Source organism: Zootoca vivipara, chromosome 13 (assembly GCF_963506605.1).
Source record: "Zootoca vivipara chromosome 13, rZooViv1.1, whole genome shotgun sequence".
Lineage (NCBI taxonomy): Eukaryota > Metazoa > Chordata > Lepidosauria > Squamata > Lacertidae > Zootoca > Zootoca vivipara.
Window position 1 is genome coordinate 12,838,558 of NC_083288.1, and position 64,575 is coordinate 12,903,132.

Genomic DNA, 64,575 nt, shown 5'->3' on the forward strand with positions numbered 1-64,575 from the left:
GGAACAATATCAAGCAATCACAGTGCTGCCTTTTGGAGGAAACCAATAAGACAGAGGATCCAAATACAGCAGCTTAAATGAACCAATAGTAGCTGTACCCTCTGGGACCAAAAGGCAGTTACTTTATCCTAATGCAAATACAGACAATAATAATACAGATATAAAATCCTTTGACTCAATACACAACAACTTTAGTGTTGTTGTTTTTTAAAAAAGGAACTTGTAGGTCTACAGCTTCCAGGTCATGTGGCCAGCATGACAAAGCCGCTTCTGGCGAACCAGAGCAGCACACGGAAGCGCCATTTACCTTCCCGCTTTAGTGGTACCTATTTATCTACTTGCACTTTGACGTGCTTTCGAACTGTTACCGTGTTTCTCCGAAAATAAGCCATGCCCCAAAAATAAGCCATACCCCAAAAATAAGCCATAGTGATAGGCAGTTTAACCTTCTAGGTTAAGAATTAACCTTGTAGGTTAAACTGTACCATACTTAATAATAATAAAAAGGCATCCCCTGAAAATAAGCCACCGTGTGTGTTTTTGAGGAAAAATAAATATAAGACGGTGTCTTATTCTTGAAGAAACACGGTAGGTTGGCAGGAGCTGGGACCGAGCAACAAGAGCTCACCCCATCGCAGGGATTCGAACCGCAACCTTCTGATTAGCAAGCCCTAGGCTTTGTGGTTTAACCCACAGCACCACCTGCGTCCCTCAAGGAGGGTAGTGAAGGACTAACTGAAGGGAGGCAGCAACCGCACAAATATATCCCATGAAGCACTTTTGTAAGGACACCAGAAATGTAATATGGATGATTGGCTTCCCAAATTGACCAGATGAAATCTCAGGCAGTTGTACATATTCTAAAACAATTTATTAAAACATTTATTGCAATAAATGGTGGCAGTGAGAATGAGTTTCTCATTCTGCCCGACCCATGGGCATACACAGAGTGCTTTTATACCTTTTTGACAGAGTGAAGGCCAGCCTTTCTGCAGTACTTCATCAACCAATCAAGAGAGAGCACCCCAAGATGCAAAGTCATTTACCTAACTCCACTAAGTGGCGTTATGTACCTGGTACTTTCATACACGTGTAACTGCGGTTTTGTGGCAGGGCTACATCCTCTGACAGTGGGTTGAAACAGGCCCTGTCTAGTTTGCTAGAGTTTCTCAGAAGTGCTGTGTGTGGTTAGATCTTTGCATTAGATGTGCAAACATGCTGTGCCTGTGTGCAAAGTGCTGTCTGGTTTACTTTCTATCAGAGGCAGAGAGATTTAGAAAATGGAGTTCCTCTTGCTTTTAGGGCCTGCATGGCCTGACCAGGATTATTCTGGCCCTGGTCATTGCCACCCTATACTTTCTTGGTGTGGTTGGGAAATGTCAAGGTAGATATTGGAGGCATTAAACATGCACAGAGATTCAGCAACCCGTTAGCAACATAATGTGGATATAAGCCTAGTCTCTCATCTTCAGTATGCAGCATTCTGCTTGCACGGACCAGGGCTTGCCCCCTGTGGTTAATTTCTAGTGAGACAGATCCAGGAACTCAAACCTGCCTGGAAGCCATACCTGAAAGCTCTCCCTCATATGAGAGTGAAGAAGAAGAAGTCTGGATAGGTCTTTTTAGCGGTGTGGGAAATAATTCTGTGCATGCTCAGAGACATTATTATTTTGTATGATGCACACCCAGCCCTGTCATTAATTCTGTACATGTCCAGAGGATAAAACAATTTCTCTCTGCCTTAGTTGTCGCAGTGGTCTGTGAGTTACGCATTTTCCAGGGCCCAACCGCCCCAGCATTGAAAATAGATTATGTGGATACCCTGCAGGACTATAGGAAGGGTTTTTGTTTAATTTAAGAGGACAGAGGGGAGAGGTTTTGACTCCCAAATGTTCTTTTTTATTCATGTAACTATATGCATTCACTTAATTAGAAAGCCTTGAGGTGTCAGTATTGTGCATTGTGAAGAGATAACCTTTTCGCTAGTCCGCCTGCAATAAAAGCACGGCAAGCGAGCATGGTGGAATTGTGTCCTTTTCCCACCATCAGCGCCACCCTGGTTTGGAGCACAGCATATGGTTAAAAGTGTGTGAAAGGGCAAGCCGAGCCGAGCATTTGTTTTGTGTGGGGGACACTGTTCTGGGCGGCACAAGCGCCATGGAAACCCATGGGCCTGCTGAAGGATGCGGGCCTAGGCCTTGCTCTGTGCAATGGTCCCCATGGCAACAAACTCCAGCGATGGGAAGGAGGTTATTCACATCACTTTGCTTTCTAGGCCTGAGTGGAGCTTGGAGGGAGGGGGTACTTTGTAGGACAAATGAGGCCGTTGCCACGGTGACAGGACCGCAATCCAAAAAGGGGGAGGTTGGTCTGACTATTGAGGGCACAGGCCTTTGGATGACAGGAAATAATCAGGGGTTTTTTTTTAGTTGGGGGGTGGAGCGGGGACCCCCCCCCCTGTGTCTGTACTATGGGTAAAAGAAAAACCCACAGCTTTTTCTCAGAGCTGCATGGCAGGCAACTTGCTACAGGCTGCTGTATGAACCATGGCTGGTCAGTTTTAAACAGAGTTCATGTTTGAAGTTTTCCAGGGGCTCCGTTTCCAGAAACATGGGCTATGCAGAGGGCCTTCTTGGTAGCGGCACCCCTCCTGTCTGATGTCAAGGAAATAAACAACTATTTGACATCTGAAGGCAGCCCCGCAGAGGGAAGTTTTTAATGTTCGATGTCTTACTGTGATTTGATTTGTTGGAAGCCGCCCAGAGTGGCTGGGGCAACCCAGTCAAATGGGCAGCATATAAATTGTTATTATTACCGTTTACATTTATTATTATTCCTGTCATTTGCACCCTCCCTTCCCACTGGCAGAGAGGGAGTTAAAGAGCAATGAGGCAGGCAAAGAGCTCTTTAACTCCTTCGCTCCCAGTGCGGACAGCAGCAGGCTTTTACAGCCTTTCCTTTAGGCACCTCAACCTTTGTGACTTCTACATAGCAGCGAGCAGCTGAGGTGACTAAAAGGGGGCCTTTTTACAGAACTTCTGTTGCTGCTCACGCTGGGGGATTTGGGCCTCCAGAACCCTTTGTCTCCTGTTGAAAGTTGGGTTGCTCACTGATCACAAAAGGAAACCAAACATTCCTCCTCCCAGCCAGCCTGTTTTCAGGTCAGATGCCAGAGCAGCAAGGGGAAAGGATAGCTGCTGTGTGTTTTCTTTGCAGGTGAAGGGGCTGTGGGTTCTCCCCCCCCCCAAATTTGTCTTTCTTAGATTTGTCTTAGGTGATTGTTCTGATTTTGCATCGAGCTCCTCCTGCCAAAAACTACTGGGAGCTCAGCTGCTTGAGTCTGTCCTCAAATCTGCTCTCTGCTGTGTCCTCCGGACCAGAGGTCTGTACATCTGTGCCCTGTCCAATAAGCTGGGTTTTTTCCCAAGGGCAATACAGTATCTTGTAGCTCAAAATGTTTTAGCACAAATTAAGTCAAGGATAGCCTTGTTTTGGTGGGGTATTTTTACACAATGGCCTTTGATTTTTCCAAGTCACACGGTAACAGGAAGTGCAAAGGAGTTGCACTCTGTATTTCAAATGTTATTCTAGCTGTGCAAATTGAGGGGTGATAGCTCTGCTTCCTCTTCCCCTGTAAGCAGCTAGTCTCTGAATGCACTTTGTGAGCAATGACTGACCCCAGCTCCACCTTGATTTTGCGTGGAATATACCCCCAGCACTTCTTCCAGGCAGCCCCTTGATGGAGAGAGGAAGCAGCAGTGGCCTCCCTCCAGCTGGAGCTTCCTGGTCACCAGGGAGCTTACATCCAAAGCCAAGTGGAGTTGAATCAGCCCCTCTGTCCGGAGGTCTTCTTCTGTTTGCACGCAGGGTGAGGAGAATATGTCAGGCAGGCAGCCAGCAGAGGAGATCTTTGCCATGTGTGACCAATCCTCAAGTTTGCACATTGTTGGAATGGACTGGGGTGATGGGAGCCAGCTCTGCTTGAGCTACAGGGAATTGCATAGCGGGAAATACAGTGAGACAAACCTTTTGCTAGGGTTTGGTATTCTAAACTACTCAGTGAAATATCCCATTTTTGCTTCCCCTTCTTGCTAGCACTGCTCCACTTTCACAGTTCTTCTGTGTCTAAAGTACGTTTCCCACCATTGTGGGGTGGTCTTTCATTTATTTGGGATAAAAAGATGGCTATAAGAATGCATGTTAATGTTTGCCTGTTATCCCCCCCCCCTTTTTGTCTTTAGAGTTGCATCATTCTGATATGGGAACATAACTTGCATAAGGACTTCTACATATTTCAACTAGATTTCGAACTAGAATTTCTGCATTGCAGGGGGCTGGACTAGATTGCCCTCAGGGTCCCTTCCAACTCTTATGATTCTATGATTTACTAGCCTGCTTTGAATTGGGTTAACACAGAGGACTTAGGGGAGAATTGAGGTCTTATTGGTTCCTGAGCAGTGTGAGAGAGTCAGGGGTGGCAGCTTGAATAAAATAAAATTTTGGGGCGCCCAGGTAAGCCCCACCACACATGATGTTATCACAAGATGTGGTGCACACACCATTTGAATAGCAGTGCCCATCAACTTCAGTGGGGCAGCCTCATAACATATTCTATTGGGGGCGGATGAAGGGATCTTGGCCCTTAGGAGTTGGTTCCACAGGATACCCTGCTGGTCTCTCCATTCTTCAGACCCAGGAAAAAATAAAGACCACAGTCCTCTCCTAAGCCTTCCTCAATTTGCAGATAACTAAAGGGAGAAGATTCTGTGCGGGGCATCGTGGAGGGGTGTTGGCAGAGGAGGAGGAGGAGAGACAGTTGCTGTCGGCAACTAGATGTGTGGAATCCTGATGCTCCCAACATTGTTTTTCACTTGTGTGACTCACATATACACAAACCATTACCCGAGTGGTTATGATGTTCCTGTGCATTCACAGGCTAGCAAAGAGCGCATGCCAGACAGAGAGTGTTGAAACTGGGGCAGCTGCAGTGAGGGAAGCGAGGAGTTGGATTGCCGGAGAGGAAATCCTCACACGCAAAGGAACAGTGGGAGGGGTTCTGTGTTGTGAGCAGAAATGAGCGAAAGATGATACGCTGGGTAGCCAAATAGGAAGAGGGCTGAGGAGACGTGACATTTTAAGGACAATGGACCAAATAGGGTGGCTACAAGGAAGGTCATGGAGGCCTTAGAGGTGGAAAGGAAACTGAATCTGTGGGTTAAACCACAGAGCCTAGGGCTTGCTGATCAGAAGGTCGGCGGTTCGAATCCCTGCAACGGGGTGAGCGTCCGTTGCTCGGTCCCAGCTCCTGCCCACCTAGCAGTTCGAAAGTGCAAGTAGATAAATAGGGACTGCTCTGGCGGGAAGGTAAACTGCGTTTCCGTGCGCTGCTCTGGTTCGCCAGAAGCAGCTTTGTCATGCTGGCCATATGACCCGGAAGCTGTCTGTGGACAAACGCCGGCTCCCTTGGCCTATAGAGCGAGATGAGCGCCGCAACCCCAGAGTCGGACACGACTGGTCCTGATGGTCAGGGGCCCCTTTACCTTTACAGGAAGGTCATGGAGGCCTTAGAGGTGGAAAGGAAACTGAATCCCCCTTATTGTTTTAACTAGCCACACCTTTTGTTCAAATGAAATGGCAACACGAATACCAACAAAGGAGGGGAAAGGCCGCTGAGAAACCATACAAGTTACTTTTGAGTTGGGGAAAACATTGGGGGCGAGCTTGCTGTCCTCACACACCCTTTCTGTATTCTCTCTCTTTCCTCCAGAGGTGGTCATCAAGGTCCAGGTCTATGAGAACGGCGACCTGTCCCCATTGCCTCAGGCAGCCGTGGAAGTGTATGGCAACCAGACATCTCTGGCTTCAGGCGCCACCGACCATGAGGGTGTCGGCCTGCTCCCCATCAGCTACCGCCTGGGCACCTGGGTCATCGTCACAGCCTCCAAGCGTGGTTTTGTTACAAACTCTGTTCCTTGGCGCGTCAACAAGCTGCCACGTGAGTTGAGGTGCCAAATGGCTAGGAGAGAGTCTGGGTGGCTAGAAGACCACGGGTTGGGGGGGGGGGTTCTCTGTCGGTGCATGATGGGCACTTCATGGGTGGGGGTGGGGTGGGGGTCATAAAGGATGCAAACCTTTATCAGCTTTCACCAACATAACTTCTGTTCTGTAGGAATAAAGGAATATGTGTTGCTTTGGTAGGTAGAATGAGGTCGCTCCTTCCTCCTCGCTAGAATGGTGGTACGTCTCAATATTTTACAGAAGAGTCATTTCACTTGGATGACGGCACGAGCCCAGCATCTCAGTGTCACATGGCTAGATCCCACTCAGTATGTACGAATCTCCTATCATAGTGTGCGTTCAGTACACAAATAAATAAGAACATTCACAAGAGCACTGCTAGATCTAACCAAAAGTTAATCTCAGTGCTGGAAATTCGCCAGGCATGTTGTATAATAATAATAATAATAATAATAATAATAATAATAATAATAATAATTAATTTATTTATACACTGCCCATCTGGCTGGGTTTCCTCAGCCACTCTGGGCGGCTTCCAACAGAAAAATTAGAATGCACTAATTTCTTAAAGATTAAAAGCTTCCCTAAACAGGGCTGCCTTCAAATGCCCTCTAAAAGTCTGGTAGTTATTTTTCTTTTTGACATCTGGTGGGAGGGCGTTCTACAGGGCGGGTGCCACTACCGAGAAGGCCCTCTGCCTGGTTTCCTGTAACCTGGCTTCTCGCAGTGAGGGAACTGCCAGAAGGCTCTCAGTGCTGGACCTCAGGCAGAATGATGGAGGTGGAGACGCTCCTTCAGGTATACTGGACCGAGGCCATTTAGGGCTTTCAAGGTCAGCACCAACACTTTGAATTGTGCTCGGAAACGTACTGGGGCTTTGTGTGACTGGGGCGGGTCCAGTTGCGACCATGTGGAGATCTCTGGATGCTAGGTTGGCGACTGACATATCCATCAGGCTGGCCCTTCCAGCTTTCTTAAGCAGGCCAGCAGAGGAGCTTAGTTATTGCAGTGTTTCTCAACCAGTGTGCCTCCAGATGTTTTGGGACTACAACTCCCATCATCCCTAGCTAGCAAGACCAGTGGTCAGGAATGATGGGAGTTGTAGTCCCAAAACATCTGGAGGCACACTGGTTGAGAAACACTGAGTTATTGCATGTATAGCCCACTTTTTTCTCCATGTACTTGGTCCACACCCACCCCTCCTCAGTTAACCCCTACAATGACTCTGTGTGGTAGGTTAAGAGGCTGTGACTGACTCCAAGGTCACCCAATGAGCTTCATGACTTAGTGGGGATTTGACCCCTGATCTCCCAGACTAGCAGTCTAACCACTGCACAACACTGCCTTCCTAGAGTACTTCTGCTATGGGGCAGATAATATTTTTTTTTTGGGGGGGAGATAATTTATAGTGAAAAAATTCAACCATTTGGGGTGTACAGAATAAGATGGGGAGCCCTTACCCCTTGCAAATGAAGCAAAGTGCACACATTATGTATGAACTCTTAATGTGCACTGGCAAAGACTCACTGGCGCTGGTAATAAGGTCACCTCATTGACCCACCCTGGGGGTTGGAAGCAAAAATCACAGCTGGCGTATAACACTATCAATAATTTCTGCCTGTTGGCAGGAAATAGGAGGCAACCAACACACACACATGCATAAAAATATAGATGTCTTGTGTTTACATACCTTTTTGGACACAGGAGAAGGCCAGAACAGGATTTTGAATTAAAGTGCATGCACACTGTGTTTCGGAAGCAAGTTGGCTTAGCTTCCAGTTCACATATCTCAGTCCCTACAAGCGTCCTTATTTTCCAGGGACAGTTCCGGATTTACAGAAGTTGTCCCGGTTTCTGATTTGATCCCGGAATGTCCCGCTTTTCCTTAGGACATCCCTATTTTCCTCGGAGAAATGTTGGAGGGTATGGAGTTATGTGATCCCCTAGCCAAGGAGATAAGTAACACTACAAACTTTAGAAGACATCTGAAGGCAGCCCTGTATAGGGAATTTTTTTTAAAAAAAAGTTTAATGGTTTATTATATTATATTTTTATATGGGACGCGGGTGGTACTGTGGTCTAAACCACTGAGCCTAGGACTTGCTGATCAGAAGGTCGGCGGTTCGAATCCCCACAACGGGGTGAGCTCCCGTTGCTCGGTCCCAGCTCCTGCCAACCTCGCAGTTTGAAAGCACGTCAAAGTGCAAGTAGATAAATAGGGACCGCTCCGGTGGGAAGGTAAACGGCGTTTCCGTGCACTGCTCTGGTTTCACCAGAAGTGGCTTAGTCATGCTGGCCACATGACCTGGAAAAACTGTCTGCGGACAAACGTCAGCTCCCTCAGCCAGTAAAGCAAGATGAGTGCCGCAACCCCAGAGTCATCCGCGACTGGACTTAACGGCCAGGGGTCCTTTACCTTTACGTTTTTATATACGGTATGTTGGAAGCCGCCCAGAGTGGCAGTGGCAACCCAGGTTTATAGAGAGCCTGATAGTACCTATCATAAGTCAAGATGTTAAATCTTAATCACTGGCGTTAGACTGTCACATACATGCTCACAGTTGTTGTCCTGTCTTTAGACACTGCAAGCTGGAGGGAGACAGCAGCTGGCTCCTTGTGGCTGGTCTGAGCTGCCTCACCTAGTTGCTTTCTCCTGATGCGTCACTTATGGTATGGTTGGGAATGGCTGTGACTGAGCGAGCAGGCAGAGGGGGAGCCAGCCGAGGCCATGTGCCCCAGCAGACATTGCACTCGCACACATGTTGTGCTGATGCTGCACTGCGCCATTTGTTTGCACGGGTAACAAGCAATGCCAGTTGGAGTGGTGAGTAAGGACAGAGCACATGGGACCTGCCCTGCGTCTCCTAAGCTAGCCTGCTGCCCTTAGGTGTTGTGGTGGAGGATCTCCCCAGTATTGGAGTAAGACTCTCAGTGCAGCTGGCTTCTGCATTTGGAATAGCAGCAATCCTTTCATACAGGCAGCAAAATGCCTTTGGCCGGCCCTGCTATGAGCATGATATTGCAATCTCCCTACAGCCAGTGTGTCATTGTTGCCCAAAGGTTTTGTGGCGCATATTTCAAGGTTTAAACCAGAGGGTCAACCTCCTAGAGATTTCTTTTCTTTAAACCTCAAGGTTTTGGGGCACTTGGGAGAAACTTATTCTCCAAGCAAAAAGTGAGGAGGAGGATTCGGGTGTTCACTTAAACGAGTGAACACCAGAGCCTTCCCTCCTCATTTTTTCTTTCTCCATTTGATGTTCTTTCCCAAGCACCGTTTTCCATTCTCCCCAGGGTTCTAGTTCCTGTTGCTCATCAACATACCATGCCAGAGATGCTGACCATGATTCAAGGAATATTTCAGGGAAGCAATTCAGATTGCTCAAGCCACATGTCAAAGGGGATTGCAGCTCCCAGCCCTCTCAGAAACCACTAGCCAGTCAGCCCTGTGAAAATTCCTTCTTGCCATCAAATTTGGAAACTTTAAGTAAACATCCGCTCATGAGTTTACAGGCCAAACCTCTGATTGGCCTCTAACATCTTTAAAACTTAGATATTTATGTATGTACCCTTCAAGAGAAAAGGCTGAGGAGTAAATCCTACAGAAATCCAGAGTAGAGTCCCTAAGATGGTTGGAGAGTATCTTGTATGCCTCCTTCCAGCAACTCCTGCAGCTAAGCTAATGCCAAATGTATGGCTCTGCTTTCCTTTGGACCACATCAGCGAGGCCGAGGCGCGGGGTGGTGGTGGTGGTGTAGTGGTTAAGAGCGATAGACTCGTAATCTGGGGAACTGGGTTCGCGTCTCCACTCCTCCACATACAGCTGCTGGGTGACCTTGGGCTAGTCACACTTCTTTGAAGTCTCTCAGCCCCACTCACCTCACAGAGTGTTTGTTGTGGGGGAGGAAGGGAAAGGAGAATGTTAGCCGCTTTGAGACTCCTTAGGGTAGTGATAAAGCGGGATATCAAATCCAAACTCTTCTTCTTCTTCTTGTCGTTTGGATGGCCCAGGACCTCCAAACACACTGTCCAGGCTTGTGTCCTGGGGAGGTCACTTTGGAACTACTAACGCAGCAAAAGCAACACGGGAGGCGGCAGTTATGAGTTACTCGTCTCTGCAGCCACAGCAGGTGCTGTGGTTCTCCAGCTGTTTGACTTTACCCCTGGAGACACACCCCTGAGACAAACAGATGCCTGAAGGAGCATCTCCACCCCCATCGTCCAGCCTGGACACTGAGGTCCAGCTCTGAGGGCCTTCTGGTGGTTCCCTCCCTGCGAGAAGTGAGGTTACAGGGAACCAGGCAGAGGGCCTTCTCGGTAGTGACGCTCGGCCTGTGGAATGCCCTCCCACCAAGGAAATTAACAACTACAGTACCTGACTTTTAGAAGACGTCTGAAGGCAGCCCTGTTTAGGGAAGTTTTTAATGTCTGATGTTTTATCGTGTTTTTAATATTCTGTTGGGAGCCGCCCAGAGTGGATGGGGAGACCCAGCCAGATGGGTAGGGTATAAGTAATAAATTATATTATTATTATTATTATTATTATTATTATTATTTATTACAACCCTACAGAGTTCTGTGGCTGTGGGGATGGGAGGGAATACGCATACTTATTTTACATGTAGGAAATATGAGGTTCATGGTATTCTAATTAGTAAGCTATAAGTGTTACTTTCCCCCTGGAGTCTGGTTTATCAACATTTTTATTTTATTTTTTAATTAATTTAGTTCAAAGTAGTTTTCTGCAGTCCAGAATGAACAGTGTAAAATTCTGATGCCAGAAAAATCTATTTTTTAATTGTTGCTATACGTTTTGCTTCTGAAGTGCTTCCCCACACCTTAAAATTTCAAAACGGTTTGCACCAGACCAGCTTTTTTGGATCCAGTTTTCATGCAAACTATTCCCTCCTCTCACTATCTTATATAGGCTAAACTTGCTCTCAGAATGCAGAGCCTTATGTATCCAAAATGGAACTATCCCCACAGGAAGGCATTAACAGGGCTCATAGGAAACCCTCGTAGGATTGGCAGAAGTACGGGAAACTCCAAATCAGTCTGTTGACAGTTGTGCATCCTCAGTGACCACAGAGTAATGACTGATGGTTGAAGCGGGATGGAACAAAAAACCCAGGCGGATGGAGTATGGGGCGGGATAGTTTATCCTGGAAAAGGACACAGCAAGCTGAATAGGAGTACTCTTCGCCAGTGGCGATCCTGCGCTGGGTGCCACACCCCCACCCGTGGCATGCCACGCCCCCAGGACAGGTGCCACGCCCCTGTGGGCAGTGCGCTACGCCCCAGGGATGCGCGCCAGGTCCGCCCCTACCTGCTCTCCACCCCCCACCCCGTGCCAGAGCATGAAGCTCTGCCCCTGCTCTTTGCTGCAAGATTTTGTTGAAAATCCCATGTCTTCAAACTCCTGTGTCTCAGATTGTGTGTGAGTTGTAAACTGGGATGCATTGGGGTTCCAAGAAGCCATGTTAGGGACCAGTTAGGTCTGTCTCCCCTGGAGAGTGATGAAATCGGAGTTCTTTCAGAGTCATTTCTACTTCTCATGTTTTAGGGTTGAACTCTCAAATTGAAACAGATTGTAAGGCTGAGCCTAGGCTCAAATTATGCTCTAGCTGCCATCCTTGGTGAGAAAGGAAGAGGATGGGCTGTGACAAGCCTTGCCAGATGTCCCTGACAGACCCATCTGTCTGGCACCCTCCACGTTTTCCTCGGTTTCGGCCATTTGTCTTTGCTCTGGGCCTTGGCTGCTCCAGGATGCGGTTGTTGGAACACTTGTTAGAGCTGGTTGACAGATTTATTGAAGATGAACAGGATGAAATTCTGCCTTCTAGGAATCTAAAAAACAAGGAAACTTGGTTTCCACAAAGTCCACCATCCAACTTATCATAGAATTGTAGAGTTGGAAGGGACCACGAGGGTCATTTAGTCCAACCCCCTGCAGTGCAGGAAACTTTTGCCCAACATGGGTCTTGAACCCACAACCCTGAGAGTTAAGTCTTGTGCTCTACTGACTGAGCTGATAAATGTATCTCTCCCTCCCTGATCACTGCTACTTGACCCACAATAAAAGCCATGAAAACTGTGAATAATATAATAATATTTACTTTAGTTCAGATCCTATTCCTGCAACTGTGATTATTATTATTTTTTTACAAAAATTAACCTTTCTAAAATTGCCATGCTATAAGGCTGAATGAACCAAGTAGACTTTAAAAGTTTTTACTCTGCTTTGTTATGTGGACTTGCAAATTTACTCTTCGCTTGCAAAGAGATTCAGTTCAATCTAACAGCTTCAGTGGTTGTTAGCAATAATTTCCAGGGGATAAGAGGACTTTCTCCTGCCCAAAGGGCTTACCAATCTTGTAATTCAACACAAGGGAAACCACAGAGGAATGGCTGGGAAATCCAGAAAGAATGAATGGGAAGAGCATGTGTTTATATATCAATTACATGCGGTTATTATTAGTTACAGCACAGTATTGCGTCTAGAAAAGGTGGGTTTTGAGAAAGGATTTGCAGGAAGGAAGAGCTGGCATTGCAGAGATGCTCTGGGAAGGCTCTTCCAGCCATAAGGGGCAGCAAGGAAGAAATGGGGAGAAACAGGAGCTGGATGAGCAAAGATCACAGGTAGGGTGGGATGTATTGAAATGTAAGAGCAAAGAGATAAGAGGTGGGGGCAAAGCCACGGGGGGTTGGGGCTTTGAATAAAGAGCCTGCACTGAGGCAGAAAGGCAGCCAAGTGTAGGGGTATAAGGTGGGATGTCATGTGGGAAGCAGGTGGTGCTGTGGTCTAAACCACTGAGCCTCTTGGGCTTGCCGATCAGAAGGTCAGCGGTTCGAATCCCCGCAGCGGGGTGAGCTCCTGTTGCTCTGTCCCAGCTCCTGCCAACCTAGCAGTTCAAAAGCATGCCAGTGCAAGTAGATAAATAGGTACTGCTGTGGTGGGAAGGTAAACGGCGTTTCCGTGCGCTTTTGGCTTCCGTCATGGTGTTCTGTTGCACCAAAAGCGGTTTAGTCCTGCTGGCCACATGACCTGAAAAGCTGTCTGTGGACAAACACTGGCTCCCTTGGCCTGAAAGCGAGATGATCGCCGCAACCCTAGAGTCGCCTTTGACTGGACTTAACTGTCCAGGGGTCCTTTACCATGTGGTCAGAGCAGCAAGAGGGGTGAATTGTTTTGGCCCCAGAACACTGTAAAGGTGAAGGGGACCAAGGTAAGATAACGTAAGGCTAGAGAAGAAATTGGAGTAGCCAGGTGAGAGACGACTAGGAGGTGATGTAGAGAGACAGATACATTTCCCCCAATGTTGTAAAGGAGGAAGAGGCATGGCATGGCAACAGATCGAATATGGAGGCGAGAGAGAGAGGCTAAGGAGAGTGTACAAGGAACGCTTTAGAGGAAAGATGAGAAGTCTTGTCTTGAGCATTCGAAATTATGACGAAGTATCCAAGTGGAAAGATTAGCTAGGATAGGGTAAGCAGCTGGAGATGCAGGTGTGGAGGTGAGGGAGACGGTTCTCGTCTAGAAAGAAAGTGCTCTGTACAAGTCAGAGGCAGGGAACCTGTGGTCCCCCAGCTCTTGTTGCACTCCGATTCTCATCATCCCCAACCAGCATGGCCTGTGGACAGACATGATGGGAGTTGTAGTCCAGCCACAGTTTCCCCACCCCAGGTCTTGATGGTATCAAAAAGCCGTGGGATTTAATGAGGTCATCCAGAGACTGTGTGTGAAAAAAAGAATAGCAGAGGTCCAAGAATAAGAGCCCCGAAAGACCCCAGTGGAGAAGGGGAAAGTGGAGGAAGAGCTTCCCCCTGTGGAAACATAAAAGGAACATTTAGGTGGGAGGAGAACCATGGTTAAGAGATGAGGAGTGACTTACACATGCCTCCCCCCCCTTATTTCTCTCTCTCCCACTCTTCCTCTCCACCTTCCAGTGGTTATTCACAGCATGTTTAGATTTAATCAGGGTTTGCAAATCCATCTTTAAATTATGGTCCAGAGACGAGCAGATTTTGCAGCTGCGCTGACTCATGATGGAATTGCTATCTTGGGATAGGACAATCAGAAATCATTGCGTATACAATCAGTATTCCCACTCCACCATTAGTATTTCCATTAAACTCCCCACCCCACTTTATGATGGACCAGTACTAATAATAAATTAGGGGCGGGGGGGAGAGCAAGCAAACTCCTCTAATGAGTGGTTCATAAGAGAGAACAAGCAAAATGGCTCAGTTCAGACATCACACTAAGCCTTGATTAATGAAGCTAAACAATGGTTTGATGTGATGTCTGAACAGTTTGTGCTCCAAATCACAATTGGAGACCACTTTTTAAAATGGGTTTGCAAACAATGGTTTGTGTTAACTGTAAATCACCATGAAAGGCAGGGTGCAGATTTAACTAAGGGCTTATCAAAACTTGCCCTTGCCCCACTGCTTTCCCCCAGGGAAACCCAATCTTTACTGCTGAATTGGAGCAAATATCAATTGGGTTTTCTCTGGATTTATCACTAAATATTGTTTTCTCTGATTTATCACTAAATACAGTAGAACCTCTACTCACAGATGTAATCAGTTCCTGAGGTCTGTCCATAAATTGATCCAGGTCACTGGTAGAAGTGCCGTTGTGTCCAGGCGCATTCGGCAGAAGCCGCTTCTGCGCATGCGCGAATTGCGGCAAACCCGGTATTTACTTCCAGGTTTGCTGCGTTCGCAACTTGGATCGGGCCCAAGTAGAGGCGGTTGTAAGTAGAGGTTCTACTGCAGTGGGTTTTTATCAGGAAACTTGCTGCTAGGCACAGAAGGACTTTGAGTAAGTCTGATTCTCTTTTTCTCTCTTCGCTCCTACAATTTCCCTTTGCAGTCTATGCCTCCGTCAGCCTCTATCTGCTCCCCGAGCGCCCTGCAACACTCATCCTCTATGATGACCTGGTACAGATCCTCCTCGGCTCTCCAGGTAAGTCCTCGGTTCCATTTGCCAGGAAGTGAAGGGCACCTGGCCGGCACTCGGGGAGCCGGTTTGGCTGTCCGGGGTTTGGGGATCCCACACAAACGCTAGTGCCATCTTCTGGGCTGCAGGGGATGCTGGTCCTGTTTAAGACTGCAGAGCACCTTGCTGCCCTCTGTGCACGCTACTAGGAAGAAAGTGGTGGTCAGGGGAGATGAAGGAAAAAGTTGGCTTGCTCTCTACAAGCTCTGCACCTCCTCTAAGGCCTCTGGCAGTCTGTGCCGGGGGGGGGGGGGAGGCAGTCATCAGCACCATGCCAGTTCGCAGGGGGCATTTGGGAGAGACGTCTGCAGCTCAAGGGACTTTTTGAGCTGGGCTGGATGATGGGAGGAGGGAAGTAGGAAGGTCAGTGCTCTGGGCCTTTGATAGAACTGTATAAGCCAGGGATGTCCAACAAGTCAATCGTGATCTACTGGTCGATCCTCCATCCGGCCCCGCCCCCTTGCCCCATCCTCTAGATCGCTAGAGCGGAAGTTGGAGTTTTCGCAGCGAGGCTGACTGTCTCATTTGCGATCTCTTGGTGTGCTTTTTTTAATAACTTGCATGACCTAATCCCCAAAATTAAAGCTTAAGAACTTTGACCTGTACCCCTTAAAAACGGAATGTACTTCCTTAATAAAAGCTCAACAGCTTTGATCTGAACCCCTTTAAAAAGGGGGTGTTCCTCCCCAAAAAGCTCAAAAACTATGACCTGAAACCCCCCCCCAAAAAAGGGGTAGATCACTGCCAGATTTTAATTGTGAGTAGATCGCAGTCTCTTGGAAGTTGGACGTCCCTGGTATAAGCTAGTGAGCTGAGGAGGTGACCCTGGGTCGGTGTGAGCTGGTCAGGAGTCTGCGGGATCAAGATGGGCTGCTCTGGTGTGAAGTGATGAATGAGAGAATTAGGGTGGTGGGTGCTCTAGGTCCCTGGAGGGAGATGGCCAGTGACCTCTGCTCTGATCTAATGGGCTCCATAAGAGAGATGCCTCCATAAACTTGCCAAATGAGGCAAGTCACTCTCATTTTGTTCACCTTTCATAATTTCTTGCGTTCCTGTTATCCATGGGAAGGAACCGAGCATGGTTTGCTCAGCATACTAAATTCTCTTATCAAGGGCTAAGTTCTACCCTTTAAAAATACATTTTAAAAATGTGAATTACAGTCAATATAAACTAACAAAAACTGGGATACATACAGAACAAAGCAATAGGATTCAAATTCCATATGTTGTCATGAATTTGAGCAGCCTTAGGCTATACAGACCATAGCTGAGTACAGTGGTACCTCGGTTCTCTAATGGAATCTGTTCCGGAAGACCATTCGATTTCTGAAACATTCAAAAACTGAGGCTTGGTTTCCCAGCCGACAGGATCTTGAACTCAGCAGTAGCCGCCTCAGAAGTTCGACTTCCAAGGTGCAATCGAAAACCAAAGCATTTACTTCTGGGTTTACGGCGTTCAAAAACCGAAACATTAATCAACGGAGACGTTCAAAAACTGAGGTTCCACTGTATATCTCTGGAAGCATCTCTTGTTTCCTGAATGGTGAGCAGAAAGCACTCTGCGCATGATCAGGGATGCTTCCTTGCATTTGCCAGGTTGCAAATGTAATCTCAGGTTACAAACTGCAGGCGGGATCGGGCCAAGCAGCATCCCACGGTTTAAGTTCCAGATTGAAAAATCCGGGATCAGCAGCGGTGCGGCACCGGAAGTCGCTTCTACGCATAGAAGCGACTTGTGATGCCACTGTGCCCATTTCTAAAATGTCCGCAGCGCCAGAAGTCGCTTCTATGCACTTCCGGACATGCGTAGAAGTGACTTCTGGCACTGCGGACATTTTGGAAATGGGCACAGCGGCATCGGAAGTCGCTTCTACGCATGTCTGGAAGTGCGTAGAAGCGACTTCCGGTGCCGGCGCAGCACCAGAAGAACATGGCCGCTGGCACGAGCTCCGTAATCCGTGGGGAATATGGGGTATTTTGCCATTCGGGATACCTGTGGGAAATGGTAAGAAAATACGGGGGTTTCCCGGGGAAAACAGGGTACTTGGCAGCTATGCTCGGTAGGCTGGCAGCTGAAATGGTTGATTCTTACAGGGGCCAAGAGCCAGCCGTGGGCTCAGTTCCAGCGCAAATCCGCCCGCCTGCCCCGCAGCTCCACCTACAGCCAACTCTCGGCCTCCCTGACCGCCGCCAGTAGTGGGCCGGATATGAGGGGCTTCCCATCTTTCATCGGGGCTGAAAGCAACGGCAGCGGTAAGGGGACTGGGCCCAGATCCTGGGTGAAAAATGGTGAGGATGCGACACGGATTGTTGAAGGCTGTGGAACCAGCCTTTTGATTGCTCAGGGGGATAGTTGTCTGCCTTAAAGCAGTGGATTGGGGGGCAGCAAACAGATTGCAGCCGCCAGATTTCTGGCTGGGGTTCCGTTTAGATCTCATAACGCCCCCTTTTTTTAAAAAAAAAAAGCAGCAGCTGCATCAGTGGCCAGTTCATTTCCAGGCGCAGTTCAAGGTGCTCACATGAGAGTGTAAAGCCCTAAATAACCTAGGCCCTCAATACCTGAAAGACCACCCCCTTCGCTGCAGACCCTCGTGGGTGCTGAGATGGGCAGAAGGGGCCCTCGTGGTAGTTCCTCTGCCCTCAGAGGCCTTGGAGAGAGCCTTATCTGTGGCGGCCCCTAAGCTGTGGAACTCAGAAGTTCTTCCGGCACTTTTATTATACAGCTTCAGGCAAGTGCTGAAGACACACACCTCTTTATCCTGGATTTTGTTACACAAGGTGCATGTTTTTCTGACCCACCTTATTTTTCTGATCGTTAAGTTGTTTCAAACTGTTATTAATACTGTTGTGTTTTGCAACCTGCCCTTAGGGTGAAGGGTGAGTAATTAACAACAAGAAGAAGTTTGTTAGTACAGTCATACCTTGGAAGTCAAACGGAATCCATTCCAGAAGTCAGTTTGACTTCCAAAACACTCAGAAACCAAAGTGCGGCTTCTGATTGGCTGCATCTGAAGCCCCGTTGGATGTTCGGCTTAAAAAAATAGTTCGCAAACCGGAACAGTCACTTCTGGGTTTGTGGTGTTCGGGAGCCAAAATGTTTGAGAACTAAGCTGTTCAAAAACCAAGGTACGACTGTATAGCTTTATCAGCTGGACAGCTCGGTTGCTTAGAGCAGGCACCCCCAAACTCGGTCCTCCAGATGTTTTGGGACTACAACTCCCATCACCCCTAGCTAACGGGACCAGTGGTCGGGGATGATGGGAATTGTAGTCCTGAAACATCTGGAGGGACGCGTTTGGAGGTGCCTGGCTTAGAGCGTAGTGCTCTTGACACCAAGATCGCATGTTCGATCCCTGTATGGACTGCTGAATATTCTTGCATTGCAGGGGGTTGGACCAGATGATCCTCTGGGTCCCTTTCAACTCTGCGATTCTACGATCATTGGGTGGTGTGCATGGGGGGGGACTTTTGGGTTTTTTGCCTTGGGAACCAAAGTATCTTGGGATGTCTCTGGAGGTGGAAGCAGCTCTTTTCCTAACCCCTTTGTCCCCTTGCAGCCAACAGCACATGGCTGGAGCTGGTCCCCATCGTCGCTGTCAGCGTCCACCTCTTCACTGGCAACGGGACAGAAATCCAGCTCTCTGGCTCCGTCCACCTCTCTATCCCGCTGCCACCTGATACCGCCGCTGCAGCAGCCACCAGTGTGCCGGCCTGGCGCTTTGACCTCAAGAGCGGTGAGAGCGGGCAAGACACATTGGAACTGCTCAATTCTTGCCACATTCCACAGGCACACAAGGCAGGGAGCAATGTTACTTCCGTCGGAGAAAGCACCCTGCTTGGTGGGGGGTGCGCCAGCCTCTTTCCAGACCCCAAGTACCTCCTCTGTCACCCTGGCTGTGTGGTGCCATAAAACCACCTAAGTGCTTATAAAAGTCCATTAGCAGGACTCCAGGGGCAGGGGAGGATGCCACATCTGTAAATAGAAATCTGGTTGGGAGTGGGGGCTGTGCTGTTATAAGGGAGTTAATTGCTCGTGCTGAAAGCATTTTGAGTTGACGGCTGGATTCTGCTCCCACTTTTTGATTCCAGTTTGGGACCACCCATCATTTGTGGCTGAAAAGCAGGGGATTTTATGTACATTGTTTGTTTCACTGCTTGCTCCAATTTGTCTGTGTCTTCTTGGCTCACCTAGGGAATGAGCTCTATTGAAACCTCTGTAGCAACGCATAGTGGGTTCATGAGGAGCCACTAGCCCGTCTGAAATTGGGGGGGGGGAGTTCCTGAGATGCCCAATTGGGGCTGGGGGGGCCATAGAATCAAGGACTATGCCTGGGAACACATTGGTTCTCTAGGTTGGCTCTTCCTCCTTGGCAGGGGTCCCCAAACTAAGGCCCAGGGGCTGGATCTGGCCCAATCGCCTTCTAAATCCAGCCTGAGGACAGTCTGGGAATCAGCATGTTTTTACATGAGTAGAATGTGTCCTTTTATATAAAATGCATCTCTGGGTTATTTTCTGGGGCATTGGAATTGGTTCATATTTTTTTCAAAATATAGTCTGGCCCCCCCACAAGGTCTGAGGGACAGTGGACTGGCCCCCTGCTGAAAAGGTTTGCTGACCCCATGCTCCTTGGCATTTCTTCTGCACAACAGAATATGTGGACTGCTGTGGACTGGCCACTCACCAGCCGCATCCCTAACCTGCAAAACCTATGTGGACTGCATTATAACTCTCCCTCCCTCCCTCCCTCTCCCCCCCCACAACCCCCCCACCTGCTGGCCTAGCTGTATAGCTCTGTCCCAGCTCCTGCCAGCCTAGCAGTTCGAAAGCACACCAGTGCAAGTAGATAAATAGGTACTGCTGTGGCAGGAATGTAAACGGAGTTTCCATGCGCTCTGGTTTCCATCAGTGTTCCGTTGCGCCAGAAGCGGCTTAGTCCTGCTGGCCACATGACCCGGAAAGCTGTCTGTGGACAAATGCCGGCTCCCTGAGTCTGAAGCGAGATGAGCGCCACAACCCCATAGTCGCCTTTGACTGGACTTAACTGTCCAGAGGTCCTTTACCTTTTACCTTTTATAGGTTTTGCAGGTTAGGGATGCGGCTGGTGAGTGGCCAGTCCTTCGTCTGGTTTAGGGCTTAGTCCAGATAGCCTTTCAGGTTACTTCTGATTCAGCAGTTCTTCTTTCTCTCAGGTCTCTGGATTCGGAATGGGACGGGCCTCATCCGCAAGGAAGGGAACCAGCTTTACTGGACGTTTGTCTCCCCACAGCTGGGCTATTGGGCAGCTGCCATGCTGTCTCCAACAACGGGTAAAATATCACCACCAAATTCTTAATTACTTTGCTGAGGAACTAGCCAGGAAGGTGCTAGCGGATCTCTTGTGTTAGCAGGAGTGCACATTCTCTGCACACCTGTGGGAATTTGCTTGGAGTGTGGTATCTTGTGGATTATGAGTTCCTGAAAAACGAGTGCCTCTCAGTTTGCATGGAGTGGTTGCCACACAAGCACTGAATAAATGCAACCAGAGCTGGTTGAAAAAAAAACTGAAAACCGAAAAAAATGCAATAGAAATAAGTATGGGATTAAGGGAAAGGGCATCTAGGGAGAACAAAAATGAATATGGGGAATAAATCCCTCCATGCATAAATCTGCTCGTATTTATATTTGTAGATATCCAGTGCTATTTTTCTAGAAAAGAGGTGCTGGAACTCACCATGAACACCTCCCTTGTTCTCTTACCATGGCAATGGCACCCATCTGGGAGGTCCCAGCGAGTTCCTGCTGGAAAAAAAGCCCTGTATATAAATCTGTTTGAAATTATATTCCATTAATCTGAGCATTTTTAATTAGTCCCATCTTTTGATGTTTAATAAAAAAGAAAGCCACGTGCAAAATGTTTAGTAAATTAGGGAAATTGCCTTAGAATTATTGGAATGACTTTAAATCAAGCTTTTAAAGAGCCCCCACACCCGGTTTGAAAATTTTATAAAGTTGGGATTAGATTAAAAAACACACACATGAATTAGCTGCATCTTTATGCCCTGCTGGATCAGGTCCAGAGCAACCCCATTTAGTACGGCATCCCATTTCCAGCATAAGATGCTTTAGGGAAACCTTCAGGTCAGCCCATAAAGAGGTGTCTTCGTTACAGGGCTGTCCAGTGCAGTTGGAGGCATAAAGGATATTGCCACCTACCACACAATTTTCTTGCTCACCATCCTGGGTGCCCTGGCATTGCTGGTCCTCATCCTGCTCTGCCTGCTTATCTACTACTGCAGGTGAGTGCTGCTTGCCCAACTTCCCGCTTCCAGCCTTGTCTTCTCAAGCCCTCTTTCCATCACACAGTAATTTTTCTAAAGAAGCTCGCCCTCCCTATCGTTGCAAGGGCTTATTTACTGTATTTTTGCTTTTATTTCATCTGGGTATTTTGTGGGGGGGGGGCGGGAACTGGCAGCCCACAGGCTGGATCTGAGCCAACAGGCCATTTGAACCAGGCGCCAGTTGAGGGACCTTCCTTTCTCGAATGGAACTGCAAAAGGACTTCAGCTACTGGCGCTCCGAGTGGTAGCTGAGGAAGGAGGCAGGTGGAACGTTTCAGGCATCAGAGGAGATCAAGGACAACCCCTTTTTCTCCCCAGCAACCCCTTTCGATACAGCTCACAGCTGCGGTTTTTGAAGGTTTCTCTTTTCCCCTTCCCTCTCTCACTAGGAAGGGTGAGGGAATTCAGCTAAGTTGGGAGTCAGTGCCCCAAGTTGCCAAGAGCGTCACGGAGCAGGTTTTGTTTTAGGTGCTTTACATATATATACTTGTCCTTGGAATGCTTCAGAAGTTTTGGATCCAGGAGACCCGAGTTCAAGTCTGCCGCTATCATAATCAGGCTCAGTTCCCCATCAGTAAAACTGAAGTAGTGGAACCTTGCGCCCCGACGTTATTATTTGCGGGAATGAACCACACTTTGCAAATCGGAGCCCTCTCGCAAATGATCCGTTCTAGTAGGGCCCAGGCACGAGGAAAGGCAGCTGAGCTGAGGATTGCAGGAATAGTCCTAAGGAATTTGACAGCTGTTGCAAGCACTTTGTTGCAAAATGTCAGGCAGCCTCTGGCCGATTAGTCATGGGTCCATTCCTTTTCCCTCCCACTCTCCCAAGGCTCTGCTCCTTCGCTCTTTGTCACCCAACCCTATGCCCTAGTGAACACTTCTGTGTAGTAAAAGAGGACAGCCGAACCCCAGAGAACAGGCATCCAGACACACATTGAACTGGGAATGGGGAGGAGGGAAATTTCAGCCAGAGGTATGAGCAAGCACTTTTCGCTTTAGAAATTAAGTGCTTTGCACGACTACCGGTGGTCTCAAACCCAGCTTGCTTGTGTCCCGGGGAAGAGGGTTCATTTCCTTCAGCCCTGAATACCTTGACATTTAAACTTCTTTAACAGAAGATTGTGTTGCAGTGATCCAAGGGTGAGCAGCAGACTCAGACTAGCAGTCCATTCACTCTTTTACTTTTATAGAATTATAGAGGCAGATAGAACTGAGAGATCATCTGGGAAATTCTCCTCTCACACCCCCACAGCACACAACCCTATGTCCAAAAGGCAGGAGCATCCAATTATTAGTATCTAAATTTGTATATTGCCCTTCATCTGAAGATCACGGGGTGGTTCATTGCGAGAAGTGAGGTTACAGGGAACCAGGCAGAGGGCCTGCTTGGAAGCTGCGCCTGCCCTGAGGAGAATGCCCTCCCGTCAGATGTCAGAAACATAAACAGCTCCGTGATTTTTAAAAGACACCTGAAGGCAGCCCTGTTCAGGGACGTTTTTAGTGTTTGATGTTGCCCTGTGCAAGGCACATGTCGCTGCCCTGAGCTAGAGCACTTCTGCCATAGCTACCTGTGAATTTATCTGCACCTACATTTTCTTCTTCCTCCCCCTTTCCAGGAGGCTGTGCCTGAAGCCACGTCAACAACACAGAAAGCTCCAGCTCTCTGGGGCGCTGGATGCCTCCAAGAAAGACCAGGCCACCTCCATGTCCCAGATCAACCTCATCTGCACGAGCCACCTGGAGACGGCCTCTTCCAACGGGGACACAGACGTACACACGCCCATCCTCAAGTCGGCTTTCTCCTCCTCCCGGGAGTTCGAGAGCTCCCGGGAAGAGTTCTTCAAGCAAGTGGCCAACCAGAAAGCCCGCCACGCCAGCAAGGCCTCCATGGCGGACACTCTGAGCCAGCGGGGGGCTCTTAAGGATGGCTACCCTCAAGTGGCGGAGGGCTACTCCCTTAAGGCGGCCCGCTCCATGGATGTGCCTGGTGCCCTGGAGCCCCCTCTCCTGGAGGACTACAAGCGTGGCTATTCCCACCAGCGCACCGAGGACAAGAGCAAGCAGGCGCGCCACGACAGCAAGGGCTACCCGCAGGAGCCCCCGTCCCCGCCGCCTCCCTTCGACCATTACGTGGGCCACAAAGGGGAGCCCAAGCCGCCCGAGTTCATGATGTCGCAGTCCGTGGACCACCTGGCTCGCCCCACCTCCCTGAGCCAGCCCGGGCAGCTCATCTTCTGCGGCTCCATCGACCACATGAAGGATTCCATGTACCGGAACGTGATGCCGACGCTCGTCATCCCAGCCCACTACATGCGCCTGGCTCCCTCGGACCAGCCTGCGGGGGGTTCCGAGAGCCAGCCGGACCTGGACCCGGGTGGCATGGGGATCCCTCACCAGTTCGTGGCCGGGGAGCAGCAGAGGCAGCAGCCATCATTCCTGCAGCAGCAGCTGCAGCACCCGCAGTTCCAGATGCAGCAGCACCCGGGGGAAGAGGCTGAGGGGAAAGGCTGGGGCCCCCACACACAGTCCGTCAGCGGCTCCGTCACCATCCCGGTGCTGCTGAATGAATCCACTATGGCCCAGCTGAATGGGGAGCTGCAAGCCTTGACGGAGAAGAAGCTGCTGGAGCTGGGTGTGAAGCAGCACCCTCGCGCCTGGTTTGTGTCCCTGGACGGGCGATCCTCCCAAGTCCGCCACTCATACATAGACCTCCAGGGCAACGAGAGGAGCCGCAGCAACGACGCCAGCCTGGACTCTGGGGTGGATGTCAACGAGGCCAAGCCCCCCAAGAGGCTGAAGGAGGAGCGCCTGGCGCCGCCCTCTATGGGTCCTGCATACTCCAAGCTGGTCTTTGCAGACGCCGACACAGAGCCGAGCAGCAGCGAGAGCCGCACCGCCATCTGCTCCCCCGAGGACAACTCCCTGACGCCTCTCCTGGATGAGAACGCCGACCACCGGGCGGCCACTATCCCCCGTCGTGGGCGCAGCCGCGGAAACAGCTCCCGCAGCAGCAACAGCAACAGCGAGCTGCGCCGCGACTCCATGACTAGCCCGGAGGATGACAGCAACGAGCCCTCGGAAGGGACGGACGACCAGGGAGACAAGAAGAGCCCCTGGCAGAAACGCGAAGAGCGCCCCCTCATGGTCTTCAACGTGAAGTAGCGGGCGGAAGTGTGCGTGCGAGGAGGCGGGCGGGGGGGATGGGTCGCTCTCGTTGCACAGTTGGGGGAGGGGAGCGGAGATCGCCCGGACCACAGAGGTCCGGCTGCCCGACCGCAATCTTGGTGCCACTTCCTGCCCTCTCCATCTTGTCAAATGCTTGGTGGAACAGGAATCCCCCCAGACTTTTGACAGGACAGACTGATGGAGCGAGAGGCGGCTTGCGGCCAAGCTGTACTCTGTGTTCTTTTTCCCAGCATGCCCCGCAACCACCCGATAAGTTTGCCTTGCCCAAGGCAGGTTAAGAAGTGCTGCACCAACGGGCTGAGCGAGTTGGGCGTCTTACCCTTTTCCACCAACACCAGCCACTGTGAGCCAGGCAGCAACGTGGGGCACAAGAACTGCCGTGTGTGTGTGTGCCCACCTGTGGGACAAAGCAAGTTTCGCTGCTCTGAGAGACCCTCTGCCAGATCCCAGGAGGCGGACATGGCCTTCTTCTGTGTGGCTCCTGTTCCAAGAGCCCCTTATCACCACCTAGTCTTGGCACGGCCAGAACTAGTGTTGGCTCCTGACATTACTGGGAGTGGAGGTGAACTGGAAGGCGTTACTGGGGCTCTTCACACACACCCTTTTCCTTGGGGGCGGGGTGGGCAATTCGTACAATTCCTTTTTTAAAAAATTCTGTCCTGTGGATTTTCCAAGCCGTAGCATGGTTTGGTTTGGGGGGGGGGGGTCGGTCAAGTGCCCAAAAGCTCTAGGCTGATGCCCAGCATTGCCTGTCGTGCCTCAGTGCCCCCCCCCAACAACCTGGGCGACAGTACCACGGACAAGTGCAGTGGGTTTGGGGAGTGGGGGCACCCGTGTGGCAACTGTACATATGTGTGTGCATGCGTGTATGTCAGGGGGCAGGTGGGAGCCTAAGCCACGGCGTGCGTGTGGGTAAGGGTGTGTGGCGGCCGACCTCGCTGCCAAACAAACTCCCTCGCGGAGTCACTTTTGTGCGCCCCCCATCTCCCCACCCCACCCCTTTGTGCCTGCAACTCCTTGGTCTCCTCCAAGTGCCTTCTGGCCCCAAACCTCTCCCCACCACCACCGCATCCCCTCCCCACCCAGGCAGCTGTGAATGAAACCTTGGGTGTCCACAGAAGGGTACTGCATATGAACCATCTGCTCAAATCTTCCTTTCACTCTAATCCCTCTTCTCTCCTGCCAGGGAGCGCTTGGGGATGTGGCGAGGCAAGGGGGGAGGAGTGCAGAAGGAAAAAGTCACCCTCGGCCTCTCTCGCAAGCCCAGCTGCCAACTGACTTAAGCCGTCAGCGGAGACAGCCTGGGCAGCTGCCCCGTCCAGCAGCACGGCAGCACCGGTGACCAATCTCCCAGATAAAAGAGCAGGACCAAATTGGGGTGTTTGTGTGTACCGATGGAGGGGTGTGTGTATATGTGTGTGTGTCTTACATCGTCAATGGAGGGGAGTGTTTGTATCATGCTTTATATATTTGGAGGAGGGGGAATACGTAGCGTGTGCCTCCTCAGCAGCCCCCCAGCACCACATCGGTGGAGGCCTCGTGGACCACTGGAGGGTATGGGATGGTTTTATTGGGGGAAGAGATAGAAGAACCACTAGCCTGAGGCTTTGTCAGCGAAACGGGGTAGGGGTGGGGGACGGGAACAAATGGGGAGGGGTGGTGTGGTTGGCTGCAAACCTAAAAGTGTCTTGGCAGGGTGGGGGCTTATTTTGAAACCAATGAGTCGGGCCTGACCCTTTCTGAAACAGCAGAGGGCCGCCGGAGAAGTCAACAGGTCAGAAACCATTTGGGAGGAGAGAGCGGAAAGGTTGTTTCCTACGCACCTCAGCACCCACTGAAGAGAGTTAATAAAGCTTCGCAATTTCAGCTGCAGACCCTGTCCTTCTGGAGCCCCTTCCCCACATCACCAGGGCTTGCTTGCCATGTCTTCGAAGCTGCTGAAGCCCCTGGGGAGAAGTTGGGGGGGGCGATGAGTCACTCCATGGCCAAGATAGCAAGGCCCTTTACATGAAACACTTTGTCTCCGTTCACCTGTTCCAGGGCTGAGCCTTAGCAATGAAAACAGGTTCTGAGGCTGAGCCCTAGCTCAACAAAACCCTTCTCCCACCTGAGTCAGGCTTTTCAGTTTTGACTGTTGCCCTGGGGGGTGGGGGCAACTTTTCTTTTTCTCCAATTCCCTTTCCTGGGCGATTTCTTTTATCTTCTTCCACAGCATATGTTTGTAGGATTTCTCTCCTCCCACCCGCTTTTGCCGGTTCACCGCATTAGAGATAATTGTAACCTGTGGAACTCCCTGTTCCTTGATGTGGCTGTCGGCAAAGACTCTCCAGAGAGGGGGGACCAGGAACCACCGGGAGCTGTTTTGCATGAGATGAAGATTTTTGGCATGGAAAGTCTGCATTGAAAACTGCAGAAATCCTATGTGTCGTGCATATGTTTTCCCCCCAACTTGCACACATTAATACCTTCCGTGTGGGGGGAAATAATCTGTGATTCAGCTCCACACCCCAGCTACTACTGTCTTTGACAATATATATGAGTATTGGAGGAGCATCTTGGACTGGTTACTAGCCCAGCCCAGCAGAAGAAAGCCAGCAGTGTTTTTTGCAGGCTGTAGGTCAGGCATCCCCAAACTGCGTCCCTCCAGATGTTTTGGCCTACAACTCCCATGATCCCTAGCTAACAGGACCAGTGGTCAGGGTTGATGGGGATTGTAGTCCAAAACATCTGGAGGGCCGAAGTCTGGGGATGCCTGCTGTAGGTGCTTAATGCACAGAGAGAATCCATTGAGCCATAACGGATTTCCCCGCCCTCCCCCCTTTTTAAAACACCTTAGCCTCATGGCCAGTCAAAGAGCTGTTTCAAATGAGCATATATTGCTGCAAATGCATAGCATATTTCAGCGTCAACTGTCACAGTTTTCAAGGAGGGTTGTGTCTGTTCCATCAACTAGATCACGCCTCGCTCAGCCTGATCAGTACCAGCAAACCCGTCTCCAAGGTGGCTGGTCCTAAGCTACCGTTGCCATGACGTTGAGGTATCTCTCAGATCAATGCACATCTTGTAGGAATGTAGCCCTATACAAAGATGGTGGCGCTGTAGTCAAACCCACAGGAAGTTCTATATAGTTAAATGCAGTGGCAGAGCCACACCCCACAAACTATCAGGACCCCCCCCCCCGAGAACCAGATACCTCTTACTCCTTCCTGGTCCAGTGCTGTTTTCTACTACTTTTTTATAGTCGGAAATAAAAATACCTTGCACGTAAAGGGAGCTGGGTAAGTGAGGGTGGTCTCTTGACACTGATGCGTCTTTAACTGTGGGGAATATGCCTTTGTTTTCTCTGGTGACACTGAACTCTTGTTGAAAAAATCTTTTTTGGAGTTTTTTTTTTTTTAAAAAATTATTATTATTATATAAATATATTAAAAAGTTGGGCAAAGTTGGCAAAACTGGAGACTCGGTGGCAGCTGCTGGTGAAACCTCATACTTGTTCTTTAGAATGGTATTAATATATAAACCCTCTGAATTTATCAAGGTTTCATTGCATGGTGGTTGTTTCCTTTCCTAGGCAGCAAATCCTTCCCCCCCCCTAAGCTCGGCTGAGTCTAGAGGCCGAGCAGGTTTAAACTTAATTCAAAAGCAGCTGCATACAAACAGGTGGGGGAGGGGGACAGTGTGGATTTACTGATGGGCTTGCAAGACTCTGCTCTTACATTTTATATTGAGCTCCTTGCCTGTTGGGCTGAGAGAACTTCACCTGTTGAATTTGAAGGGAGTTGTGCAGCATTTTGGGGAGCAAACACCCCGCTGAGGGGAAAAAAACATGGCAACCTCATGTGGGATATAAGTGGAAAGAAAGCAGGCACTGTTCAGTGTGGAAAGTATAAATGTTCTGGCCAGTGCAAGAGCGTTTTTCGTACTGCAGAATTCAATCTTTGCAAGCTACCATTTTATGAGAAGATTGTGTTGATGGCAAAACTGGGTTGCGTCAGGCTCTCTTTTGGACTCCCTACCAAGCCATTTTTGCCTGAGCGGCAGTGAAGAAAGAGGGCGCTCAATGAGCATTTTGACCGCCTTGCGGTGGGTTGGGGAACAAGACAAAGGGCCGCTCCCCAATACAACATGAGGGAGATGGAAAATTGGTTTGCCCAAGAGAGAGAAGCCTTATCAAGGATCAGAGGAACTGCAAGCAAGCTGAAAGCAAAGGAGCTGGATAAGGAAAAGAGTGGCCCAGGGCCTGAGGCGGGACTAGGCCACAGGCCTTTGCTAAAGTAGTTGTATCATTAGGCAAGGGCAGCTGAGGTTTCCCTGTTGTTACAAAACAGCACTCAGTCAATCTCTGGTTGCAGGGCTTGAGATAAAATGCTTGCAAATGGCAGCCACCGGAATGTTCTACCACCTCACCGTGCGTGAATTCATGAAGCAGCAATAGATGCAAAGGGAAATTCCCCACCCCACCCCACTCCTGTCAGCCGCTGAAAAAACAAGGCGGGTATCGATGGGCTTGGGGAAGGAACTTGGAGGTTTGCAAAAGAATCCAGAAAACAAACCCAAGGGAGCAGCAGCAACAAGACCCAGCCCAAATGAGGGCCGAGCAATGTCAGCAGCTATGAAATACTGAGAGGCAGTTGTTGGGGGTGGCTGGTGGTGGAATGGCCTATTGATGAAGGAAATGGCTGGCCATTGGAAGTTGAGACTGCATTGGGACATTTTGTCCCTTCTGATAAACTCTGGTAGCCCCGATGTCTGTGAGCTTGGCAAGAATTGAGCTGCGCTCATTGAGCTGGTGGTTGCTGCTTAAAGGGACGTCCTGGGTATACCAAATACCTAAATAGTTTTTTTAAAAGAAAATTAAAGGGCCAGCAAAGGAAGCTGCTTTCTACTGAGTATCTAACTGCATTGCCAACGACGGCTGGCAACTGGCTCTTCCAAGGTTTCAGGCAATAAAGTCCTTCAAAAGAAGATTAGACGGGTTCATGGAGGGTAAGATTATGGTATATTCTGCCCTCCACTGTTGGAGGTAGTATGCCTCGAAATGCCCGTTGCTGGGACTCACAAGTGGGGAAGGGTTGCTGTAGCACTGAGGTTCTGCTTGCTGGGACCCCAGAAGCATCTTGGCCACCATGAGAACACAATGATGGACCATTGGCCTAATCCAGTTGGCTCTTACGTTCTTGCCTGCCCTCTTGGAGTTGCCAATGGTGGCTTCTAGAACCTACCAGCTGTTGGAAGACAGCGGACATGGGGATATCCCATGAAATTAAGTACCTCCCTTCCCTACGCAATATATTGGAGTGATTTGACAGTCTCATGCGGACCCCCCACCCCAAACCTTTCCTCCCATAATGCAACACCACAAGCTCCCGAGCATGGGCTCTTTATACAACACATGTAAGTTTACAGAGGATGGAAAAAAGAGCTTAAGGCAAACAACAACAACGTCTTGTGAGGAGCTGGGGTCTGGGATACAGTGCAACTGTGAAATTCAAGCTAAATATTAAATGGACCCACCAGATGTCAGATGGCAACTCCTGTCATCACAGGTCCTGTTTTGTTTCTCAATAAGGGAAGGTGGGGATTTTGAATAGTTTGCAGGTAAGGAGGCTGGACCTTGGCAGTGTAGAGTGGGAAGTATAGCTGGTAGTTCTTCCGCTAGTCCACTTTTGGAACTTTTGCTGCACTCGATTTTGCCCCCTATGCCCTGGCTCCTGTCCGCTGAGTCCTCAAGCAGCCCCAGTTGCACCCCTGCTCTGCCAGGCACGCACACACACGGCATTCCAGGTTCTGCCTACTGCATCTGATTGATGGGAGATGATAGACTTAATGCCGAGGTTTACTTGGTCAGTTTCTGGTTTCTGCAGATTTCCCCCAACCGCTGCCTTCCAGGGTGGAATTGAGAGATGTCCATAACAGTATATAGATATTATTATTATTATTATTATTATTATTATTATTATTATTATTATTATTATTCCGCCCATCTGAGTGGGTTACTCCAGCCACTCTGGGTGGCTTCCAATAAATTAAGACATCAAACATTTAAAACTTGCATATAGGGCTTTAAAGGTCAGCACCAACCCTTTGAATTGTGCTCAGAAATGAGCCAATGTAGGTCTTTCAGGTGGCGCTGTGGGTTAAACCACTGAGCCTAGGGCTTGCTGATCAGAAGGTCGGCGGTTCGAATCCCTGCAACGGGGTGAGCTCCCGTTGCTTGGTCCCAGCTCCTGCCAACCTAGCAGTTCAAAAGCACGTCAAAATGCAAGTAGATAAATAGGAACCGCTACAGCGGGAAGGTAAACGGCGTTTCCGTGTGTTGCTCTGGTTCGCCAGAAGCGGCTTTGTCATGCTGGCCACATGACCTGGAAGCTATACGCCGGCTCCCTCGGCCAATAATGCGAGATGAGCGCCGCAACCCCAGAGTCGGTCACGACTGGACCTAATGGTCAGGGGTCCCTTTACCTTTACCTAGGTCTTTCAGGACCGGTGTTATATGGTCCCGGGGGCCGCTTCCAATCACCAATTCAGGATTAGTTGTAGTTTCCGAGTCACCTTCAAAGGTAGCCCCACGTAGAGCACATTGCAATAGTCCAAGCAGATTAAGGGTTTCAATGAGTTGTCACCTGTGTGTTTGTAAAAATTAAAAGCAGGAAGGGGGGGGAGTACAGATTGGAGTTTCTAAAACTGGCCATATTTCATGTTGTGAAATACAGCAGAAAGGTTCTGCTTTCAACTCTGCAATTCCATCTATGCTGCAGGGGGTGTGGGGAACAATGTAGGACGATTGACCTTTGATGTTACTGTAGGGAAACCTTTTGGGGGCAGAGTTAGCTGTGGCTTGAGATTCAAACCTCTAATCTGCAACATTAACACTGTAGGACTATCATAAACCACTGTCTCTCAACCAAAGGGTTGGCAGGAGGTTGGGGGGGGGGATACTACCTCAGGTTAAGAACGGCTTACAATAGCCCTGCATTCTTCTCTGTTAACGCTGCAGGTGGAGTGAATGGATTGTATGCCCTGCATAATTTACATTGGCAGGACTTTTTTCTTAAATGAAGTTTGAAAATAGGGTTTAAAGAATGCCCACAAAATAAGAGTGAAGTTAGAGAAAGCACCTCCTCTCTCTACTGCTACATTTTGTTGTAGTGTGGACATCCTGGTAATCAACTGCAGCTGGATTTCTCTGTTGATTTCTCTGGGTAGCTCTCACTGTCATTCCTGTGGAGATTTTCAAATGGTTTCTAAAAGAAAACATGGGAATTATCTACCCAGACATTGAGATGTGCTATGATGCTCCAGAGACCTGGTACCCCCAGCCAGCAGGCTAAGCGCATTGGGGAGTCGGAATGGATGGAGGGACAGCTGCCATTTATTGCTCGTTCTCTAATTACACAATCATAAAACACAGCATGCAAACAGTCATTAAAAGAGGCGGGGGAGTCACCCACAAAATGCACACTCAAAATGGGCATGGATGCTGCCCAGAGCTGTTCAGAAATGACATTGACTCAGAACCCCTTTATAGCATTTCCCCTTTTTAAATTATTTGCAAAGTAAACTGCAATCTCTTAGTCCTCCAACACTGCACCCACTTAAAAAGTTGCAGAAAACATCAAGCTTCACAAAGGTACAGAACTGCTTGCAATAATAGCCAGATCTGTAGGGGTAAAGAGCCTAAACTAAGCAAAAGGGAAATTCAGATAGAACTCTCTCATACATGCCTACTTTCTAATTTTTAACATTATTGCATGGATTTTACTGTTTAGCCACTTTAGGGCTAAAGCCTCAGGTGGAATGGAAGGGTGCTAATTCCTAACATAATAATTAAAAATTGCAGTACGGACTGGTGCAGTTTACTGATGCTCTTTCTGTCCTTCTCAAAAATAAATTATATCCAACTCATCTAAGCTAGGTACCAGCTGAGACTCCTGCAGGAGTAGGGGATCCACGAGATGGATTGCTCCACCATAGTACATTACAATAAAATAAAATACAAATTCTTGTTAAGAGTGCAGGTTGATGTGAAAAAGCTCTGCATGCTAACGGGAACACGCTGCTGATTGTAAATGTGAGTCTTCACGCGCCCTCTAGTGGCTCTGCAGTTGCACGCCCACCTATTGACTTTAAATGGCGACTTCAGAAGTTCTTTGTTAAAAGCAAGGGGAGGGGAAAAACAGGAAACGCATAGCTGCCAAGTTATCCCTTTTTTAAGGGATTTTCCCTTATGCTGAATAGGCTTCCTCGCGAGAAAAGGGAAAACTTGGCAGCTATGGAAACGGGAGCAAAAAATTAGTTTGCCCCCCAAACCTGCCATGAATATATTTGAAGATCTGCGGCGCAGCGGAACCCCAGGGATGGGAATCGCCTTCCAGTGCTCGCTTGAAAATGAATTAGGGAATTGCCTAAATACTGTACCTAATTGTCCAAAGGGTGTTTCATTGATCTGGATTCTTGCGCGAGGACCCAGAGCTCTTCCCTACAAGTAATACTTTTGAAACGGCGGCTTATTCAGTCAGTACTGTACAATTACAGAAGCGAAACAAAAACTTTACACCACTGGCAAAAATGCATTGCAAACAGCATGCAGTAATAAACAGACCCTTGGGAAGACCTAGTGAGGCCCAATCTTTTTATGATCCTAATGACCTTTATCATCCTAAAGCCTAATTTATTTACACGTGTTTCACGGCAGTAACGCTGCCGTTGTGTATATGTCATACAGACACCAACAACTAGATAATAGGAAACCAGGGCAGGCGCACGGCGCCGCAAGCTAAGCAATCGGCACGCTCTCAGAGGCACTCTTTCTTCGTTACCACTTCCGGGGCTGAGCCCTGGCGTGGAAAACCAGAAGTTCCGGAGAGCCTGAGCCGATGTTCAGCCTGCAAAAAGGAAATAAAAAAATATTTTTTTAAAAAAAACCTCTTCCCTTCCCGGCCTCGTCACGTGCGCAACAAAGCGCATTTGAACTGCCGGTGTCATGTGCGCGTTTTGCAAATCGACTTAAGCAACAGATCATATGACTGCCTCCCAATCCCAGAGAGAGGGAGAGGCGGGTGACGCATGGGGGCTGGGGGGGTGGGGGAAGGCCCGCGATAGCAAAGCATCCAACCAAAAAGGGGGAAAGGAAGGAAAAGCGGCCAAACAGATTGCAGGGACAGCGGCTCGGCCAATTCCATGGAGAGCCGGAGGCGTGGCCTTGCACCCGGGGTTTTGCTTTTCGGGCTGGAAGGAACCAGCTAGTGAAGGTCCTGCCGCGCCAGTCTTATTGCGGGGCGAAGCTGGTGCAAAGGGTGAGTTTATTTGGGCAGCCCTGGTGCCTTGGGGGATCCTGCTGCAACAGCAGAAGGGTCCCCACCCCAGGGTTATTATCAGCTGCGCATGCAAGAGGTTGGGGAGTGAGTATACAGGAAGGGAGAGCTGGCTTTTTCAGCCTTGCTTCCTGTGAGCAGTCAGGCTGACCCCTGTTGAAGACGGAATACTAGGCTCAATGCAAGCTTTGGTCTGATCTCAAACAGCGGAACTCGTTTGCGTTGTTTACATCGTTGTTCTCTCTCTTTTCCCCTTTCCTTTCACCTCCCACTCCCCGGATTAATTGGAAACTGAGCATTTCTGTCGTGCGCCTTCTTCCTCGCCTTGCAGGATATATTGCAGAGAAGCTCACCAGGTGCCCTCATTACATACCGGTATCTTTAGACTCCAGGAAGAAACATTCCTCTTCTCCCAGGCCCTTGGCTAATTAAAGAGTCTATGGGCTTTTAAACGGGGAGGGGGTGTGGTTGGTGGAATTAAGCTTGGTCTGTTACTACCGGTAAGTTACCGTGTGTGTTTTTGTGTTTTTCTATTGTAAACCGCCCTGTGATCCTCGGGTGACGAGCAGTGTTTGACCCTGGGATCTATTTTCGGTGCCAATCAAACGATAGTTATGTCCTGCACCATCAGTTCTGACAATGGCTTTGAAAGCCAGGGGTCAGCCCCAGAGGAGGTTTTTTTCTGCTAAATAAATAACAGCAGCAATCATTCTGAGCTGTGTCAGGTGGGGCTGGTTGCCACGCCTGGTTCTTACACTCAAAGTGGTTAAAAACAGCTGCACTGTGCTCTGTATAGCTGGGGTAGAGTGGCCTTTTCTTTGCAGCTGTTGAAGAGTTCTGTGATGCACAACACCACCACCCCCGCGCGTGCACATTATTCCTGCATTACAGGGGGTTGGACTAGATGACCCTCGGGAATCCCTTCCAACTCTACAGTTCTGTGATTCTTTTTGGTTGACCTCAAAACCTACGCCCTGAAGGTCGCTGCCCTGCCTCTGTTTATGGCTTCCTGCGGTTATTGTACAAGAGACTATGTTGCAGTTCCTTTTCTCAACTCGGTTTTTACTTCCTCACAAACTGAATCCAAAAATCAGTGTGTGTGCTCTCTTCTGGTTGAAGTCAATTTGTGTTCTCTGCTTACTGAGTTTGGATCATTGTGAGTTCTGTGTTTCGCCTCTTGTTCTGTAAGTGTGCCTGTGCTGAGATCTCAAGCAGACAGGGCAAGGCCATTAGTCTGGCATCAGCCTTCAGTTTTGCATGCAGAAGTTTCCAAGTTGAATCCCTGGCATCCCCAGCTCTGGCAGGGAGTCGCCTATTGTGAAACCCTGGAAAGCTGCTGTCGCTTGGGGTAGGCAGTATTCGGCTGAATGGGGAGCTTCCTGTGTGCTTCTAAAGGGGAAACCTGTTCATTTTCTCACATGGAGGCTGTTTTGCACAGAGAGCATAATGGTTGTCGGATGGATAGTGGTCTCACACCCATCGCAGGCAAACTCACGATGCCCTGGGATTCTTGTGACTGTGCCGTTGCAGCGGAATATGCACAAACAGTTACTACACCCCATAACTTTTCTGTAGGACTGGCTTGGCTATGAATGCATGAGTTCCTCGAAGGCAGCTTTCCCCAACCTGGTCCCTTCAGATGTTGAGAAGCTAAGCTGTACAGTGGTACCTCGACTTACGAAGACAATCTGTTCCGCAGCTGTCTTCGTAAGTCGGAGTCTTTGGTTGTCGAAGCACCGCTTCTGCACATGCGCGAAGCACAATTGGTGCGCACGGCGAAAAGACTTCGAGGTTGTCGACTTCGGAAGTCGAATTGTTCGGATGTCAAGGTATGACTGTATTTCAAAATTTCTGGAGGTCTGCTGGAGAGAGTGGGACTGTTCATGTATTGTACCGGGTGAAGCACGGTGTTTGCTACCTGGTGCTAATCCTGACACTTTTAAGCCAGTGTTAGAAACGCTGATATATAAGGTAGGCACCAAATGGATCCTTAAACTGAGGTTGCAGTCACCAAAACGGAATATCTAGTCACCATTTTGCAGTAAGATGGCTCTACAGTCTTTATTTTTTCAAACGAGGGACTGACTGATTGATTCTCAAACACCCAGCTAGTTCAGATAACAACCATGAGCTAGGTTAAGAGCTTTGAGAACTTAAAAGAAGAAAAGTTGCTTGATCCAGGGATATTGTGACTTATTTTTCTTAAAGGTGACTGCTCCTGCTCAGGCAGGTTCCAAAAATTCATTCTGGTAAAATATATCTGATAGAGTTATACAGGATGTGTTGTGAAAACAGTCCAGATCCAATGATCCCCAGGCAGAGTACCTCCAGAGGATGGGGACCTCAGAGGTCTTCTTGGCGCCCAGGTATCTTCACTTGGTCGCAAGTGGTCAAAAGCTAGGTGCAAAATGTGCTTGGCTAATTTTTAACACTGTTTAAACCTTATTTGGCTTGGGGCCAGTGGACTTTAAAGACCATTTCCTTCCACATGAACATGCCCAGTTGTTGAGATCTTCCCCAGAGGCCCACCTTATCTGTACTAGGTCTCCCTTGTCTGCAACGTTTGCTCACCTCCTCAGGGATAAAACTTTGACTTTGTTATCTCTTTGGCTCCAGGTGGAGTCCTTTTTGTTTGCCCAGGATTTTTTTTGGATGTTGTTTACTTAAGTCCCTGCTTTCTTTCTTTCTTTCTTTTTACTGTTCTGCTGTTTTATAAATCTTGGGGCAAATCAGTAGTTGTCATTCTTAGGCCTGTTCGCCAGGAATACTTTGGGGTTGAAGAACGAGGCAAAAATGAATAAGCTGCAGCCAATCTGAGCTTCTTGGCTTGGTGTAGCTGCATGATACAGTACATGTTTCTTAAGTGTAACGTCCTGATACTTAGGAGTGGTTGTAGACACGGAGACAAGTTTACTCAACAAGAGGGGTGAGTATCTAGAGGACAAGGGATTTGCTGGAAAAATCAACAGATAAAACAAACAGATATTTGATCCATCCATGTACATTGCTTTGACATGCCTTGCCTGCACATGACTTATGCAGTTTGTGTAGATCCATACTCTAGTTAAGGCATCCCCAAACTGCGGCCCTCCAGATGTTTTGGCCTACAACTCCCATGATCCCTAGCTAACAGGATCAGTGGTCGGGGAAGATGGGAATTGTAGTCCAAAACATCTGGAGGGCCGAAGTTTTGGGATGCCTGTTCTAGTTGGATCATCTTTCTGTTGTGATTTCTGAGAAGTAGGGAAACTTGCCTCCACAAGGATTGGCTTTTTACTTGTGTTGCTGGCGGGCGGGGGGGGGGGGGGAGGCGGACAGGAGAAAGGGGCACATCAGGTTCAGGAAGGAGGGCGGTTTCTTTACTGTTTCTTAGTAATATTTAGAGGCACCAGCTCTCTGTGCTTTGCAAGAGAAGCCTAGGGCTATAGAGCCGGAGGGAGTGTGTCTGTTCACATTGGTGCAGGTCAATAAGCCACCTTTAAGCCTGAATTTCCTCCCATTTTTTAGCTGCACCCCAGTGACTGCACTGCCACAGGTTTCCGTGACTCCTTTTTCAGGGACTGATTCTGTGAGTGTGTGATGGCCAAAAAAAAGTACAAGTCAGATCAACGGGACATTTTTTTGAGAAAGATCTGACCTGCCCGTTTCTGCTCATATTTATTTTCACATAAAAGGTAAAGGACCCCTAGGCGGTTAAGTCCAGTCAAAGGCCACTCTGGGGTTGCAGTGCTCATCTCGCTTTCAGTCCAAGGGAGCTGGCGTTTGTCCACAGACAGCTTTACCAGGTCATGTGGCCAGCAGGACTAAACCACTTCTGGCACAACGGGACACCGTGACGGAAACCAGAGCGCACGGAAACACTGTTTGCCTTCCTGCCACAGCGGTACCTATTTATCTACTTGCACTGGCGTGCTTTTGAACTGCTAGACTGGCAGGAGCTGGGATAGAGCAATGGGAGCTCACCACCGCTGAGTGGATTCGAACTGCCGACCTTCCGATCGGCAAGCCCAAGAGGCTCAGTGGTTTAGACCACAGCGCCACTACTGCCACATCCCTGGGCATCATGTTATCCAAGCAATCTGCCTCTTCACAGTGGCTGTTTGGAAGTGCAGCATCCCAACAGCTTTCATTTGTCATTACGGTATAACTTGGGTGGAATAGATTGGGGAAGGAGGGCCTGCGCCACAGTTGCAAGTTTCTTGCAAATGGACAAAAAGATTTTTGCACATGCATATTTGATTTTGATTACCCTGTTTCAGGGTGCCACATGATGAACATGTATTTAAAACCATTCATCAGCAGCTTCAGATGAATTGGGGAACTAGTAATTGCAAAGAAGGAACTAGGTTCAGCCTCATCAAGGGCAGCTGGTTCTGAATTCTCTTTCTCTCATCCTTTCTGTTCCTCTGTAGCTGGATGGGGGGGGGGCTAGACCTCCAGCTCTTGTTGAACTTGGCTGGTGGGAGTTACAACTCCTAGCCTTATATCATGACTCATTTATGGAGCAACTGCTGAAGAAACCAGGCTTCTCTTGCAAACCCCATCAGATTTCTGAAGCCAAGAGATCGGGGTGTCCCACCATGATGAATATGAAGCTTGGCTGGTCTGGATTGGCTACTCCAGATTGAAGTGCATGCTCAAATCTGCGGTCTTGCATTGTGCAGACTTTAGATATGAGCTGTCTTCAGGTTTAGCAAAGTACCTTAGTTGTTCCTTTGGCTAATTGGCTCCTGCTGCTAGCAAGCTGATCTGAAAAATCTTTAGATCTGTAAATTGCAGACTTAACACCTACAGTAATTCTATAATTCCTAAACTACTGATTCTGGGGAAAGGAATGGTCTTCCTGCTTTATTGCGGGCGACTCCTTTTTGTGGGTAAACGAACCTCTGAGCCAGCATCAGCTGAATCGGAGGATAGAGGTAGGAACTGTGATTTTGTATTCCTGGGGGGCTAAGTTCATTTTATAGGCTGGAAAGGGTAGAAGCTGAGTTTGGAACTGGAGTGCAGAGCGGGCTTAGGTTCAGGCGAAACCCATGTCAATTCAGATGCTGTGCTTTCTAACTCGAAAGTTAGCGCCTTGATTTCTCTCTAGCTCATGCATTTTATGGAATCTGCTTGTTCTGCCTCCTTTGCTTCCTCACTGAAAGTTTTGTTTCATGAAAGTTTTGTATCAAGTCTAAGTCTCTCTCTGTGTGTGGGGTGTGTGTGTGTGAGTCAGTCACAGAAGCTGCAGACCAAAAGTTTCCGTTTCGGTTGCACGGACACATAAATTTCAGTTCCTTATTGTGGCTGCCAATTTGGCTCTGTTTTGGACTTCTGCAGCAATAAAGAGATGAGAACGTGCTGCAGAACAAGGCAGCAGCAGACCCAGCTACGCACACACCCCAAGCCCCCAAACCAGGCCAGCGACCTCTATACTATACAAGAGGCACTTGCTTTTAGGCAGGCAGAGCCTTTCTAAAACTCAGTATGGGGTAGATATTGCATATTATGTCATAGATTTCTAGAGTTTGGAAGGGACCCCAAGGTTCATCTAGTCCAACCCCCTGCAGTCATGCTACCTTTCAGCCAAGGATCCCCAAGAGGCTGGACAGCAAATACAGAATTCAAACAGTGCCATAAAATACAAAGTTGTTTTTTTAAAAAAAATTAAAACAGCAGCATAGCAATGCTTTTTCTGAAGAGGGACTGGGGATAGGATTCATATTTTCTGATGCTAGATAGCTGTGGTAGTTATGGCTACCACATACTGCGGTAGTTGTGGCTACTGGTCTAGCCCAATGTATTTTGCTGCCTGAGGTGAAGGGTAAGCAGACATCCCCATGCCCTGCGCTGTTCCGGTGTGGTGTAGTGGTCAGGCTGTTGGACTAGGGCCTGGGAGACCAGGGTTCAAATCTGCACTCGGCAATGAAGCTCATCGGCTGACCTTGGGCCACACTCTTCCTCAGCCAACCTACCTCTCAGGGTTGTTGTGAGGGTGAAGTGGGGAGACCCAAGTTGGCCACCTTGAGCTCCTTGGTGGGATATACAGTGGTACCTCAGGTGAAGAACTTAATTTGTTCTGGAGGCCCGTTCTTAACCTGAAACTGTTCTTAACCTGAGGTACCACTTTAGCTAATGGGGCCTCCTGCTGCTGCCGCACAATTTCTGTTCTCATCCTGAAGCAAAGTTCTTAACCTGAGGTACTATTTCTGGGTTAGTGGAGTCTGTAACCTGAAGCATCTGTAACCCAAGGTACCACTGTAAATGTAATAAATTAAATCTATGTGCAGTAGTTAGCTGGAAAGGAGCTTCTCACCTGAGGGCACTTGGCTAGCTCAGGAGGTACACAGCGTTGGCCATGTGGTACACACAGCTCTGTACTCCCAACCAGGGTGGATTTGATTTAAATCAAATCGATTTAAATCACAATTTAAAGCACTAGTCAGTAAGACTTGATTTAAATCATCTTTTTTACAGAAAGACTCATCCTTGCTGGTATAATCTTCATATTTACAACCAGATAAAGGTTTCATTTTTGGAATAATAAATTTTCAGAGTAGTTTTTACAGTATATCAAAAGTTGCCGATTTGGTTATACTATTAGAAATACATAGACAGATAATTGTGAAGTTATTGTGAGGTATAATAAGTTAACTGTTTATATTTGGACAACTTTTCTGCTGTACTTTATTGGAAGGAGAAAAATAATCATTTCCTTAATAACACTTTATTTAACTTAATAACACTTTATTTAAAGGAGAAAAATAATCATTTCCTTAATAACACTTTATTTAACTAAAACAATAACATTATAGCATATGTAACCATGTTTGTTAACTGATGTGGTTAAACAATTTTTTAAAAATTAGACTGAGTTTTAGTACATGAAAAGCTCAAAACAAATCCTTATTTCCTGATGAATAGCCCTTGGACTATAATGTAACTTAAATAGAAAACTATCTTTAGAAAGGTTTTTCCTCGAAAAGCATTTTATTTTTTTTAATAATAATTGATTTAATTTTTAAAAAAAATCTCTCTTTTTTTAATCATTGATTTTTATCCACCCTGCTCCCAACACCTCATCGCTGCACCCTGCCCCATGCCATCTGTTGCCTGAGGTCATAACCTCATTCTGCCTAATGGTAGGGTTGGCCTTGCTTGCTTTGAAGACTTCTTGGGCAGCGTTGGGAGCTCAGTGACAACCGCCCAGACCTTTCCTTCTAGCCTGCAGCCGGCAACTCTTTGGCGCAATGCAGCGTTGACTAGGACTTCCCATTATCGGTTCTGTTCACACCCAGAGCTTGCTCACATGATGCTGTTGTACAAAATGACTGAGTCACACGAGGGTCAGTTAAGTCAGCTGATGGCGCAGCTGAGTCACATGATACTCCAGTAGGTCAGAGTTCTGAGTCAGGTTTTTGATGCACATGTTCTCATTTATGCTTGGGTCTGCTTCTTGGCATTTATTATTATTAATTAAATTTGTCAGTCACTTTATCTTGCCCAGGCAACCCAGATATCATGGGGGAAGAAGGCTCAGAGCCTGCGGGTGGGGGGTGGGACGACCATGAGTGGTAAGAGGGAGAAGACGGGGAGGAGGAAGTGTTGGAAGCTGAAGAGACAACAGGGTTTTGGAAGCGGGGGGGGGGGGAAGTCTGTGGCAGAGAGAAGTCCAGACTCGAGGGCAGACGCTGAAGCAGTGGAGGCCAAGAGGCAGAGATAAGTCAGGCTGGTGAGAAAGCCAGGCTGTTGTCCACCCTCCCTTCCTGCTGTGACCAGCTCCCCTCCCTGGTCTCCCAGGATCAGGTCTGAAGAGGGAGAAGCAAGGACATGCAAGATGAAGGAGCCTCCGATTGCTTGGATCCAGGGGAGGAGGAGACTTAGGCAACAGTGGGAAGGCAGAGGGACCTTCAGACCCCCACACTTGCATCACAGGGGCAAGATCTACTAGGACGAGTCACTGGGCCCACTAAGCCTTGTCTGCTAAGTCCACCTTGTTTCCTTGAATAAAGAGTTAACTTCGCTGGCGCCATGTGATTTATTGCCAGCCTGCTTTGTCGCCAAAACAACTTGCAACCAAACAGACAGAAATCCCCAGTACATACATTAAAACCAAGCAGAAAGAGGAATACATTAGAAACATCCCACCCACTTCTAAAAAGCCACAGATAGTTAAAGGTTACATTTCACAGTGCTGTAGTAGGAAGACATTGACTTGCCTGTAATTAACCAATGCCTGTCCTTTTCTCCATCGTTCTCTTTTCAGGTTCTTGGCCAAGATGGGGTGGGTACAGCTGTTTGTATGCCTGGTGCTCGGAGGGACAGCTTCTTCTCTGCAGTGCCCCGATGGCCATAGCTGTAAGGGATTCTCCATTTGTTGCAAACTTTCTGGAGAAGATGGATATTCCTGCTGTGACCAGACTCAGGTGAGAACCAGATTTGCACCTTGCACAAGTATGTGAAAAGCCAAGTATTTGTAGCTCTCCCAACTTCGTAAAGGCAGAGCTGTTTCCCCGCTTCCATTAAATGCACCCTTTTAAAACAATGGTTTATTTAAAGTACTTCTGGACATCAAAGAGATTCCAGAATGGGGCACAAAGGTGTGTATAAATACAAATTTAAAACACGGAAGGAAGCATAAAAAAGCCCCAAAAAGGAAAAACAAGTATTCCCAAAGCTTATATTTTTAATAGAAATAAAATCCGTACCCCACATATGAGCAGGAACGAACGTGCTAAGCTCTACCCTCCTGTTTCACCACAGTGGAACCTCGGTTTACGAACACAATTGGTTCCAGAAGTCTGTTCATAAACCGAAGTGTTTGTAAACCGAAGTGAACTTTCCCATTGAAAGTAATGGGAAGTTGATTAATCCGTTCTAGACAAGGAAAAACACCCCCTAGAACGGATTAACCGCTTTGCTCCGATGCCTTCGCGGAGGCCGGGGAGCGTTTCCGCGACTGGGCTGCAGCCGCGAAAGCGGTCCCCGGCCTCCGCAAAGGCATCGGAGCAAAGCCCCAGCCTCCGGAAGGCATCGGAGCCGGGACTTCGCTCTGATGTCTTTGCGGAGGCCGGGGAGCACTTTCGTGACTGCAGCCCAGTCACGGAAACGCTCCCCGGCCTCCGCAAAGGCATCGGAGTGAAGCCCAGCCTCCCCGAAGGTATCCGACGCTCCGATGCCTTTGGGGAGGTTTCGCCTTTGCTCCGATGCCTTCGGGGAGGCCGGGCCTTCGCTGCGGGCCTCCAGGAGGCATCGGAGCGAAGGCCCGGCCTCCCCGAAGGCATCGGACGCTCAGTAGACCTCCGGCACCTCGGTTTACTAACTTCCGGGTTAGGATAGTTCGTAAACCGAGGTGTTCGTAAACCGAGGTGTTCGTAAACCGAGGTACCACTGTACTGTATTTCCCTCTCCCTCTCCATGAGTTGAAGGCAGGGTTCGAAATTAGCAGGGCGCCAGGTGCATTTTGCGCCTAAAGATTCTCCATTTGCGAGTGCCTCAAAAAGTCTGGGTGCCATTTTTTTGCGCCTGGCTGACACACAAGGATTGCTGAAATGTATGTGCTTTGAAGCCTTGAAGTACATGTTAAGGATAGACAATATGTTAAGCAATTGTAGAGTGTTTTGAAAACTGAAGTATGGTACCAATTTTTTTTTGTAAACACCAAATTAAACATGTATTAACAATTTCTGATAAAAATGTGATATTAACAAGGTGTCTCTTATGTGAATTATTAGTTCATGCTTACCCAAATAATAAATAAAAAGTGTTGCCGACAACCCGCTCCCCCAAATAGCGACTAGACATTCTGTTTTGGCGCCTGTGACCCAGGTCCCAGGAGCCATTTGGCTCCTAGCTTTTCTGTACCAGTTTCTAACACTAGCTGCAGGTCAAAGTCCACAAGTCAAATGGCCCCCTGCCACTTACTTGGCAGCGGAACTGAGCTTGCTGTTCGGGCTCACCCCACCTGTCTGTGGCACATGGGCACAAATAGCACATCTGAATAGATCAGAATAGAACAGTGTTCCACCAGTCTATACCACCCTGAACCTCTGTGTACACTTCTGCGCATATATATAACACCCTTCCCCCATGAGGTAGTAATCACCACCACCAGCCTGGGGGGATTTAAAATAAGATTAGACAAATTTATGGAGGGTAGGGCTGTTGGCAGTGTTAGAATCTCAGATATTATCTAGGCGCCAAATAGCTCCTTAAACCAAGGTTGCAGACGCCAAAACGGAATGTCCAGTTGCCGTTTTGGGGCTCTAAAGTCTCATTTTTTCAAACAATGGACTGACTGGTTCTCAGTTAAACACCTGGCTAGTTCAGATGACAACCTTCAGCTTAGGTTAAGAACTTTGAGAACTTACAGAAGAAAAGTCACTTGATCCAGGGGACAGTTCTCATATATTCCTATATTCCTATTCCAACAAGACGTTCCGATTTGGTGAACGCAGCCTTCATTTAAGGAGCCATTTGGCGCCAAGCTTATACTGTATATCTGAGTTTCTAACACCGAGTAGAAGCCTAGAATCATGGAATCGTAGATTTGGAAGGGACCTTGATACTCATCTAGTCCAACCCCCTGCAATGCAGGAATCTTTAGCCCCGTGTGGGGCTCAAACCCACGACCCTGAGATCTGACTGAGCTACGTGACACATTCCCCCCCCCCCAGCTTTGTATCAGCTGTTTCCTCCAGCTGTGGGTCTGGGTGGGTATCTGCACGGGGCCAGATCTGCTTCCTGCTTTCCCACTTCCTCTTTCTGTTTTCAGTTCACAGCTGCCTCCCTGCGCATGTTCCCTCCGCAAGACAACTCTCTTCTCCAGGTGGCAGAGCCCTCTGGTGTTGTGTGCTTAGACGGCCGTGTGTGCCCGGTGGACTACTCCTGCCTGCGTACTCCAGATAATGACTTGGCCTGCTGCCCCTGGAAAGAGGTGAGAAGCAGAAGAGAACAGGGGAGGGTGTTCCTGTAAGGTGCAGGTATTTCTCCAGGACTGTTTTGGGATAGCCAAAAGGGAAAGTTTCAGCCTCTGTGTCCCACACCTTGTAGTCTCAGCCTGCCTCCTTCCCTTTTGTGCTCTGTGCTGAAATAAATCTCAGAACAGATATTCTAACACTTAATAGATCTCTCTTTCCATTTGGACCCTGCTCCTAACTGGGTGGTTAAAAAGGAGAAGAAAGGTTTCTGCCAGAGTTTGTGGGTAGGGTGCTTTTTAGCTGTGAAGGAAGCAGAAACCTCTCCGGATTCTTTTCCTATCCCTAGCCACGACTGCAAGATTTTTCAGTCAATCTCTCCTCTGAGTAGGTGAGACGCCAGCCTTCTTAATCGACCTTGTGATCTCCACTTAACCTGAACACTGTGGAGCAAGGAGCACAGAAGGAAGGGAGAAGTCATTCAAAATAAAAGTAATCTGCTATCCAGAACATATAATCTCCTACTGGGGTGGGATTTATTTCAAGAAAATACGACAGAATCAATGATTATATGGTCCCAGGATCTCGGTCAGATAATACAAATTGACCAATGGGAGAAATTGTGGAAGCAGGATATAAGATTTACGGCTTCTTATAATATAAAAGAAAATGTTAATCAAAATGTATCATAGGTGGTATTTAACACCTGTAAAGTTGGCCAAAGTATATAAATTAAAAAATAATTTGTGCTGGAGATGCAATGGGGAACCTGGCACATTTATACATATGTGGTGGACTTGTCAAGAAATAAAAAAGTTTTGGTTAATGATTCATGAAGAATTAAAGAAAATGATGAAAAAATCGATAAAGAAAAAACCAGAGATCTACCTATTAGGTTTATTAAGTGAAGAGATTCCCCAAAAGAATAAGACAGTGTTTTTGTATGCGTGCACAGCAGCCAGGGTTCTAATAGCTACATATTGGAAGACATCCAAAACACCAACAAAAGAAGAGTGGATAAACAAACTTAGTGAGTATTTATTAATGGCCAAGCTGACAGCAGCTTTGAGAAATCAACCGAAACAAAAACTAAGAAGCGAATGGGAATGTTACAATGAATATATAAAATATATATAAAAATATATAAAATATATATTAGAAAATATTATTTAAAAGATTATATAAAAATATTATTTAAAAGAGGGCATGCTCACATGCTTAGAATAAAAAGATATGAAGGGATACAAAAAATAAAGAGTGGAGATATAAGACAAGAGAGATAGAGGAATATAGGAAAGACAAAATTGGAGTTGAAGTGAAAACAGAAGTCGAGTAAACAAAGGAGGGAAGTTTGTGGAGGAGGGGGGAAGGTGGCGGGGGGTGATTGGTATTTGGTGAATTTTTTGATTTTTTTAATCGTTATTATTTATTGTTATTACTATTACGGATTATTATTTATTTATGTTCATTGGTTTATAGATTATTTGCTTATTGTTTATGTTTAATTGTATAAAGATTGATACTCAATAAAAACCTTTAATAAAAAAAAACGGAAGGGATGGGAGCTGACTGTAGTCCTGGAACGGGATGGAAGAAAGCAGCCTCAGAGCTTATGGCATTGAATGACTGCAGCCAGCTACACAGCTGCCTTGCCTCCCTGTCTTGTTCATGGGCATACTTGAGTCCCCAGAACCTCTCCTTAGAAAATACTCATCCTGCCAGGCAAAGGCGAGCCTGCAATCACCATCCCCATCTCTTGTGCTAAATGTCCTTTTCCTGACTTTCGCCTCCTCTCTTACAGGGCGTCTCCTGTGCTGGCGGCCACTATTGCTGCCCCCTTGGCTCCCGCTGCAGTCCTGACGGGAAATCCTGCTCTCAGAGTGAAGGTACCTCGGGTCAGGGTGGTGGAAAGGGGAGAGGGGTGGTCACAGCCGGGACAATGAACTGCAAAACCTGGTAAGAAGAGTCATCAAACTATCCCAGGGTCTTCCTCCCAGAATGCCAGGCTTTTCGAAAATCAGCTATAACTTACTTTTAAAATGGATTTTCTGTTGCTTTTGGCTTCTAGTTCCAACCTTTCCTGCCAGAGTCGGTGCCGTTCAGTGTCCAGATGGGGAATCAGAATGCCCAAACGAGTCTACTTGTTGTATGATGCCCGATGGAGTCTGGGGGTGTTGCCCGATGCCCGAGGTATGGGGGCCTGGCAGATGGAATTGTGGAATTTGAAGGGACCCCCTAGGGTGATCTGGTCCAACCCCCTGCAACGCAGGAATCTCAGCTCAAGCATCCATGGCAGATGGCCATCCAACCTCTTCTTAAAAACCTCCAACTCTCTCCCTGATCTGCCCAAGCGGCCCAGGTAGCAGAAAACAACAACAAACAGGTTTTTCTGAAGCAAGCAGCTTTGGGTGACTCATGGCATCACTAGCCTATAAAAATCAGTGCCAAGGAAGCTATAAATGATACAAGCATCTTTCATTTGCATAATTTGTCCTTTTGTGGGTGTTTGTACATTTTTGTTTCCTTGTAATCGCAAGCCACACTGAAGGCCTAACACCCCACTCAGCCACCTTTCTTGTTTCTGAGGTTTTAACATGTTTCTTGTGCTCTTTCAACCATATATGTACAGCCCAAGGGACTAGAAACTTGGTTTTAAAGTGAAGAGAGATCTGGATTCCCCACCCAGTGTTCTGTTCTGTGCTTTCCCTGCAGATGCTTCCACAGCTCACAAAACACTTAGTACAGTATAAGCAAAAGCTGCAGAGAACAGTGCCCCCCCCCAAAGCAAGGTATTAATTGATTTGATTTAGGTTTGAATCCTGACAAGACAAAAGTACTGTTCTTGGGGGACAGGGGCCGGGCTGGTATGGAGGACTCCCTGATCCTGAATGGGGTAGCTGTGCCCCTGAAGGACCAGGTGCGCAGCCTGGGAGTCATGTTGGACTCACAGCTGTCCCTGAAGGCACAGGTTAATTCTGTATCCTAGGCTGAGACCCTGACTGTCTTGCCAGAGTGGTGCATGCTCTAGTTATCTCCCGCTTGGACTACTGCAATGCGCTCTACGTGGGGCTACCTTTGAAGGTGACTCGGAAACTGCAATTAATACAGACTGTGGCAGCTTGACTGGTGACTGGGAGTGGCCATCGAGACCGTATAACACCGGTCCTGAAAGATCTTCATTGGCTCCCAGTACGTTTCCGAGCCCAATTCAAACAAGAAACTTGTTTGGGTATAAAAGGCAACAATAAAAGCACAATCTTTGGGATACACGATCAGGGTGGCTTACAATTAAATATTGAAAGTACCATGAACACATAAGAAAAGCAAATCTGTAACAGCAACATGAAAGTTCAAATAAAACCAATTGAAATAATGGATTTTGGGCTTGCTGCCACATTCCTCTCTTCAAATCCAAATCACTTCATTTCAGCTTTAAGCTCAGAGACATAATAAAACAAGAACAGAAACGCACACGATTTGATTTACAATTAAAAGGTAAAATAGCTTTAAGGATATACAGAATTAGACAAGGATATAATAAAACAGGCACCCCCAAACTGCGGCCTTCCAGATGTTTTGGCCTACAACTCCCATGATCCCTAGCTAACAGGACCAGTGGTCAGGGAAGATGGGAATTGAAGTCCAAAACATCTGGAGGGCCGAAGTTTGGGGATGCCTGTAATAAAAGAATTTCAAGTTGTATATAACAAACATTCCCCTCTTCTTTCTCTCCCAAGGCATTGTGCTGTGAAGACAAGATCCACTGCTGCCCACACAACACGACTTGCGACCTGCCACATGCGCGATGCTTTGCAGCCTCTGGCGAGCAGCCTCTGCGGAAGAAGTTCCCAGCGAGCAGGCGAGCGGTTCTGTTGGGTACGGAATGGGGAGTGAAGGATGGGGTGGAGTTGCTGCCCGTTCAGTGCAGCAGTTCTTCGTTCCCCTTCTGACTAGGCAGCACATCCCACCCCCTTAAATTCCTGTCTCTGAACCTCCTCTGCAGATTCACCTGGGAACAGTCTCTGCCCAGGTAATCAGTCCAGCTGCCCGGATACAGACACCTGCTGCATTATCCCCACGGGCCAGTATGGCTGCTGCCACCTACCCAACGTAAGTATCAAATTCAGAAAGACAACTGGGTGGGATTGTGTGGGTTCCGTGGAAGGGGCCAAATTCAAATTGTGGCAGCTCTTTTTTTTTTACCAACATGCAGTGGAACCTTGGTTCTTGAACTCAATCCCGAAACCGTTCAAAAACCAAGGGGTTGCTTCTGATTGGCTGCAGGAGCTTCCTGCACTCAAGCGGAAGCTGTGTCAGGTGTTCGGCTTCTGAAAAACGTTCGAAAACCGGAACACTTCTGGGTTTTTGGTGTTCCGGAGCTGATTTGTTCGTCAGCTAAGCTGTTCGAGAACCAAAGTTCCACTGTACATTGGATTTTGGCCGTGGGGGTGAAGCAAGAAATCACCTCCCTCTTTCACTTGCCCACTTCCCTGAGGCTTGTACTCCACTCTAGCGCTGGATGATACCTGGCTTTCGACATCGCAATTCATCACAAGCTGAACTTTGCAAAATACTGATATATCACAATGTCTGGAGTAAGGATGGAGCATTGTAGAGGCATTGGCCGGCTTCATGGTTTCCCCCGCATTGTGACTTTTGCACAGAGCATATACACACACATCATGATTCGCAGTACATTTCCAGGTCAAAAATTATGAAACCAGTATCATGAAATGGACTTCAAACGGATGTTGGACGATATAGTGCCCAGTCTTACTCCACTCCCAGCAACGCAGATCCACCAGGGCAGCGTCTTGAGGACCTTGACCCCCCCCACCTGATTCATTTTGAGGGAGCTTTGGGTGTCTGTTGGCCCCCTTTTCCGTGAAGCCTTTCTGCAAATTAGCTCGTCTGCTGGGCTTGCTGCCCGTACCAACAAGATATGGAAAAGATGCAGCCCTCAAACCAGAAGCATGGGTTGCAATGTTTGGCATGAACTGGTGTCGTCCAGCCCACCCTACGTCCCAAGCTGTTCTGGATCTGATGCCCACAACCTTTCCTCTCCTCCTACCAGGCTGTCTGCTGCAGCGACCGCCTGCACTGCTGCCCGCAGGGCACCAAGTGCGACCTGGAGCACTCGCGATGCACTATGACCCCGCAGAGGTCGTGGCCCATTTCGCGCCTCGCTGCGGATCTCCGCCAAACAGGTGAGGCAGGACTCGGTGGAGGGGTGTGTGTGTGTTCTGCAAAGCAGCAAGGGAGGCGTGCCAACAGGGAGACAAAAATTGACGCCTGCATGCGTTACGGGGATAGCTAGCATTGTGGTGTCAGAAGTTGTTGGGAGGTGTAGGTCAGCTGCTTCAGGAGGGCACCAGGTGGCTGCCCATGTCGGTGACTTTGGGAGAGGGGCTACTGCTTATTGGAGGAGCATCTGCCTTGCAAGCAGAAGGTCCCAGGTTCAATTTCTGGCGTCTCCAGGTTAAGGCTGGGAGAAACCTGTGTCTGAAACAGTGGCAAGCCGCTCCCAGTCAGTGTAGACTGGCCCAATGCTCCAACGCCGTATAACTTCCTCTGCTCCTAAAGGAGCAAGACTAAAACTTGATACTCCTCACCCCCCAACCCTCATGCTGCCTTCCTCAAATGGGCTAAACAACACACTGGGCTCTGGCCCTCCCACCTCGTTCCTAAAGCTAGGAAAGTGCTACTAGGCTTTGGAAAAGAGGTAGGAAGACACTAGGACTCTGCCATAACACCACACCTCCTTCCCTCACTTACCCAGCCTTGGCAAGACAGTGGGGGGGGGGGTCAGGGGGGAGTCAAAGGTTGCCAAGGGCCGCCAAAAACAGCCTTGAGTTGGGCATTCTTGGTTCTCATTCCGATGTGCCTTCCCTCCCCTTCCTGTAGTCGGTGTTGTCCAATGCGATGAGCAGCACGCCTGCCCAGATGGGGACACCTGCTGCCCGCGGAGCCCAGGCGAATGGGGGTGCTGCCCATTGGAAGAGGTAAGAGGAGCGATGGATGAGGGGACGGGTGCAGATGGTCCGAGGCTCAGTCTTCTGAAATCCCACCAGTCAGTCCTGAACTAGGTGGACCAAGACAACTTCCTTTGTTCCTGCTGTGGGGCAAGGGTTTTGACTCATTCAGGTCAGGAAGTGGTCATAGTGTGCGGGACGGATCCTATAGTTTAAGGTTACCAGTTCTCCCCCCCCCCCCCAATGAATCCGGGGACACTTTTCAACTTCCTGCTAAATAGATGGATTTTGTCAGGGGACTGATTTGTAAATCCGGGGACTAAGGAGGGTACCAGGCCTTGTCCTCGAGACCTGCTGTTAAAAACGTGGTTTCCAAAGTGGGCATTAGTGCCCCCTGGTGTTAGGGGGGCACTAAGAGGCAAGGGGGTGGCAGGGAGCGCTGGAGGTGTAAATGACTTGGATGAACCTGGTACCCAAATGACACCAGCTTCTCCATTTTTGTTGAGCTAATTGAACAAAGTAGTTTTTATTGGATTATGAATAAATGTGTAGCAGGTGGTTACTGCTTTGAATTTTACTGTGTTATTTGCTGTGTTCATTAGTAAGTAACCGCTATTCTGAATGTTTTTATACGGCAGGGGTAACATATTCATCATCATCATTATTTATTATTAATTTATACCGCACCCATCTGGCTGGGTTTCCCCAGCCACTCTGGGCAGCTTACAGCACACAAAAAATTGTGAAACATTAGACATTTAAAATTTCCCTATACAGGGCTGCCTTCAGGTGTCTTCTAAAAGTCACGTATTTGTTTATCTCCTTGACATCTGATGTGAGGGCGTTCCACAGGATGGGCGCCACTACCAAGAAGCCCCCCCCCCTGCCTGATTCCATGTAACCTCACTTCTCGCAGTGAGGGAACCGGCAGAAGGCCCTCGGAGCTAGATCTTAGTGTCTGGACTGAAAAATGGGGGTGGAGATGCTCCTTCAGGTTTACTGGGCTGAAGCCATTAAAGGCTTTAAAGGTCATCACCAACACTTTGAATTGTGCTCAGAAACATACTGGGAGCCACTGAAGATTCTTTAGGACTAGTTATATGATCCCAGTGGGCCGCTCCCAGTCACCAGCCTGGCAACCGCATTTTGAATTAGTTGTAGTTTCCGTGGGACCCAGAGGATGCTGGCCTGAAAATATTCAGGAACCACTACGTTGAAAAGGATGTCTGCTAGCTGGTCTGGTTGGGAGGGTCTTTCTACCAGAGCTAGATGGCAGCCTCCTTGTGCCCTCTCAGTGTCGACTGCTCCACGAATGAACCTGAGAGTCTTCCGTGTCCTTTTCCAGGCTGTTTGCTGCCCAGACCACATCCACTGCTGCCCAAAGGGCTACACATGCAACATGGCCGCGGGGACCTGTGACGAAGGCGGCAGAAGCATCCCATGGCTGGCGAAAGCAGAGCCACGTTCGCCTCCTGCGGGATCTGCGGGCATGGCAGTGCCGTGTGATGCCCACACGGAATGCCCAGAAGGGCACACCTGCTGCCGTCTGTCATCGGGCGCGTGGGGCTGCTGCCCCATGCCAGAGGTGAGAGGAGGGTGGGGCAGGTCCCATTTCTTCCTCCCTGCCCTGAAAATTGGGGATTCTGCCTGGGCCGGCCAAATCAACACTCACTGCCAAATGCCCCCCTGGCCCATGTGCTCAAAAAGTCTTGGCTGTGTAATGGAAAGATGGAAGTGGGTTCAAGCGTGGCTGCGCTAGGAGTGTGCTCATGGCCAGAGTTTTGCAGTCTGTAAAATGGGAACAAGCGGAGCCCATTTGTGGGGTGAACAGCAGATTGTATACAGTAATGCTGTTACCCAGCAAAGACAACAGCTTTGGCTTTTGTTCAGTGAAATTCGGTCTCCCCCTCTCCAATCTCTCACACTTGCCCTATGGGCTGTCAGTGATATTTCTAGGCCCCTTTCTTTCCTTCTTCATAGAACTTCATAGAATTGTAGAGTTGGAAGGGACCACAAGGATCATCTAGTCCAACCCCCTGAAATGCAGGAATCTTTTGCCCAATGTGGTGCTCAAACCCACGACCCTGAGATTAAGAGTCTCGTGCTCTACCGACTGAGCTATCCCTCCTTTCTCCCTCCTGGGCTCCTTTCCCTCTCTGCTTTCTCAGGCCTTTTCAGTGTCGAAGCCCAAAGCGCCTGGAGAAAGAGGGATATGTGGGAAAGTAAAATATGGGTTGGGAAGTTTCCAGCCCTGTGTTTCCCATTTAAATTGGTTCTCCCACTTTTTACAGGATGGCAACAGCTCCCTAATGTGCTGCAATCCCATCTACTTTGGTTCTGGCTTTGCATTTGGCAGCTGGGGATGCCCGGTGATTAGCCAGATTAGTAATAATTTCATTACGTTATCCCGATGGATCGGGAAGGGACTGTTCTGCCCTTACCTACCATCTAGGACACCCCCTGAACAACTGCTCTATCCCTGGGGCACCAACTCCTGCAGTTGGAAGGAAAATGTGAGGTGTCATTAGCAATGGAGGAGAAAACTCATCTGGTCAGCCCCCCCTCCCCCCAGCATTTAAATGCAGCCCCCCCAATGCTCTCTTTTGGAAAACCTACAATAGCAGACTGTAATTTGAAGCCAACATGGAACAGGAGTAGTCTGTTCCGTTGATTCCCATAGCATCATTGACTTGGGCCTCCAAACAAAATCCCATTGAAGAAATGGCGAGACCAGAGACCCGGCCACTGTTTTACAGTCAGGGATTGTAAATCCTGTCCCCGATTCCTTCCTGGCTCACAAGTTCCTTCCCAACCCCCTCTGCTCCCCCTTCCCCAGGCCATTTGCTGCAAGGATGGCTCCCACTGCTGCCCCGCCAACTACCAGTGCGACTTGTCGAAAGGCACTTGCACGAAGAATGGAGGCAGCATCCCTTGGCTGGAGAAGAAGCCGGCCATCGCTGGCCTGGCCTCTTTGAGCAGGAACACGAAATGTGACGATGAGTTTAGTTGCGCAGACGGGCAGACGTGCTGCACGACCGGAGGGCAGGGCTGGGCGTGCTGCCCTTTCCCACAGGTACGTCGAGCGGGCAGGTTTATCCCTGAAATGTTTGTGTGTGCCATGGCGGCAGCACTTTCCTTCCGGGTAAAGAGGGGTTGATTTGGGGAGCAAGTCCTCATCTTTCCTTCCTTTCCTCTGCAGGCTGTCTGCTGCTCTGACCACGTGCATTGCTGCCCTGGGGGTTTCACCTGTGACATGGAACACAGCTCCTGCATCCAAAGTGGACGGCCTTCCCGGCAGGTCTCGGCGACTCTCATTCTGCCGAGGGAGGCGAACGACATCAAGTGTGACGACCAGACGAGCTGCCCAGACGGGTACACTTGCTGTCGGCTGGCCTCGGGCAAGTGGGGATGCTGCCCTTTCGCAGAGGTAAGCTGGGGTGGCGGAAGAATCCCCGACAAGTTGCTATCGAGGGTGATACTAAAGTGATGGTGCTGTTCTGTGCAGTTCAAGAAAAACCCACGTCTCTTTTTAAACAGGGGAATCCTTCCCCTGCTGTAAATGTGCCTTTGTGGCAGGCAATGGTTCTAAAAAGAGGACCCTCTTTAGCAGGCATCCCCAAACTGCGGCCCTCCAGATGTTTTGGCCTACAACTCCCATGATCCCTAGCTAAGAGGACCAGTGGTCAGGGATGATGGGAATTGTAGTCCAAAACATCTGGAGGGCCGAAGTTTGGGGATGCCTGCTCTTTAGGAACCCTGCTGTGTGGCCCACCTTATCCCCATTGGCCAATCCCTGTGTGTTCTTAAGATGCTTCCCAAGTATGCCCCCAGCTCGGAAAACGGTTCCTGGGGTTCAGCCCTTGTAGTTGCCGTCTCCTAAAGAGCTGGTGCAGCATAAGGGACTGAGCTCTGACCCAGGAAGCCCCAGATTCAAATCCTGGTCCTCTTTCTCTGTCTCTTGTGAATTCACAAGGATACCCGAGGCCAGTGGTTCTCAAACTTTTTTTTGGTCGTTTTGGTCTCCGATCTTTTGATGTTAAATCTTGCCAGCTCTTATTCTTGTATCTCTCATCTGTCTCCCCTGCAGGCTGTCTGTTGCGCAGACCATGTCCACTGCTGCCCCAAAGGCTACACTTGCGATCCAGTCAGGAGCACCTGCCAGTCGAATCAGCACTCTCTACCTTGGGCCCCCAAGCGCCCTGCCGCTGTGTCTCAGAACCGTGGCGTCCGATGCAATGACACAGCCAGCTGCGAGGAAGGGCAGACCTGCTGCAGGGATGTCTCAGGCGGGTGGAGCTGCTGTCAGCTGCCCAACGTGAGTGCAGCCAGGGTTTTGCACAAACTTAACTCTGCCCAGATGCCAGCGCAGAATGCTGAAGCGAAAGCATGCCAGGGCACTAGGTGACTGACATGCGGCAGGCAGCCTCGCATTGTGTGACGTGGGACTTGACCCTGATCTATTAGGAAATGGGGCAAGCGGCTTGGGCTGGGGACAGAGGCAGTGACCAGGACAAAGCACAGAAAAAAGATAGAGCAGGTGGGGAGGGGAGGCAGAGCCTGGAGAGTGCAGGGGTGCTGGTCAGAGAAGCAGAAGCTTCGTTTCTGCAGGGTGTTGGGTGCTTTTCAGGCACCCTTTGTGAACTTTGAGGTACGCGTAACTAACCTAAATGCTGTTCTGGGAAAAGCTAGTTCTGGCCGTAAATAAATAAATGTGTGTCTCCCAGTAACCTGAGAACACGCCCAAGGTTTTCCAACATTGTCTCCACAGCTTTAAGGTCTAAAAGCTTGAGTTCTTGTAGAAAGCGGCGATTTCTCAGGGTGCAAGTAATTCTTAAAAAGAGGCACAAATTTCAACTCGTCAGCCATTCCATTTTTTCCACCCCCTTGTTTTTGTGCATTGCACTGCATTCGGCCAGGTCTTCTTCCACTGGGGAAACGTTTGTTAACAGAAACTTGTATCCTTTTTAGCAGTTAAAAGCAGACCCTCTTTCACATATGGGCAACTCTGGCTAGGAGGGTTCACCAAATGTTGCAGCATCAGGACAGACTTTGCGGACCAAAGCTTTCCTCTCTCTGCTTCTGCAGGCTGTTTGCTGCGAGGATCACCAACACTGCTGCCCTTCAGGCTATACCTGCAACGTGGCAGCTCAGACGTGCGAGAAGCAGTTCTGGCCCAGGCTCCTACCTGCAGGCAGCCTGCTGAGTTCCTCGCGCGCCCCCACGTCCGGCCGGGATGTGTCGTGCGGTGATCAGCACTACTGCCACGACCACCAGACCTGCTGCAAGTCCAGCTCAGGCGGATGGGCCTGTTGCCCTTACGACAAGGTCAGTGGCTGTGCTGGGGTTGGTTACAGGTTCAAACTGGTTAGCAGGGAGGACTTGTGTGTTTGGCGGGTTGCCGACTGGATTAGATTTTGAGCAGAGATTATGGGAGGGTGGCTATCTTAGTTTGAAAGATCCTGAGAAGCGGGATCAGTGGCTTAAAGGGAATTGAAACACGAAGGTAGAAAGCAGGTGGGGATTGTGGCCATTGCTGGACTACAACTCTCAAGTGTCTTTGAGTGTGACGGGCAGGCAGGTTGCGGTTGCTGGGAGTCCCTTATATCCCTAGGATTTTCCTCATCAGCCATGTGAGTGTTCTAGGAACTTTTGAACAAAAGAAAAATTCCTGTTCAAATTTATTTTTATTTTACTTGTATTTACTAAACAAAGGTACAAAAACCGACCACCTTTTAAAACAGCCAGTATCACATTTCCAATTGGCATCCAAATCAGTGAAGTTATCTACGATAAATCGTTGGAAAAATTTCCACTTTGCAGCACCAGCAATGACGTTCATGCTTTTTTATGGATGACGCGATTTGAGTCTTGCTTTGCTTGTTGTTTGGCATTTCTCCCACCCATCCCCATGAAGCTACTCCTGTTCTTGGGGGGGGGGGTATTACTTTGCTAATATTTATACTTTAGTTGAGATTATTATAGTAAATTAAAATAGTAAATTAAAATAAATGAGGAATAAGAGGGGAAGCAAATACAGTCGAACGGAATCCGTCCGACTTCCAAAGTGCGGCTTCTGAATTGGAAGCCCCGTTGGGACTGTTCAGCTTCCAAAAATAGTTTGCAAACCAGAACAGTCACTTCCGGGTTTGCAACGTTTGGGAGCCAAAAACCAAGGTACGACCCTACATTAAAAAACCCTATTAAAAAGTGGTTAAAGCAATAAATTATAATTAAGACTACAAAACTATACAGTGGTGCCTCGCTAGACGAATGCCCCGTTAGACAAATTTTTCACTATACGAATAGGTTTTGCAATCGGAGGTTTTCTATGGCCACCACTTCGTCTTGCAAAGCGTGGCCATAAAAACCTATTTGCAAAAGGCATTCGTCTAGCGAAAGGGGTCCGCTGTAGCAAGGGAAGAAGGCAAAGGAAGATGAGCTGTCAGCACCTATCAGCTGATTTTCCGCACTGCAGCTGGTTCCCCTTTCTGTTCTGCTGGTCTCTGCCGGTTGCCGCGAGCAGTGAGGGGCAACCGGCAGAGACCAGCGGAACGGGGGGGGGGGGAGCGAAGGAACGATCAGTTCCTCCACCACCACCACCCCCCCGGCCGCCTAGACAGGGCTTCCGAACCCCCGTCAGATGCCGGCTCTGTCGGGGGGGGGGGAGAGGAACGAAGGAAGAGAAAGCAGCCCTTTCTCTTCCTTCGTTCCTCTCTCCCCACCAGTGAAGGGGGGGGAAGCCTTTCCCCCACCCTGCCCGTCACACAGCCGAAGATCGGCGGGCGCTGCTTGCCGGGGTTGACAAGCAGCACCCACCGATCTTCGACTCCGTCCCCCGGAGCCAAGAGACGGATCTGAAGAGCAGTGGGCGCTGCTTAACAAGCCCCAGCAAGCAGCTCCCGCCGGCTCTGTCAGGCGGGGGGGGGGGGGAGCGGCGGAACTATCCACTCCCCCGGAGCCCATAGGAACGCATTGATAAAGTTTCAGTGCATTCCTATGGGAAACCGCGCCTCGCTAGATGAATTTTCCATAGGACGAATAGAGTCCTGGAACGAAATAAATTCGTCTAGCAAGGCACCACTGTAGTATATATTGTTAGCGTGTTACTATGGTTTTGACAAATACAGTGGTGCCTCGGTAGACGAATGTTCCACTATATAAGGTTCTGCGATTGGAGGTTGCCTCGCAAGACTAGGTTTTCTATGGCCGCTTCGTCTTGCGAAGCGTGGCCATAAAAACCTCCGATCACAAAACCTACAGGGCATTCCTCTAGCGAAAGGGGAACAAGCTGCAGCACAGGAAGAAGGCAAAGGAAGATCAGCTGAGAGGCGCTGAAAGCTGTCACCGCCTCTCAGCTGATCTGCCTTTGCCTTCTTCCTGCGCTGCAGCTCGTTCCCCTTTGTGTTCCGCTGGTCTCTGCCGGTGAGGGGCAACCGGCAGAGACCAGCGGAACAAAGGCTGTAGTGCGGGAAGAAGTGGATTCTTCCCCCCACCGCCAAACCAGTCCGTGGCGGGGGCTTTTTGGATCCTCCGCTTCCCCCCCCCCACTGCCCGACAAGGCGGGGATGGGAGGAGGCTTCTCCAGCCTCGTCCGATCCCGGGCAGTGTGTGGTGGGGGAAAGCGGAGGATCCTGCACTCCCCCACACCGCCCGACACAGGCTTGCACCATTGGAACGGCGGCTAGCAAGCCTGCTGTTGCGAGGGGGGGCGGCGGGAGCAGCGCCCGAAAGGAGCCCTTTCGGGCGCTGCTCCCGCCACCTCACCTGGGCAGGCTTGCTAGGCGCCGTTGGAACGGCGGCTAGCAAGCCTGCTTTTGCGGGGCTGCGGGGATGTTTTCGCTGGCTGGGATGTCCCCGCATCGGCGCGCTTCGGCTCCGGGTGACGGGGCCAAAGTGCGCCGATGCGGGGGTGTTCCCCCCCCCCGCAAAAGCAGGCTTGCTAGCGGCCGTTCCAACGGCGCCTAGCAAGCCCGTGTCGGGGGAGCGCAGGATCCTCCGCTTTCCCACACACACACTGCCCGGGGATCGGATGAGGTGAAGCCTCGTCCCATCCTCGCAGTGTCGGGCAGTGGGGGGGGGGAGCGCAGGATCCTCCGTTTCCCCCCCCCCCCCCCGAACACACTGCCCAGGGATCGGAGGAGGCAGCCGGAGCCGGAGCGTGCCGGTGTGGGGACTTTTTGCCGGCTGCCGAAAGCCCTGCCCTCACCCCGCCCCACACAGCGCAGATCAGAGGAGGCTTCTCCTCCGATCCGTGCTGTGTCGGGCAGGGGGGGGGGGAGCTGTCGGCGGCAGGGGGAGAGGAAGGAAGGAAGAGAAAGGGCTGCTTTCTCTTCCTTCGTTCCTCTCCCCCCACCCACCCAACAGAGCCTGCATCTGACGGGGGTTCGGAAGCCCTGTCAAATGCCGGCTCTGTCGGGCGAGGCGGTGGCACACACCTCTCTTGGCTCAGGGAAGGCAAGCAGGCAAGAGAACAAGTGCCTGCCTGCCTTCCCCGAGCCAAGAGAGTAAGTACCGCTGCCGCCGCCAGGCCCCCGGAGCCCATAGAAACGCATTAATTGACTTTTAATGCGGTCCTATGGGAAATGGTGCCTCACTACACGAAATTTTCGTAGGACGAATTGAGTCCTGGAACGAATTAATTTCGTCTAGCGAGGCACCACTGTACATATTTCTCTAGTCCGAGGCCATCCGTAGATGGGTCTTACTTGTCTTTACTGCTGGAGGCTGGCCCATGAGGGTAAATGGGGCTGCCCCACCAACCTCAGCCTTGAGTTCTTACTTACAGCTAATCCAGGGGGTGGCTCTGCTTCCTCCTCCCCAGTCTCAGTTTTGCCCTTCTAGGACTTGGCAAGGGAGCAGGATGGGGATTAGAACGAGAATCCATGGACCCTTTGTTGGTGCTGGGTTGCCGCTCCACTTTCCACCAGTTCACCAATATTGATGGGTTTTTCAAGATCATCACCCTCCTTGAGGGTCCAAGTAAAGGCCTGTGTGAGACAGAGCAGAAACATGAATAAAGAAAATCCACTTCTCAATAATCATCCTAGTACTGTCTTTTCAGTGTCCTGCAGGCTTGCAAACAAGAAGTTGTATCACCCTAACATTTTTCCCTCTCTGTCTCCCCCTGCAGGGCTCCTGCTGCTCTGACAAACGCCACTGCTGTCCACCTGGCTATCGTTGCTCCTCGAGGGGCACTGAATGCTTTAAACAGAAGCCACTCCGCTGGGACATGGGTGCCTTCACCCATCGCTCTACCAAAGCACATGCATTGCTCTGAAGTGCCTTTTCATGGCTGGGCTCTCCTGATACTTGGGCGCTGGAGCGAGCTCTGCTTTTTTCAGGGAGGGACATTTGTAAGCGTGTGCGGGAGAGCTGGGCGACTTCTGCCAGTTTGCTGTTCTGATCGCGAAGGGGATTCCTGCTGCCTTACGCTTGCCCCCTACATGAATGGAATACTTTATTCTTTTGAGGCATTGCTGGAGAGAATCAATCCTTTCTCTACCCCATCCTCCAATACCCACCGGGGACCCCTGGCTTCACTGCCATGCTGCAGCCTGGAAGGGTTGCCATCTTCTCCTGGGCCAAGATTTATGCAAGCTTGGTGGTCCGGCTCTGTCCCTGCACTCCTCTTTACCAAAATTGTTTTTGATTACTTTTGTGCTGTTTCTTAAAAAAAAAATAGAATAATAAATTGGACTGGCAGCTGTTTGCTGCTGTGCTTACCCACCATGGGTGTCTACTGTCTCATTTTGGGTTTCTTTGTAGCCGTTGTGTGTGTGTTGCCTTTTTGCCCCTTCTCCTGTATAGAAATGAAATAAATTATCACACTCAGGATTTGACCCCAAGATCTAGCTTCAGTGCAAAGTGCTGTCGATAATGGGAGTCCTGTCAAAGTGCAAGTAGATAAATAGGTACCGCTCCGGCGGAAAGGTAAACGGCGTTTCTGTGCGCTGCTCTGGTTCGCCAGAAGCGGCTTAGTCATGCTGGCCACATGACCCGGAAGCTGTCTATGGAAAAACAGCGGCTCCCTCGGCCTATAGAGCAAGATGAGCATGCAACCCCAGAGTTGTTCACAACTGGACCTAACGGTCAGGGGTACAGGGGTGCATTGGTTGCATATATTGACATTATTTTGAGCTCTCCCAACCCACTATTTGTTAATTTTAAGTCAGCACACTGAGCGAGAAGAGTTCTGTGGAAGATCATCTGCCTATAAGAAACCTCCCTTCTCTAGTGATTATTGAAAAACCCTAAAACCAATCCTTGCAATGTTCCAGTTTGAGGTTACAAATGTTGATTTTCAGCTGACAGAAACTCGTGACAAACTTTGATACTGTTCAATCTTGGAAATGTAAAAATCCCCCAACTTTTGCAGAATGACCAAAGAAAAACTTAACAGAAAAAACAATTTACGATAATCGGCAACACATTATTTATCGAAAGATGGTCCATGGTTCTACATTTCCTCGAATGACAAAGAGCAGACACCTCACAATATATATTTTCTCTACTTCCCCTTCTCTTTTCCTAATCCTTTTGTATCCATATTTTGTCCTTGTTTTATTATTGTGCATTAATATTAAAATTCAACTAATTTTTGGAGCCTTCCATATTGCAAAGCGGGCTGTCTTAAACCTGTGCTCTAGCCATCTCTATACCCATGAGGTGTGAGTTACCTACTGTATTTAGGGGGAGGTTGAGAATGGTGTTGAAGCAATCTTGATTCGTGAGAAATGGAGCTACAAAAGTGAAGAGGGATGCTTCAGCAAGCACAATTCAAGAAGAGTGCCAAAGCAGGGTAGGTTGTCAAGGTAACAGTGACCTGCCCACCTTTATGACATCTTTTGTGGCTGCTTTAAAAGTCACCACCCAGAGGTGTCCAGGGTGGGAATGAGGAGAAAGTAAATCTGATTATGGGAGAACAAGTTTGTACATGCAGGAGTGGAGGTTTTGTGTATTGGTTTGTTCTGCTACTTCTGGTTTTTTTACCTGTATTTTTTTTCTATTTAATATTTAACTTGTAGCTTTATACCTCCGCATTTCATGTTTTATTAGATAGCTAGGGGTAGGATTGGGAATTGAGGCAGCTCAAGTCAGATATTTAGGTAGGTGAAAGAAGCGTTCTACTTATTCCGTTAAGAGCGGCTCCTGCGAGAAGACAAGCTTCGCAATCTTAAAAAAGGTAAGGAGGATTTCTTCTGCTTCTACTTGTATCATGGGGTTAAGAGCCCAGGATGACCCCACCCCACCCCTGCAATGGCCTTGGCACCCTTGGAGGCTGCCAGGCCCCAGTCACTCTGCTAAGTCCAGCGCTTACTGACCAAGAGAGAGTAGGACACACTCTCCAGCAGGCATCCTCAAACTCTGCACTCCAGCTGTTTTGGGACTACAATTCCCATCACCCCTGACCATTGGGTCCTGTTAGCTAGGGATGATGGGCGTTGTAGTCCCAAAACAGCTGGAGGGCTGAGTTTGGGGGTGCCTGTTCTATAGCCTTTCTTTGGATAGCTCTACACAAGACACATGGAGTGAGGGATGAACCACACCCTCTGGACTACACCGGTCAAGTCGCTGCCCCAACTCTCCACCCAAAGCAAAATGGGCTGGAAGCGTGCAGTAATCCCACACGTACCCCATTAACTGGATTATCAACGCCAGGATGTCTGAATTAGCAGTTCCTGATTGTTCAGGCTGGCCATTATAAACTTGACATGATAATCATAACACAGTACTTTTCTGACCTTGTTTTCGCCATTCTGCCCAACCAGGTATCCATCCACTCATCCATATATACAGATCTATCTGTAACTTACGATAACATTTCATGCAGCCGAAGAAGTAAATTTATGGATGCGATAATTAAATTGGCTAGTCTTTAAGGCACTACTGGCCTCTTCCACTCCACCCACCCAATCACAAAAGGCCCACTAAGAAAATTAACACCCCTTCAAAGAACTGCTTAAGTTTTCTGTTTCATTTTTTATAAATTATATAACTTACCATTCTTATGCAAAGTAATCTACTCCCATCGATGATAAGCCCATATACAATTTTCAGATCCTTTAATTCTGAAAGAAGCCCGAGTCAAAAGAGAAAGGAAAAGTTAAAAAGGATGTAGAATGCCAATAAGCTTGGCCCAGCGTCCCTGCCCATCAGCTACGCTGGCTGGAGCCGATGGGAACTGGGATTACAATGGCATCTGAATGGGCACAATTCTCCCACCCCTGTGCACAGCTTTGCCTCCCAGACACTATGACCTTATTAGAGGGGTCAGCAAACTTTTTCAGCAGGGGCCCGTTCCACCATCCCTCAGACCTTGTGGGGGGCTGGACTATATTTTGGAGAGAGAAAAATTGAAAAATCCCTATGCCCCACAAATAACCCAGAGATGCATTTTAAATAAAAGGACACATTCTACTCATGTAAAAACACGCTGATTCCCGGACCGTCCACGGGCCAGATTTAGAAGGCAATTGGGCCGGATCCAGCCCCTGGGCCTTAGTTTGCCTACCCATGATCTATTAGGTGAGATGGGGCGGAGTCCAGGTAGCGATGCAGAAGATGGCCACGAAGGCCAGGCCTGGGCCTCTTGAGGATGGATGCGAAGACCCCAAAAAAGCATTAGCCTGCAAGACTAGCATCACACCCAGTACTGACTGTCTCTCTCCACCAGCTTAGGCAGGAGCAGTGCACTAGCAGAATTTTGAAAAGCTCATTTTTAAGTGCATCCAAACATGTGAATCATCCTAGCATTGTAGAGTCGGAAGGAAGCCCAAGGGTCCGTCACCTGGTTCGACCCCCTGCAATGCAGGAATCCCAGCCAAAGCATCCATGACAGATGACCATCCAATCTCTGCTTAAAAACCTCCAAGGAAGGAGAGTCCACAACCTCCAGGGGCAGACCGCTCCACTGTTGAACAGAAAGTTTTCCCCCTGATGTTTAGTCGGAATCTCCTTTCCTGTAACGTAAAAGCCATTGGTTCAAGTCTTACTCCTCCAGAGCAGGATATAACAAGCTTGTTCCCTCTTCCATGGGACAGCCCCTGGGATATTTAGAGATGGCGATCGTATGGCAATTACTGACAGGATCCATAGGGTGCATTTCTCCCCTATCTTCTCACTAAGGTCCTTTATTCTGCTCCTATTGCAGCAGAAAACACCAGCCTGCAAGGAGAAATCCTCAAATTCTCCAGCAGCTGCTTGCTTTTGTGCGCCCTCCTGTGGTGAGCTAAAGGTACTACCATGGGGGAAAAATCAGACACACTTAAAACTGACAAGTAAAATACTGTACCGTATTTTTCTGTGTATAAGACTAGGTTCCCCCCCTTTAAAATAATGTCAAAAATTTGGGGGGCATCTTATACATGGATACATCCCCCCCCATTTTCTTAAATTGGAGTTCCCAAAAATAGAGGGCCTTTCTTATAGACAGGAAAAATACGGTAAATTCTGTGGTCATGTCTGTAATCCATCACAAGGTTGTGCATTTCTAAACAGGCAGTAATCTGATGTCCCCGACGGGACTTCTCACCTCTTCGTAGGGTTTTCCCCTTTCTAAAACTTATCTGAATATTTAGAGTAGTAAATTAAAATGGAATGACATAAAGAAAACAATGGGTTGGTACCAAAGCAAGTTGATTTGTTATGTGGCCTTAGTACACCGAGTCAGTGCTCATTAACCAATAGTTTCAACACTATTTTTAATTTCAAACTGTAGTGAGCTGCCATCTGGATGCAAATGGGAAACCTGATTAAAACTGGTTCAGCACCCCCCCAAAAAAAAATCTAATAAAAATAATAGTGTGTGTTGTCCCTTTTCCCAATAGAGCACATCAGACACTGTGGTTACAAAGAGGGTTCTTTGCTCC

The 64,575-nt window shown here is 48.8% G+C and overlaps 2 protein-coding genes across 4 annotated transcripts in view; both read left to right on the forward strand.

The window, feature by feature from the left end:
* Positions 1-26,141, forward strand: part of FAM171A2 (family with sequence similarity 171 member A2) — a 40,246-nt gene extending 14,105 nt beyond the window's left edge. The window contains exons 2-8 of one of the 2 annotated variants that reach the window (XM_060282335.1): positions 5,768-5,995; positions 14,894-14,986; positions 17,114-17,308; positions 18,577-18,753; positions 20,210-20,326; positions 21,169-21,295; positions 22,954-26,141. In XM_060282335.1, the coding sequence (XP_060138318.1) occupies positions 5,768-5,995; positions 14,894-14,986; positions 17,114-17,308; positions 18,577-18,753; positions 20,210-20,326; positions 21,169-21,295; positions 22,954-24,499 (2,483 nt within the window). In that variant the 3' untranslated portion in view covers positions 24,500-26,141. The remainder of the gene's footprint in view (positions 1-5,767; positions 5,996-14,893; positions 14,987-17,113; positions 17,309-18,576; positions 18,754-20,209; positions 20,327-21,168; positions 21,296-22,953) is intronic. The other variant, XM_035134992.2, reaches the window with a different exon arrangement.
* Positions 26,142-33,634: 7,493 nt separating this feature from the next.
* GRN (granulin precursor) lies at positions 33,635-60,434 on the forward strand. 2 transcript variants are annotated; one of them, XM_035134993.2, is made up of 15 exons: positions 33,635-33,819; positions 42,086-42,245; positions 44,594-44,755; positions 46,537-46,621; positions 46,804-46,925; positions 48,473-48,611; positions 48,739-48,845; positions 49,810-49,942; positions 50,640-50,737; positions 52,053-52,292; positions 53,544-53,780; positions 53,907-54,134; positions 54,795-55,022; positions 55,793-56,032; positions 59,838-60,434. In XM_035134993.2, exons 2-15 carry the CDS (start codon positions 42,099-42,101, stop codon positions 59,982-59,984), a joined length of 2,313 nt encoding a protein of 770 aa, XP_034990884.2. In that variant the 5' UTR covers positions 33,635-33,819; positions 42,086-42,098; the 3' UTR covers positions 59,985-60,434. The 2 variants fall into 2 exon arrangements, with proteins under 2 accessions (XP_034990884.2, XP_034990885.2); XM_035134994.2 differs by lacking the exon at positions 33,635-33,819 and adding an exon at positions 38,500-38,756.
* Positions 60,435-64,575: the final 4,141 nt, after the last annotated feature.

Coding starts and splice junctions, on each gene's coding strand:
- GRN (XM_035134993.2), top strand. CDS start 42,099: ATGGGGTGGGTACAGCTGTTTGTATGCCTGGTGCTCGGAGGGACAGCT. Junction 42,246..44,593: donor CCTGCTGTGACCAGACTCAG/GTGAGAACCAGA, acceptor TTCTGTTTTCAG/TTCACAGCTGCCTCCCTGCG. Junction 46,622..46,803: donor ATCCTGCTCTCAGAGTGAAG/GTACCTCGGGTC, acceptor TTTGGCTTCTAG/TTCCAACCTTTCCTGCCAGA.